At 41.1% G+C, this 72,089-nt stretch overlaps 2 protein-coding genes across 2 annotated transcripts; both read right to left on the reverse strand.

Annotated features, from left to right (window-relative positions):
- Nucleotides 1-6,974: 6,974 nt before the first annotated feature.
- Nucleotides 6,975-52,532, reverse strand: LOC135471490 (protein CLEC16A-like). The gene is given in 25 exon segments (XM_064750749.1): nucleotides 6,975-7,778; nucleotides 8,069-8,357; nucleotides 11,829-11,943; nucleotides 14,961-15,003; nucleotides 18,852-18,972; nucleotides 30,448-30,576; nucleotides 31,072-31,122; nucleotides 33,450-33,508; nucleotides 33,511-33,558; nucleotides 33,561-33,602; nucleotides 34,799-34,868; nucleotides 35,072-35,124; nucleotides 36,782-36,882; nucleotides 39,184-39,346; nucleotides 39,825-39,957; nucleotides 40,465-40,575; nucleotides 40,860-40,913; nucleotides 41,128-41,332; nucleotides 43,849-43,972; nucleotides 44,984-45,089; nucleotides 45,595-45,675; nucleotides 46,832-46,899; nucleotides 48,028-48,161; nucleotides 50,060-50,188; nucleotides 52,324-52,532. Coding segments are annotated over 25 exon segments (3,177 nt in total). The 5' UTR covers nucleotides 52,398-52,532; the 3' UTR covers nucleotides 6,975-7,104.
- An 8,239-nt stretch (nucleotides 52,533-60,771) lies between these two features.
- On the reverse strand, nucleotides 60,772-69,657 carry LOC135482093 (thymidine kinase, cytosolic-like). The gene is made up of 7 exons (XM_064761932.1): nucleotides 69,474-69,657; nucleotides 66,705-66,736; nucleotides 66,402-66,515; nucleotides 65,049-65,142; nucleotides 63,992-64,081; nucleotides 63,276-63,395; nucleotides 60,772-62,532 (listed from the first exon to the last, which is right to left on the reverse strand). Exons 1-7 carry the CDS (start codon nucleotides 69,540-69,542, stop codon nucleotides 62,347-62,349), a joined length of 705 nt encoding a protein of 234 aa, XP_064618002.1. The 5' UTR covers nucleotides 69,543-69,657; the 3' UTR covers nucleotides 60,772-62,346.
- Nucleotides 69,658-72,089: the final 2,432 nt, after the last annotated feature.

A 72,089-nucleotide genomic window follows, 5' to 3' on the forward strand; every position in this document is an offset into this window, starting at 1 on the left:
TTAACTATGACCACACTTTTCTCGCTAATTTTCCAAGAGAAGGGTATATCGCCGTTAGATGAATATTCAATGATACAGGTTCTAGCAACAACAAGGTTTTTATTGCATGTCAGATATTGTGGGTCACCGGAATAGTCACATGGGTCGGTTATAATCAGAGGTCTACTGGAAGAGAGGCAGACTGTAATCATGGTCAATTTCAAATGGTATAGATCTACGTGTGACATTTTCTCGTCCCACCGACACTGTAATGATTAAAGACACTCGTCCTGATTTCAACACAAACAAGTTTCACAAACAAGTTGTGATTCTAGGGATCTCGATAAATTCACGGATAAATATTAACGCCCGGCAAGACAAGCATAACAAAACTGCTGGTCAGAACACGCAACAACAAAAACACACTTTTACAGACTAATATATATGATCTGCCGCAATGAAGCTATATAAAGCTAGGCGCTGTCAATCAACCAAGTTGAAACTTGCTAGTCTTATAAGGAATCACCTGGTCATTATTGCAGCCCCAGCCTTTGACTATTGCTGGCAGCATCACTCCATCCGATAATGATCAATCTATCACTTAAAAGTGCAGAGCCAAAGCTGTACTGAGAAGGTTTACTGGGATTATGAGCAGCCATTCCCCCACCAAAACCCCCGAAAATGTTCTGTGTGAGCATGCACATTTTACACGAAGACGATAAATCTAGGGCGGTATTTTGATTTCGTCGACATTCTGAAAACATTCTATGTCTAACAGGAAGGCAAGGTCAGAGTCATTTCACCCGGTACACTAGACTGGAAATTAGACTGGAACGACTCGACGACTGTAGCCGTCACTTGAGGGTCTTGCCTTTCCGAGAAGAGTTTTAACGGTAGCAGCGTTTCCCGCTAGACCGAGTGCGCCTCTTTCAGGCAGGCAAGGGATAATCACGTTCACTTAACACCCTGGATAAAGCCTGATTTACAATTCCAGGAAGCTGGATTCATAAAAACCTCCAACTGGCCGGGTTACGGAAAACTGTGACATTTGAGAAGCTGTGTAATACAGAGCAGACGTTTTACGTGGAAAGTTAACTGGTGTCCTTTTATCTAGACAGCAGCAGCCAGCAGATGGTCATGGGTTTCCATCGGGCTCTATCAGGTTTCCTCCCACCGTGAAGCTGGCCACCATCGTATACGTGAAAAAATCTTGAGAACGACGTAAAACATGTGTATTTAGGAAAACGCTTCACAATAATCAGGTAGCTAGCTACACTGTATAACCGTGTGACCATCATGTGACCATTGTGTAACAGTGTGACCATTGTATGACAGTGTGACCACTGTATTGAAAGCAAAAGTTTGTGCGGTATAGATGGTATACATTGTGAGAAACATAGGGTTGTCAGTAAACAAAAAATGTAAACAAAAGTGTAAGTATTTATTTAGTTATTTATTTGATTGGTGTTTTACGCCGGTTTCGCCATCCGCAGGTTGATGACTGACCTTCCCACTTACGACCGGAGAGGAAGCCAGCATGAGCTGGACTTGAACTCCCAGTGACCGCATTGGTGAGAGGTTCCTGGGTCGCAAAAAGTGTAAGTAAAGGAAGACGTGATCTAAACATGCAGCCGTCACTTGAGTTTTAACAGTAGCAGCGTTTCCCGCTAGGCCGAGTGCGCCTCTTTCAGCCAGGCAAGGGATAATCACGTTCACTTAACACCCTGGATAAAGCCTGTATCCATCCGCAGTTTGCTGATGACCTTCCCACTTACGACCGGAGAGGAAGCCAGCATGAGCTGGACTTGAACTCACAGCCAGCAAAATATGCTTATACGTGAACAGTGTAATGTAAACATGTAAACATCGTTAATGGCAAACGGTGTGACCAGCGTAATGTAAAAAAGGTGAAAAAGGAAAAATGTGATGTAAAGATTGTTATTGGTAAATAAGTGAACAGCGTAATGTCAACAAAGGTGTATGTATAGGAAGACGTGAATGTAAACATGGCTATTGGTAAATTGTTTGAACAGCGTAATGTGAACAAAAGTGTAAGTAGACGAAGACGTGAATGTTAACATGGTTATTGGTAAACAATGTGAACAGCGTAATGTCAACAAAAGTGTATGTAGAGGAAGAGGTGAATGTAAACATGGTTATTGGTAAACAATGTGTACAAGTATACATGCGCCGAGTCACCTGTCGTTTACAGTTTTATTGGCATACTACTATAAATGGCTGTGTGTTCTTGGAATGGACCTGTAGCTTATTACTGTGACCTCAGTTTTACTGGAATGTCTTGGCCAGTCTCTCTATTTTATGTTCTCAGAAACAGGGCTGCCAAGTCATCGTCCTGGTGGCTCAGCTGGATAGCATGATGTCTAATTTCATTCCAGGCTCTGTTGAATGTTTCTGACCCACATAACATACGCCTTTTATAATAGAAATTAAACTGTTCTTGCCTTCTTCCAGGTACCTGTGACTAACCAGGCAAATGATATCGCGAAACAGGCATTGGGCCAAACTATTAAGTCACTAATATGACATCACACATATGTTGAAACTATTAAGCCTTTTCGTCTCTGATAACATCATTCACAACTGTGAAACCAGTTGTTCCAGGAAGCATGTTTATACATACTTTAATTATGCAGTTAAACAAAGCTCTTAAATATATGTAATAAACATAAAATATGAAATTATGAATTAATGAAACGGTATAATAATTTATTACTGTATTATACTGTAATAGATTAAATTTATAAATTATTAAAGTTGACTTCTTGGCAAAAGTCCTGCATAAAGCGGAATGCTGTTAATTGCGCTCGCCGAGGCCTGGTCCCTTTAGTAGTGCTGTCATGTTAATGTTGCTGTAGGTTGCTGGCAGACCTTCCCACGAACGACCGGAGAGGAAGTTAATACTTCAATAAAACAAGATTCCAAGTGTAGTATACTAACAAGCCGTACTTAATTCACCGGTTACGCGTGACCATTTTGTCTGGAAGCATACTGTTGTCGATGCTCTCGCTTTTTTTCGTCATGCCGTAGTTGCTTGTACTATTAATATGCTTGGTAATCTCATGTAACCTGCCACAGCAAAGAACATCCAGGCTATGCTGAAATTTTTCTGTGTGGCAAATTACCTTTCAAGCTAACATAGAGTTTTTTCACACATAATTTTCAAAAACAATTAACTAGAATCGTTTCCGGTTGAAGTTTCCTCAAACCTCAATTTGTTGATTACTGCTGGAATAAGATTACATGCAGTTTACCCGTTAAGTCTCTAAAATATACAGTAAATCTAGGCGTCGAAATGTACATTGGTATTCCAGCCGGCAACAATAATGGACGTTCGAGGTCAATAATCGCAAGGCCAATTTCTAAAGCAATTTTGAACACAAACCACCAAGGAACTAAGACAGTATATAAAGTTAGAGAGTAGGATGGACTCATGATAAGAGAAGTCAATACATTTCAACTGAGTATCAAAACCCTGGACCATATCTCATTTAAACTTTTATTGCAACTGCTCATATGTTCAACAATCTTATTCAACACGATATGGCCCGTTTCCGGTCCGATTACAGCACGTTCTACGTCGTGGACAATGCGCTTACAAGTTTCCTAGTAGTCACATAGTCTAAAATTTGCGCCCTGAGATGAGCGGTCAAAATGGTGCACGGACCAAAATTGGCGTATGGGCATAACACCGTGAAAATCTCGCCCGGCGCATGACCATGAACTCTTACAACAACATCGTGCGAACTTATGCACGGAATATCCATCTCCAAATACATCTGGAACATTACAAATGTGGCGATACACCCATCCATTCATTACTGCACAAGGCAAATAAGCATGGCTAGAAAGAACTCTCGGACATGCACAAAACATTCAGGTAAGCGCCAGAACCAGGACAAAATGTACACGTGGTCGCAACTGTTTTAGAGCAAGGAAAGGACAAACACACAATAAGCATGATCTCCATGTTTGATTACTCTAAAGCCCCGCTAACCTTCTCCTTCAACTTCGTCGCCTCACATAGACGTTTATGCTTACAAAAAGTACATGGATAATCCTTCTATTGTCGGTCAAAGCCATTATCATTCATTTTTTTATTCTACTTTCGGCTTGTGAAAGAATCACAAGGGGTGTGCTTTTTCAACTTGGCTGACTGTCGCACATTTCGTCTAAACAGCCGAGATGGTTATTATCAATTTCTCAGGACGACGTCATGGCATACTTGCTAGGGTGAACTTTTCACTTCCAGCATCCTGAGTAACTGGGCTCCTCAAAGCTGACATGAATTTGAAAGGGTTGAACTTACAGGGTCGCGGTGAAGTTATGCAGTGACACGCTCCAATTATTCATCAGTTAATCTTTTCTATGGAAATGACAATAAATTAGGTTCAACTTAAATGCGATTGGGAACGCGGCCTGGCTTAAAACAGAGACAACAACACACAAAATGTATATATGCATCGATGAAGTATCTCACAAGAAGTTTAAAAAGCACAACTTTTTATTTGAATGTTGTACAACCCAGATTCAAGCTAATTTAAGGTAAGCAAAATCACGCACATTTAGGCCAATCAAAAGCGTCACCAATTTTATCCAATCAAGATTCACTTCTATATCCCGACGCTGCATCTTTTTTCGCTTACCTCACCCGAATCCTGTTTTGCACCTTTGTCCTGGAGTACTAGTGACATGATATCGTGTTTCCAGCCTGTAAGTCACACTTGGCAAAATTCGTCATAAATTTGTCAAAGGCCTGTTGTTTACCTCGGGTGCTTCGGTTCTCGTACGTACGTGTATCAAACAACTTCGTACGCACATAAAAGAAAACCAATGACCAGATAACTACTCCGCATTGGCACTGGATGTATCAAAGTTCGTTAAGGGCCAATCACCAGATAACTACTCCACACTGGCACTGGATGTATCAACGTTCCTTAAGGGTCATTAAGCCGATAACTATGTACTTCATACCTGTGCCGAAAGAACAGAGTTCCTTATGGCTCATCAACCAGACAACAACTCCATACTCGTGCTGAATGTAATAGCGTTCAATATGGCTCACAGTCAATATAACTATTCCAGATTGCCACTGGATGTCACTGCCAACTTTCCCCAGTTGTAGCGCCGGCCCCGCTAGCTCAGTTGGTACAGCGTCCGCTTCGGAAGCGGTAGATTCAGAGTCAATCCTATAATATAAAGTATATTGGCTCGGGAGGATCCCCTTACTTGCTTCCGGTTAAGTCGTCTCAGTGAAGCAGCACTACATCAAAGAGCGGTGGAAATTTGTCCTGCAACAAGGAGGCACATTACACGCACTCTAAGGATTCTTTCGTCGTCATATGGCTGAAAAATGGCTAAGTACGACGTTAAACCCCAAGCGCTCACTCACTCCTAGGCCAAATAACTACTCCAGATCAATACTGAGTGTAGCAGAGTTCATTCTGGCTCTGACTGAATAACTATTTCAGATTTGTGGTGAATCCAATATCATTCATTTCCCTCCAGAGGATGGTTTCTGCAGCATGACCTAATCTGTGTGATTAGGTTATTCATGACCCTGTGGAAAAGGTGACCACTCAAATCACCACTCTCTACAGGTATTAACAATCGACTCCACAATGATACAACCGTTAGTCACGTAGTTAATATGCACAAGTATCATTTCGGTCGGTGCTGTAGGAGATAAACACACTCGTGGAACACTCACCAGTGAGGCAAGTGTCTATAATGACCAATAACATTATTGAACATCAGAAAAAGGGTGATTGAGGAGACTCTATATTTTATTGGTACAAAAATTCAGGGTCACGTATGTCTGGCAAAAACCAATCTGTCACTCCACACGCCTTGTAACTTTAGCGCCACTTCTCCCAGGATTGCACTACACTCCCTTACGTTTATACACATGCAGCTCATTATTGCAATTGGTACCTTCTTCAGAGTTTTTATCAATAAGTTAATCACACAGGTACACATAGTATATACATATATATATATATATATATATATATACACACACAAAATTTACAAATAACTGAAGTCCCCTAAAAACAGTAGTTACAGGATAACAAACATACCTCATTTGACTATTGAGCACGACTTAACAGATGATCACAACAACATGTATGGTCGAATGACAAATACATGACATAATGCATGAAACATGATCTGCTAAAATATACATTTTTCCGCTAACAAACAAGTGCCACTTATGGGGCATTAGATATGCGATGACAACACCTGTTCCTCTAAGATATTTGTTTCCCGTACTAGAGATCTTTCATACAATTACAATGCAATTCTCTCACTCTAATGCTGTTACAGGAGTTGGCAACGGTAACATAATCAATCACAGGCTTTGATCCTAGGCTTCAATCTCAATTTTAATGCAGCATTTCCACAACGACACTGTCCTTGTAAGCCTATGATGATATAAGTACCTGAAGAAATATTCTACTCGCCTCTTAAAAATGGAATCTACTCACCCATAATTGTATTCCTCTCAAGCAAATGGAAAACATATTTAACAATCTGTTAAAATGATTTAAGAACCATCAACAAATTTCAGATACAAAATGTAACATTTGCACCCACAAGTTTGTGGGTATCTTATGATCTACTGAAAACAAGTGTGCCAAAAGGGGCGACTAAATGTCCATGACTTTGTGGGCGCGGTCTTTTTGCCGTACATGGGACTGCTGCTGGTCATCATCCATGAAGTTGTAATGTTCCTGCACCATCTGTGCCAGTTTCGTGAGCTGATCACTCGTAGACCGTTGTCCACCCTGACTGGTTTTACCTACTGTGACCACCGAGGCCTTCTCCTCCGTGATGTCAGGCTGGCTGAAGTCTATAGTCAGGGTGTCTATTGGGTCATTCTCAACCATGGTACCAGTGCCGATCGCAGAGCTGCTGGTTGACCCCTCACTCAAGCTACGGATCCTGCCAGAGTCAACTGGAGGTAATAGCTTTGGCGAGTCTGTGCAAACAGTGGGATTAAGGTCCTTGTCCGGGTTCTGTGGGAGAAGTGAAGTAGGAGGAACTGGTGCTGGTCGTAAACTTTTCGGAGACTGTGACCCTAGGGCAGAGGGACTCACAGTGCTACTATCTGAGGAGCGAGGAGAGGAACTGGAAGAGTGGCTGGGACTTCCCATCAGGAAGGCCTTCAGACTGGGCCTGGACTGGTTGGACTTCCCCACTGGTGTCCCCTCGTTCCTGAGTGGGATCCACTGTCAGAGACGTGACCTCTCCTTTCCGCTGATAGGTCGCTCTAAAACTGGGATTCCAGTTGCGCCAGATCCACTGCGACCACGTCGAGGACTGTGAGACTGACTGCGACCCCGGATGGCATGAAATGCTGGATGAAAGAATGGTATGTCCAACCTTCTCAATACCACTCAGTCGCCGTCTGGGTGTTCTTTTGGAAAGGTCCTCCAGAGGAATGTCTTGTAGGCTACTGTCTGCTGTTGTGGATACTCGGCTCTGCTTACGCTGTGGCGAATTAGGGTTACTCTGTGGATTCAGAGTCTGGAAGGCAAATGCCGATGGGGAGGTGGCATCAACAGCTTCCTCCACATCATCCATGTCCTCTGGTCGAGTCTGGTAGTGGGACTTTGGATTACTGCTCTGGAGAGCAGTTTTACCTGGAGGCTGGAGTTGGGCGCTGGCTCGCTGCTTGCCAGGGGGCACAGGCAGCCCTGAGGATGCTCGTGGGGACTTCCCATCAGCCTTCTCCTGGGCATGGGTGACCTGAGGTCGCTTCACACGGTGGACCTGACCTGCAACATCAACTGCCACACTGAACACAATGCTATAGGGCAAGGATATGGCAAGCAAGTATACGTAGAAGTGGATCCAGTGTAACTACATGCTAACAATAAAATATGAATACTACACATCAAACTACACGGTGGTGCAAGGCTCTTCACTGCAGCCTTTTCGCTGAAGCCTCTTTAGCAATCAGAAATGAGTTCAATAAATGCATCATGACTAAAGCAGACAGCGATTTTGTGTTATCTCATGCTGTGATAAATTAAATCAATGGTTGAGTATGAATGATGTGTCTAACCTGGTACAGCTGAAGCTGATCCACGAGCCCCATAGTTGTACAGCCCCATGCTAGCACTCTGCTCCACAGGGATGTCCAGCAGCCTCTCTATCATCTGCATCTTTTGTTGCCGTGCCTTTAACCGCCCCTTTACCAGCCGCTGCTTTGCGGCCATGCACCTGATGTGGTCATCAAATATAAACTTCGCAGCCAGAAGGGGGATGGGTCGAGCGTGGGCAGACTTGGCGGGCTTGTGGATGGTGATGTGAAGAGATCGGCTGTCATCTTTATCGCCAGACACTTCCACATCCTAGAAAGCAATAAAATTCCTGACATGACAGATACTGGAGAAAAGATGACATGAAGCATCCAGGTGATACTGAAGCATGAATGTGATGCTACATCTGGAGCAGGGATGAGATGTGACATTGTCAGAGACCCTGGAGCAGGGATGAGATGTGACTTTTTCAGGGACACTGGAGCAGGGATAGGATGTGACATTGTCAGGGACACTCAAGCATGGATGAGATGTGACATTGTCAGGGACACTCAAGCATGGATGAGATGTGACATTGTCAGGGACAATGGAGCATGGATGAGATGTGACATTGTCAGGGACACTCAAGCATGGATGAGATGTGACATTGTCAGGGACACTGGAGCATGGATGAGATGTGACATTGTCAGGGACACTGGAGCAGGGGTGAAATGTGACATTGTCAAGGACATTGGAGCAGGGATGAGATGTGACATTGGCAGGGACACTCAAGCATGGATGAGATGTGACATTGTCACGGACACTGGAGCAGGGATGAAATGTGACTTTTTCAGGGACACTCAAGCATGGATGAGATGTGACATTGTCAGGGACACTGGAGCAGGGATGAGATGTGACTTTTTCAGGGACACTGGAGCAGGGATAGGATGTGACATTGTCAGGGACACTCAAGCATGGATGAGATGTGACTTTTTCAGGGACATTGGAGCATGGATGAGATGTGACATTGTCAGGGACACTCAAGCATGGATGAGATGTGACATTGTCAGGGACACTCAAGCATGGATGAGATGTGACTTTTTCAGGGACACTGGAGCAGGGATGAAATGTGACATTGTCAGGGACACTCAAGCATGGATGAGATGTGACATTGTCAGGGACAATGGAGCATGGATGAGATGTGACATTGTCAGGGACACTCAAGCATGGATGAGATGTGACATTGTCAGGGACAATGGAGCATGGATGAGATGTGACAATGTCAGGGACACTCAAGCATTGATGAGATGTGACATTGTCAGGGACACTGGAGCAGGGATGAGATGTGACCTTGTCAGGGACACTGGAGCATGGATGAGATGTGACATTGTCAGGGACACTGGAGCAGGGGTGAAATGTGACATTGTCAAGGACATTGGAGCATGGATGAGATGTGACATTGGCAGGGACACTCAAGCATGGATGAGATGTGACATTGTCAGGGACACTGGAGCATGGATGAGATGTGACATTGTCAGGGACACTGGAGCAGGGGTGAAATGTGACATTGTCAAGGACACTGGAGCATGGATGAGATGTGACATTGGCAGGGACACTCAAGCATGGATGAGATGTGACATTGTCACGGACACTGGAGCAGGGATGAAATGTGACTTTTTCAGGGACACTCAAGCATGGATGAGATGTGACATTGTCAGGGACACTCAAGCATGGATGAGACGTGACATTGTCAGGGACATTAGACCATGAATGAGACATGACCTTGTTAGGGACACTCAAGCATGGATGAGATGTGACATTGTCAGGGACACTCAAGCATGGATGAGATGTGACTTTTTCAGGGACACTGGAGCAGGGATGAAATGTGACATTGTCAGGGACACTCAAGCATGGATGAGATGTGACATTGTCAGGGACATTGGAGCATGGATGAGATGTGACATTGTCAGGGACACTCAAGCATGGATGAGATGTGACATTGTCAGGGACATTGGAGCATGGATGAGATGTGACTTTTTCAGGGACACTGGAGCAGGGATGAAATGTGACATTGTCAGGGACACTCAAGCATGGATGAGATGTGACATTGTCAGGGACACTGGAGCAGGGATGAGATGTGACCTTGTCAGGGACACTGGAGCATGGATGAGATGTGACATTGTCAGGGACACTGGAGCAGGGGTGAAATGTGACATTGTCAAGGACATTGGAGCATGGATGAGATGTGACATTGTCAGGGACACTCAAGCATGGATGAGATGTGACATTGTCATGGACACTGGAGCAGGGATGAAATGTGACTTTTTCAGGGACACTCAAGCATGGATGAGATGTGACATTGTCAGGGACACTCAAGCATGGATGAGACGTGACATTGTCAGGGACATTAGACCATGAATGAGACATGACCTTGTTAGGGACACTCAAGCATGGATGAGATGTGACATTGTCACGGACACTGGAGCAGGGATGAGATGTGACATTGTCAGGGACACTGGAGCAGGGGTGAAATGTGACATTGTCAAGGACATTGGAGCATGGATGAGATGTGACATTGGCAGGGACACTCAAGCATGGATGAGATGTGACACTGTCACGGACACTGGAGCAGGGATGAAATGTGACTTTTTCAGGGACACTCAAGCATGGATGAGATGTGACATTGTCAGGGACACTCAAGCATGGATGAGACGTGACATTGTCAGGGACATTAGACCATGAATGAGACATGACCTTGTTAGGGACACTCAAGCATGGATGAGATGTGACATTGTCAGGGACACTCAAGCATGGATGAGATGTGACCTTGTCAGGGACACTGGAGCATGAATGACGTGACATTGTCAGGGACACTGGAGCAGGGATAGGATGTGACATTGTCAGGGACACTCAAGCATGGATGAGATGTGACATTGTCAGGGACACTGGAGCAGGGATGAGATGTGACATTGTCAGGGACACTCAAGCATGGATGAGATGTGACATTGTCAGGGACACTGGAGCAGGGATGAGATGTGACAGTGTCAGGGACACTCAAGCATGGATGAGATGTGACATTGTCAGGGACACTGGAGCATGGATGAGATGTGACCTTGTCAGGGACACTCAAGCATGGATGAGATGTGACATTGTCAGGGACATTGGAGCATGGATGAGATGTGACTTTTTCAGGGACACTGGAGCATGGATGAGATGTGACAGTGTCAGGGACACTGGAGCAGGGATGAAATGTAACATTGTCAGGGACATTAGACCATGAATGAGACATGACCTTGTTAGGGACACTGGAGCAGGGATGAGATGTGACTTTTTCAGGGATATTGGAGCATGGATGAGATCTGACATTGTCAGGGACACTGGAGCAGGGATGAAATGTAACATTGTCAGGGACATTAGACCATGAATGAGACATGACCTTGTTAGGGACACTGGAGCAGGGATGAAATGTAACATTGTCTGGGACATTAGACCATGGATGAGATGTGACCTTGTTAGGGACACTGGAGCATGGATGAAATGTGACATTGTCAGGGACACTGGAGCATGGATGAGATGTGACATTGTCAGGGACACTGGAGCATGAATGATGTGACATTGTCAGGGACACTGGAGCAGGGATAGGATGTGACATTGTCAGGGACACTGGAGCATGGATGAGATGTGACATTGTCAGGGACACTGGAGCATGGATGAGATGCAACTTTGTCAGAGATAGAGATGCATGAATGAGATGACATAATCATCAGTACAAAGCAAGGATGACATATGATGTAAGTCTCTCACCTGGAGGAATCCTACAAAGCGTACCAAACCCCAGCCTAGTCTCTTTGTGTCCGGCTCAACCAGAATAAGCTGCTGGGCATCTATCACCAGAAACCGACGCTCCTGTTTTCTATTGCTGACAAACCAAAACCAAGATTTACCTTACACAGCTGCCAGTTATTCTAAACCAGCCAATTCACACAAGAGTCACATAGTCCAAACAAGTCAATTCACACAACAGTCACAGGGTCCACACAAGCCAATTCACAGACCAGTCGCATAGTCAAAACAAACTAATTCACACAAGTCACATAGTCTAAAGCAGCAATTCACACAACAGTCACATAGTCCACACAAGTCAATTCACACAGCAGTCACATAGTCCAAACAAACCAATTCACACAGAAGTCAGTCCAAACCAGTAATTCTTACAACAGTCATAATTTCCAAACCAACCAATTCATACAACAGTCACAGTCCAACCAAGCCGAACTGTCAACTAATTTAAACCAGCCAATTCACACTAAGACAGGCCAAATAACAGTCAGCTCCTATAATTACCAGGCAGACCACATAACTGTCAGACAGACCAAATAAGTCAACTCATACAACTGTCAGACAGACCAAATAACAGTCAACTCATACAACTGTCAGACAGACCAATCAACAGTCAGCTCATACAACTGTCAGACAGACCAAATAACAATCAGCTCATAAAACTGTCAGACAGACCAATCAACAGTCAGCTCATACACCTGTCAGACAGACCAAATAACAGTCAACTGATAAAACTGTCAGACAGACCAAATAACAGTCAACTCATAAAACTGTCAGACAGACCAAACAACAGTCAGCTCATAAAACTGTCAGACAGACCAAATAACAGTCGGCTCATACAACTGTCAGATAGACCAAATAACAGTCAACTCATAAAAATTGTTAGACAGACCAAACAACAATCAGCTCACACAACTGTCAGACAGACCAAATAACAGTCAACTCATAAAACTGTCAGACAGGCCAAACACCAGTCAGCTCATACCACTGTCAGACAGACCAAATAGTTTATTTATATATTGACTTGATTGGTGTTTTACGCCGTACTCAGGAATATTTCACTTATATGATGACAGCCAGCATTATGGTGGGTGGAAACTGGGCAGAACCAGGGGGAAACCCATGACCATTTGCAGGTTGCTGGAGACCTTCCCATTTACGGCCGGAGAGGAAGCCAGCATGAGCTGGACTTGAACTCACAGCGACCGCATTGGTGAGAGGCTCCTGGGTCATTACGCTGCGCTAGCGCGCTAACCATCTGAGCCACCGAGGCCCCCAGACCAAATAACAGTCAACTCATAAAACTGTCAGACAGACCAAACAACAGTCAGCTCATACAACAGTCAGACAGACCAAATAACAGTCAGCTCATACAACTGTCAGACTGACCAAATAACAGTCAACTCATAAGACTGTCAGACAGACCAAAGAACAGTCAGCCCATAACAACTGTCAGACAGACCAAATAACAGTCAACTCATAAAACTGTCAGACAGACCAAATAACAAATACCAATCAGCTCATAAAACTGCCATACATACCAAATAATAGTCAGCCCATACAGTTGTCACACAGTAAATAACAGTCAACTCATACAACTGTCAGACAGACCAAATAACAGTCAACTCATACAACTGTCAGACAGACCAAATAACAGTCAACTCATACAACTGTCAGACAGACCAAATAACAGTCAACTCATACAACTGTCATACAGACCAAATAATAGTCAGCCCATACAGTTGTCACACAGTAAATAACATACAACTGTCAGAAAGACCAAATAAGAGTCAACTCATACAACTGTCAGAGAGACCAAATAACAGTCAGCTCATACCGACAGGCTGAATAACAGTCAACTCATACAACTGTCAGACAGACCAAATAACAGTCAGCCCATACAGTTGTCACACAGTAAATAACAGTCAACTCATACAACTGTCAGAAAGACCAAATAAGAGTCAACTCATACAACTGTCAGAGAGACCAAATAACAGTCAGCTCATACAACTGTCCAACAGACCAAATAACAGTCAGCTCATACAACTGTCCGACAGACCAAATAACAGTCAACTCATACAACTGTTGGTCAGGCCAAATAACAGTCAACTCATACAACTGTCAGAGAGACCAAGTAACAGTCAGCTCATACAACTGTCCGACAGACCAAATAACAGTCAACTCCTACAACTGTCGGCCAGGCCAAATAACAGTCAACTCATACAACTGTCAGGTCGACCAAATAACAGTCAGCTCACACAAATGTCAGACACGCAAAATAACAGTTAACTCATACAACTGTCCAACAGACCAAATAACAGTCAACTCATACAACTGTCTGAGAAACAAAATAAGTCATCTAATACAACTGCCAGACCAATCGAATAACAGTCAGCCCATATAACTGTGAGACAGATCAAATAACAGCTCATACAACTGACAAACAGATCAAACAATGTATAATCAATCAGAATGATCACAGAGGTAAATCACTGACAGTTGACCCACGCCAGTCAGATTCCTTTTGTTTGCCAGCTATTATTTAGGCACCAGGTTTCACCATAATCCTATGCATAACAATATGCACGATGGCATGACAGACTCTGAAGACATCAATTTCCTGCTCATGTTTTAATATGAAATCCACAATACCATTAATCTACCACATACACCTTTACTTTGGTACAAACAAAAAAACAAACAGGTATTTTGGTGCTCAGCCAATCCTTCATGGTCTTTCAAGCACTTTTCAACACTCTGGTCAAGTTTTGGAAATGGAAGAATTTAACCCTCACATATTAACCACTGCAAACCCAAAAAATTAATGCATTGGTTGCACTATTTCCGAAAAAATTAAATAATGTTTCAGTTACATTACATGTTAATGCCCCACTTTGAAAAGATGTGTGACAGGATATCAGACCAGCGGAATTGCGGACCTATTATTATTGCACTTCCTCAATCCTGAAAGGCTATAAGGTAAGTCCGAATGTAAGGCTGTTGATTGGTCAATTGAATACAAATCAAATAACATACAAACAACAAATACCGAAGAAGTACATAAATGTACACTGGAATTGACATGTAGTACCTTACCTTTCTCTGGTCAGCACTGTGCAGGCTATGAGATCACTGTTATCTGAAACACAGTATACAACATCAGCATGTTAAATTTAAACACAGACTACATGGTTATCGGCCTGCTGTAACATGCAGTACAACACCATCAGCATAAATGGCATAGCAGCCATCAATGTGCTGTAAACAATATATGGTCATCACCATATTGAAACATATAGTATGTAGGGCTATTGATAGCATCCTGTAACACAGTACATGACCACCATTGTCCAGTAACACAGAATGTATGGCCATTGATAGTGTACTGTAACAGACAGTGCATGGCCACCATTGTCCAGTAACACAGAATGTATGGCCATTAATGTACTGTAACACTGTATATGTACAGCTATGGATAGCATCCTCTAACATACAGTCCATGTAACACTGGGTCAAAGGGGTTTATCTTAACATTACCCCATGGTGCAAGTGGTTGTGGCAGTTAGGATGGAAGTGAAGCTACTACTGGCTTGGCCACCAGCCGACAGCAGTTGCCAGAAAATGGTCCACTTCAGGTAGAATGGTGTATAAAGCAGATCATAGGACAGACTGTTGTGCATTTCACAATCTGCAATCAACACATAGCCTTTAAAAAATTAAACCTTTAGATACAGACATTAAACTTAAATTTAAAGTGAAAAAGTTTCACAATTTGCAGCTCTTAAACTGGGTGCTATGGCCAACTTTAGAGCGTCAGACTCCAACATCCAACGTTAACTACTAACTGTAAAATTAGTTTGATGATATCAGCACAAGTGCCATAATGATGGTAATTCTTTTGAAAACACAGGCAATGAAATCACAAATCTACCATAAACTCAGCATGTACGTAAGCTTGGGGATTAATTCCTCGGGTAAGGTCACATTAAGTGGAAACATGTTATGCATGATGAAAATAATTTATTGAAGAATATTTTAAATTGGAGACTAAAACCTTGTGCAGTAGTGACAATTCCGCCAGAAATAGCATAGCCAAGATAAAACAACAGGAATTTTAAGAATGAGTGAGCGAGTGCTTGGGGTTTAACATCGTAATTAACAATTTTTCAGTCATATGACCACGAAGGAATCTTTAGAGTGCATGTAATGTGCATCCTTGTTGCAGGACGGATTTCCACTGCTCTTTTATCCAGTGCTGCTTCACTGAGACGCCAAAACCGAAGGCTAGTAAGCCACTCCACCCGAAAAATTACACTGATATGGGTCAACCAGTCATTGCACCCCTCCCGAAGCGGATGCTCTACCAACTAGCAACAGCTAGCGGGGATGGTGGATTTTAAGAATAACTTAGGTCAATGAGCATGGAGTGAATTGTAAATGCTGACACACACTCTCCTGTTTAACATAAACACGTGTGTGTTCAATCAGCGTTCTGACACTGACATACTTGTAGTGTTCACATGCCATATATGTCCAGTGACAGTGACACACATTTAGTAGCACAGAAAATTAGGGTAGTGCCTCACAAATTCCTGGAAAACTCTTTCACTGAGTGATACCCTACATGTACATCTACACTGGAATAGATTGTTCTTGTCATTAGGATTTTACATCAGCTCTATACTTGATCTGGCTTTCTGAGAAAATACCAACCTTTTTCAGTTGCAGAAGCTTTTTGTCAAACCTGTTGTCAAATTACACTCAGTATAATTGAGATGGCCATCTATAGGTAATGAGTAAGACCTGAGAGTAACCTTAGGCTAAGCACCCCCAGCTCTTACACAAGCCTTCCCCAAGTAATGTGTGTACACATGGAGCTACACTTGTAGTCTCTATAAAACAGGCACACCAAGGATTTCACACTATGTGAACGTGTACAATATGCAAACTAATTAAATCGGTTACAAGACATAAGGTGACAAGGTATTCAGAGAATACCGATAGCTCGCCTGACTGAGCAGTTCGTAAAAAATGCATAACATTCAAGTCCTATGACACGCTCAAATACTGACCTACTATCACAATTAAGGATGTTTATCGCATGCACAAGGATTGCTGAGCTGTGACTTTAATGATGCAATGCTTCCGAGTTATAAATCATTGCACTGCCAAAAGACACTGTGGGGAGTTTGTACACAAATTTACCGCAGAGGTCTCTGATTTGTAAATGAAAACGGCAGTTGGCAATCCTTGTACTATGAGTGGCAACCATAACTCTGTGAAAGGCTGAAGAAATGTTGAGCTATGAGGTAAAAAAAACTTCCTTAGCCGTTGATATACAAATTGCCACCGATGATTGGCTATCTGTGTACTATTAGTGGCGACTTCAACCCTGTGATTGGCCAAAAACTCTAACGAAACTGGACACCAACAGTCTCTGATCCTCCTCTCACAATATCTCTCCTTACTTCATGCCACCTCATTATCCAGGTGTCACTCATCTGTGGCAAGAACAATGCTTCAGAATGGTCAGAAAGGGCAGTAAAACCTCCACGTGTTTGGCCGAGATCATGTGAGCCACTAATCAGAAAATATATCTGTCAAGATGGTAGATAAAAGTAAAGATGCACCTATTTGTCTCTGGAAACTATTTTAGTGGCTAAAACTAACATATCCTACTGATGAGAATTCTCTATTTCAGTTTTCTTGTTCAATAACACTGTTGGGGCCTCCGTAGCTCAGTCGGTTAGCGCGCTAGCGCAGCGTAATGACCCAGAAGCCTCTCACCAATGCGGTCGCTGTGAGCTCAAGACCAGCTCATGCTGCCTTCCTCTCCGGCCGTACGTGGGAAGGTCTGCCAGCAACCTGCGGATGGTCGTGGGTTTCCCCCGGGCTTTGCCCGGTTTCCACCCACCATAATGCTGGCCGCCGTCGTATAAGTGAAATATTCTTGAGTACGGCGTAAAACAAAAAAAAAAAAAAAAATCAATAACACTGTTAAATATGTTGTTTCTCTAAAAGAAATAATTCAATAATTCAATTGTGTAATAACAGACATGGGAGTCTATACTACAAGTGTTTAATACTAAGCCTTTGTATATTTGAGCTTCAATATTCTACTTAAGTAACTTGAAATCAACTTTGCTCAGGGGTGTTCAGAAATAATATCTTCAAGTGCCCAAGGGCTATGAATACTAACGAGACGGCCCTAAAAATAGCCTTTTAATAATATGACTGTCATTGGCTTGCCAATGTAGAAAAACTAGTTAGAACTTAAATAACTCCCATTTATCTTGCTGATGAAAAATATCACTATTTAAATTAGTTAGCTAAAATGAATTTGATATAAACTTGATTTATAAAAAAAACATGTCAAATGATACAATTCATAGATAAAATGGAAGTCAGTGAAATACTATTTTGTCTAGTGAGAATTTAAAATGCCTTCACACAGGCTACACTTATAACTTTTGATGGTCACTGCAACTTAAAAAAGTGCAGACAAATTATGTGTACATGTAACCGATAAAATGGGCTACGTAACCAACATTTTTATTATGAACTCTTTTTTTTATCCATCACATATCAATCTGTCAAAGCTAGAACTTTATGTTTGTAAGGTACTCAATCGTGCCGGACAAAATTCTTTCACAGCTTTTTTATGACAACACCTGTAACTGTGATTGTGTGTGTCTCTGCACGCTCACTATTTGTAGAGCTTGTACTAAAAAAAAAAACATGTTTAGTGTTTTTATGCTTCAAATTGAGAGCCCTGGTTTGAACAATGTAACAGATGACACTCATATACAAGTCAACTCAGCATGTTGTATAGACAAACCCCAGGTTATTCCCTGTGAGTGACTGCAATCCACAATCACAACTTGAAAACACTTCAATAGACCAGAATAAAGCTATGCAGTTTTATCTTCACTAAATCCATGAAAAATTTCATGGCCCATTTTTACTAAAAGGGTCAAACAAACTTACTGAGATCGAGCACGTCAGATATCTTGACACAGTTTTCATCAAGTGTGAGAGGCAGTTGGGATTCAGACTCCTGGAGTAATGTCAGCGATAAATCTCGTAGCAAGAAAAACACACGGATTGCCTGAAACAAGCAGAGGATACAACCACATTATCACTTCATATCAATTCTTACCACACAATGTAGGGACTTTATTTAGAAGCCTGATGAACCATTACTGTCTCATCAGATACAGTAGATCAAGATAGTAACAAGCACATGTACATGTATGAATGACATTCACACAGTCATGATTGAGCAGATGGTGACAGTGTGCACAGCTACATGTATGAAGGGTGACATTCACACAGTAGTGATGGAGCAGATGGTGACAGTGTGCACAGCTACATGTATAAAGGGTGACATTCACACAGTAGTGATGGAGCAGATGGTGACAGTGTGCACAGCTACATGTATGAAGGGTGACATTCGCACAGTTGTGATGGAGCAGACGGTGGCAGTGTGCACAGCTACATGTATGAAGGGTGACATTTACACAGTAGTGATGGAGCAGACGGTGACAGTGTGCACAGCTACATGTATGAAGGGTGACATTCACACAGTAGTGATGGAGCAGATGGTGACAGTGTACACAGCTACATGTATGAAGGGTGACATTCACACAGTAGTGATGGAGCAGATGGCGACAGTGTGCACAGCTACATGTATGAAGGGTAACATTCAGTCATGATTGAGCAGATGGTGACAGTGTGCACAGCTACATGTATGAAGGGTGACATTCACACAGTAGTGATGGAGCAGATGGTGACAGTGTGCACAGCTACATGTATGAAGGGTGACATTCACACAGTAGTGATGGAGCAGATGGTGACAGTGTGCACAGCTACATGTATGAAGGGTGACATTCACACAGTAGTGATGAAGCAGATGGTGACAGTGTGCACAGCTACATGTATGAAGGGTGACATTTACACACTAGTGATGGAGCAGATGGTGACAGTGTGCACAGCTACATGTATGAAGGGTGACATTCACACAGTAGTGATGGAGCAGATGGTGACAGTGTGCACAGCTACATGTATGAAGGGTGACATTTACACACTAGTGATGGAGCAGATGGTGACAGTGTGCACAGCTACATGTATAAAGGGTGACATTCAAGGATGTGATGGAGCAGATGGTGACTGTGCACAGCTACATGTATGAAGGGTGACATTCACACAGTAGTGATGGAGCAGATGGTGACAGTGTGCACAGCTACATGAATGGTGACATTTACACACTAGTGACGGAGCAGATGGTGACAGTGTGCACAGCTACATGTATGAAGGGTGACATTCACACAGTAGTGATGGAGCAGATGGTGACAGTGTGCACAGCTACATGTATGAAGGGTGACATTTACACACTAGTGATGGAGCAGATGGTGACTGTGCACAGCTACATGTATGAAGGGTGACATTCAAGGATGTGATGGAGCAGATGGTGACAGTGTGCACAGCTACATGTATGAAGGGTGACATTCACACAGTAGTGATGAAGCAGATGGTGACAGTGTGCACAGCTACATGTATGAAGGGTGACATTCACACAGTAGGGATGGAGCAGCTGGTGACAGTGTGCACAGCTACATGTGTGAAGAGTGACATTCACACAGTAGTGATGGAGCAGATGGTGACAGTGTGCACAGCTACATGTATGAAGGGTGACATTCACACAGTAGTGATGGAGCAGATGGTGACAGTGTGCACAGCTACATGTATGAAGGGTGACATTTACACACTAGTGATGGAGCAGATGGTGACAGTGTGCACAGCTACATGTATGAAGGGTGACGTTCAAGGATGTGATGGAGCAGATGGTCCATGTGAGATGATACACTCACAAAGTACAGTTAACTTTGCATATTACATCTACAATAGACCAGGCCAGGGCTAAGTTGCACACTCCTATAAAGTTATCTATAGATACCACATCAACATTTGTACTGGCCAGGGCAGGACTGTACTGCATGAACAAGACAGAGTGCCAATGTGTCTACAGCTATGAGAACTCAGAAGCTGATGAAAACAAAAAGGGATGTGTGTCACAGATAACACCTGATATTGATCTTATTTCTTTTTTCAATTCTATTAAAATAGGTTTCTCTTCATTGCACAGGCAATTTCCAGCTACAGATAGTAGAGGCTGTATGGGAAATGAAAACCAAGAATACATTTGTGCTGAGATGTTAAGCTCTACTTCTGGGTAAGATTGCATGTGACTGGGACCTTGCCTCCTTGGACAAACCAGCCTGAGCCTTCTGTGAAACAATCAATAGTGCCTGTCGTCGATAACCTCAGTGGAAGCCCTGCCTTACCAGCAATTCCAGGAAAATCAGCCCCTGGATGTTTTCTAGGAAAGAGTCCTGAGAGTGGGAGACCCAGTCTCCTATCTGAGCTACATTATCTACATTAATACATCAGACTATCTGACTACACTGAAAGTCAGAATCATCATGAACGTTTATTTTAAGAACTGGTCAACACAACTGCAGACTGTATTCACACCGCAAAGTGCAATGAAAGGCTTGAATACATGCACGCCACCTGTCAAAGGCTTGAATACATGCACGTCATCTGTCAAAGGCTTGAATACATGCATGTCATCTGCCAAGGGCTTGTTAAAGGCTTGAATACATGCATGTCATTTGTCAAAGGCTTCAATACATGCATGTCATTTGTCAAAGGCTTCAATACACGCACGTCATTTGTCAAAGGCTTGTTAAAGGCTTGAATACATGCATGTCATCCGTCAAAGGCTTCAATACATGCATGTCATCTGTCAAAGGCTTCAATACATGCATGTCATCCGTCAAAGGCTTTAATACATGCACGTCATTTGTCGAAGGCTTGTTAAAGGCTTCAATACATGCATGTCATCTGTCAAAGGCTTCAATACATGCATGTCATCTGTCAAAGGCTTCAATACATGCATGTCATCTATCAAAGGATCCAATACATGCATGTCATCTGTCAAAGGCTTCAGTACATGCACATCATCTGTCAAAGGCTTTAATACATGCACGTCATTTGTCGAAGGCTTGTTAAAGGCTTGAATACATGCATGTCATCTGTCAAAGGCTTCAATACATGCATGTCATCCGTCAAAGGCTTCAATACATGCATGTCATCCGTCAAAGGATCCAATACATGCATGTCATCTGTCAAAGGCTTCAATACATGCACGCCACCTGTCAAAGGCTTCAATACATGCATGTCATCTGTCAAAGGATCCAATACATGCACGTCATTTGTCAAAGGCTTCAACACATGCACGTCATCTGAGAAAGGCTTCAATACATGCACGTCATCTGTCAAAGGCTTCAATACATGCACGTCATTTGTCAAAGGCTTCAATACATGCACGCCACCTGTCAAAGGCTTCAATACATGTATGTCATCTGTCAAAGGCTTCAATACATGCATGTCATTTGTCAAAGGATCTAATACATGCACATCATCGGTCAAAGCATCCAATACATGCACATCATTTGTCAAAGGATCCAATACATGCATGTCATCTGTCAAAGGCTTCAATACATGCAAGTCATCTGTCAAAGGCTTCAATACAAGCATGTCATTTGTCAAAGGCTTCAATACATGCACGGTGTTTTTTTTTTCTTCTAGTTCGCACTTGCCTTTCATTTGATGTCATTTTATTTCAGTATTACATGTATGCGAGCCTTTTATGACCTACTTTGCAAAATTTCTGATGTTTCTATATACCACAGCAAGTGATCATATATATGAAAACATTTCAGCCAAGCCTATAATGACGCTGCATACAATTATTTAAGGCTGAGTGTATCACCCTTTGTCATACATATTTAGATCTTACTACTGATTCACGTTCACTGTTTAGGTCCTAGGCAGACATGCCTACCCCTAGTGAATGTAATGTGTACAAACATTCATGTTTACCTGTACAAATCCAATTTTATGTGTACAAAATCACGACAACAATGCGGCAGACACATTTTTTTTTAAACCCCTCTTAAAACTCACTTCAAATAAAAACACTGATGCAAAACACGCTAACCTTTTACTTATGTCACTAAAACAGGAATGTCAGGAATTCAAAAAATGGGCTAAGGTGGCCCAGAGGGGAAGCAAAAGACACATTTGGTGTGTTAGTTTGGATCATTAAGAGGAAAATTCTTCATGTTCTATTTTAACATAATGAGGCTGTTAAGGATTCAGCATGTTTACCTGGTGTATAATCATTAATATGTTCTGTATATTTTTTTTTTTTTTTTTTTTTTTTTTACGGTTTACTTAATCTTGAGTTCATTGAGTTTGACAGCCGTTCTCAGCTGGGAACCTGTACTGATCATGTCATGAAGTGGATTTTCAGGTTGTGACGCTCCAATTCTGAAAATTACCGGGTGCTTGTTCAAGAATTTCTCACTGTAAGTGACTTCTGTGCTTTTACGTTTGCTTTCTTTGCACACATCACCACCATGCATTTTGCCGGGAAAGGCATGTTCAACAAGGGTTGACATAACGAGACGGAATAAACAGGTGACCATTCTGAAATCCTTTGTGCGCTTCATTGAAGCTATATTAATTTGCAAGTTAGGGGTTTCCTGCTAGATCCTCGCTGTAATAGGAATGCTACAATAGTGGATCTGATATTAAAAAACGGTTAAAAAAAAAAAAAAAAGGAAATCGGCCTTCGGATTTTATTTTCTTCTGGATATGCCGTCTAAGCGTATTTTCTACTTTTTTGGATTATGGTTGTATTTTGTACATGTCTGGGGTACAAAATACGCCAAAATTGTCCAAGTAGGCAGGTCTGCCTAGGCTACCCAACACTCCATTTTGTGCATTAAATAACACAACAGGAAATCCTGTGATGAAAACAATCTTAACATAACAATCATAACAGCTTGAGCCCGTTGTTTATCTGTTACTGGGAAATACGAGACGTGTATATTCAGAGAAACGAGTTACAAGGCCAACGTGCAGCTTATGGTTCAGTTTAGCCTGTATTATCATGGAACACATCACATAATGATTTATAAGTAATCCTATATTAGACATTGAGACAGTCTATGAACATACCACACTTGCTTCAGGTATGAATTTCTATACTACACTTTAAAGAATGATGCAATGAATGTTTGACCCATTTGTCGTCCTAAGTAAGCACAATGTTCAGGCAAAGGAGACGGCAAATGAGGCAATGACAACCCAGATGATCTGAACTGTGAGGCAGTCGGTTCTTGTCGGGTGTCAAGTGTGCCAGGCAGAAGAAAAGCCCATTCTGACTTGTGCTGGTTTCATTTTCAATATGAATTTATTTTCAATTTGTGCCCGATAATAACATCAAATGTGTATCGCCCATGGCGATACACAAGAATCAATGCCACATATACAGACAGGCACAGTTTCACTTTCATTCCAGCAGTGTTTTACTTCTCAGAAATCCACTCATATCCATTTCCAGTCACTCTGAAAATTGAAGATGTTATTCCTCGAACAACTCGAGATTATGAGAACATCACACGAGGCAAGCAGCAATCACTGGGCCAGCCTGAACATTTTCGCATTTCTCAGAAATAGTCATGCACTGCACAAAAACAATTTGTTACACTATAGCTGTGTAAATTAAGTTTGATGTGCTGAGAGGACACAGATACAAGCTATACTGGAGGACAAATAAGACACGTGGCAGCTGCAAGTATGGGTACATCCGTTCTCACTGAATATATGAAAATGTTGATATTTCAAATAATTTATTTTTTTCTCTACTGAACTGTATCTCAAAAAACGTGCAAAGCCTGTCTTATTTTACTTGTACACATAATTATTCAGGGGCATTTTCCATGCTTCTGCATACCTTCACTGTCAACACAAACACATGTCTGGGCCGATTTGGCTACTCGTGATCAGTGTGATAAAGTACATGGAAAACCACTGCAAATCAGGACAGGAATCTAAACCATGTACATGTAGTAACAAACATTGTCATACACACAATTCTCTGAAAATACAACATAGAGTGTTTTTTATCACAAACTTCCGATTACATACAGGAAATAAAGGTTTAACCACAAAGTGTCACACTACATGAATTTCCCCCAAAATACAGAAAAACAAAATGGCATCATAACTAAAATGATGATTAGCATAGACTTCCTCATAAATACAGGATCTAAGCACATACCAAGAAGCATCATGATGTCAATTCCAATAAAATTAAGAAAAGAAAAAACAGCGTAACACCACAAAATGGCTGTTCAGCACAAACTTCCTATAAAATGGAGAAACATGTGACTCGTACATTTCGTTTACTTGGAAATGTACCAGACCTAATCAATCCGCCCCGTGAAAGACACGCCTCACCCAACTGTTACAAACTTTTCTTATTTTTGAAAACTAACATTCATTTGGCTACAAAAGACAACAATTTATACATATACATGTATAAAGACAACAATTTATACATGTACATGTATAAAGATAAAAATTTATATATAAAGAATTTATACATATTATTTAGATATTAAAAAAAAAAATTCACAACGAACTAACATAATACTTGCGGTAAGAAATAACTGAAGTTGGTGAGGATCTGACTTCCACTTGGGTTTGGGGGTGGGTCTGAGGGTGGGTTTGGGGGTGGGTCTGAGGGTTGGGGGCGTGCACAGCAATCCCGCACCTTTACTTCAAAAGTATGGCCAAAGTGCAGTGTTTGACAGCAGGAAATTATGTCCACATGGGTATTAACAATGATAAAAGGGATTTTTCTTTCCCTGAACATAAACACTTCACTTCCCTTGAACAGCATAACGTCAGGTGATATCGATCAGCTGCCTTTCTTGGAATTTCTCAGTAAAAAGAAAACTACAATCTTCACATGCTAATCACTTCATACAGGGGAGTGAACCACGGAGAACATGTTACATATTGCATCAGTTAACAGGACTTCTGAGAAATATAAATTAATGTCTTCAGGTACATGCTGTTTGTTAGACATTAGCTTTTTTAAAAATTGGCTTTGCTCAAGTAATTTTTAATTGCTAGCTAGAACTGATAATAGATAGCAGGTACAATCATCTTCACACATATAAGTTACCCATCTTGGTAGACAGTTTTTTCTAGGACAAATATTCAGTCTTTTACAGAGCAGATACAATTACCAATTTTATTATGGTAACATAGTTTGTATGTAACTTTACAACTTAACACACTTGAAGCAGTTAATCTACACGTGTTTAGCTTTTAAGCAGCCAATCCACTATCCAATTAAAATGTTGTTTAGACACGGCCTGACCAATTGCTTCCAGGGTGACCAACTGGATGTCATTACCTAAGGCATACGGAAGTAGCTGCGTTAAAGATACACCAGACACTCTGCCTTGCAGCAAGCACGTTTTAAATGCTTTAAACGACTTACCTGCCCTACCTACCCAGTTTCTAGGTTCTTTGCTTTTAATACTGATAGGATCCACACATTAACTTATGAATGTTATTTTACATCTGCACACAAGACTTATGATTTGTATTGTAAGTTATCGTGAAAAGGTCTCTTGGTCTTTATATTACGTCATATGTTAGCCTTGGATTATTACATAGCCCTTTATTTGCCTCACTGCGGTAGGCATCAGTTGCCTCCTTTTTTGGTATTGCACTAAGCTATATTGTGCTGCATAAGCCAACATACTTGAAATAATTACAAGAGTGTTGCTGACAAGTATGGACATTTTGTTGCTTTGTCGCGTGCTTACAGCACTATTAGAAGAGAATATTAGTGTAGATTAGACCAATTTATTAATATGCAAATAAATTTATTAAGCCCATTGTGTGTGTTTTGTTTTCATGCTGAGTAGTTCTGCAGAGAAAATCGATCCAATATGTACACATTTCCAAATCCCTACTTATTTGCTGACCTCAGTTTGTTCAACCTGAAACTCATTTTAAGTGCACTACTCTCCATTTAATCCAGACCTTTATTTACCTTGAACATATGCTTCAAACTACATGTAACAGCACAGACTACATGTAACAGCACAGACTTCATGTAACAACACAGACTACATGTAACAGCACAGACTTCATGTAACAGCACAGACTACATGTAATAGCACAAACTACATGTAACATCACAGACTACATGTAACAGCACAAACTACATGTAACAGTGCAAACTAAATGTAACAGCACAGACTACATGTAACAGCACAAACTATATGTAACAGCACAGAATACATGTAGCAGCACAGACTACATGTGACAGCACAAACTGTATGTAACAGCACAGACTACATGTAACAGCACAAACTACATGTAACAGCACAAACTACATGTACATGTAACAGCACAGACTATATGTAACAGCACAAACTACATGTAACAGCACAAACTACATGTAACATCACAGACTACATGTAACAGTACAAACTACATGTAACAGCACAAACTACATGTAACAGCAAAGACTACATGTGACAGCACAGAATACATGTAGCAGCACAGACTACACGTGACAGCACAAACTGTATGTAACAGCACAGACTACATGTAACAGCACAAACTACATGTAACAGCACAAACTACATGTACATGTAACAGCACAGACAATATGTAACAGCACAAACTATATGTAACAGCACAAACTACATGTAACATCACAGACTACATGTAACAGTACAAACTACATGTAACAGCACAAACTACATGTAACAAAAAAGACTACATGTAACAGCACAGGCTACATGTAACAGCACAGGCTACATAAAACAGCACAGACCACATGTAACATCACAAACTACATGTAACATCACAGATTACATGTAATAGCACAAACTACATGTAACAGCACAGACTACATGTATCAGCACAGAATACATGTATCAGCACAAACTACATGTACATGTAACAGCACAGGCTACATGTAACAGCACAGTGCACAAACTACATGTAACAGAACAGACTATATTTAACAGCACAAACTTCATGTAACAGCACAAACTACATGTAACGGCACAGGCTACATGTCACAGCACAAACTACATGTATCAGCACAGACAACATGTGACAGCACAAACTACATGTAACAGCACAGACTACATGTAACAGCACAAACTACATGTAACAGCACAGACTACATTTAACAGTACAAACTACATGCAAGAGCATGAACTACATGTAACAGCACAAACCAAAGTTTTCCTCTCTAAAATATGTATATATGTAAATATACTAAGCAAGTGCAGTCAAAAGCAACAAGAATAAGTCAAATCTAAAATGAGAAAACCCATATTTATAGTGTAACTACTCTAATTCCCCAATCAACACTGAGGGCATGTTAATTACAGGTAGATGTATGTGAAGAATAAAACCCTTCAACTTGCTTTAAGTAAAAGAAAACAAGAAAAACGAGTCAGCATCAGTGGAAAGACCATTAAAACGATATTTGACAATACCTTTACTCTTCCTTCAGATTTTTTTCACCAAATAAATATATTTATTTATCTGATTGGTGTTTGATGCCACCCTCAAGAATATTTCACTTGGTGGGCTATATTAATGATGTACAAGTATGCTGGCAACAACGTCGCTCAGTTCTTCTACACCTTTACACTCAGGCATGAAAAAACATGCTTGAGAACATTGTTTGGAACTGTGAAATGTGAACTCACGAAACAGTAAGTCTAACATTAAATGCCTATCTGAAGGCCAGACAAAAGTGAGTGTGAAGTCAACCCAGACATACTTTTAATTAAAAAAAAAAGTTATTTTCAGATACAGTTTACAATTGTCTTTCTACTGTTTATATTTCATCTGTATGTTTTTTTTTCCAACAGGACCTTCACTTGGAGTAGCCACATGGGTGTGCAGTTCTCGCACAAATGTAAATAAATGAAAGCCCAAAAAAGGCTTAATCACAAAAACACAGCAAACAGCTTGTGACATTCAGGCTTCAGATTGACATCTTGTGGGTCAGGGGAGATAACCATATGTCTATCTGGAGAATCAAGAAAACAACGACTGTAGTGCTACTTGTTTGTGTGAACTCCAAAAGAACAACACATTATTGTGGAAATGTAACAGTATTATACTAGAGTTCAGCATTATGATGAAAATGTATATGTAAAAACCATCAAGAGGATCCATGTTCCTGATCCTTGAAGCATTTTCAACTTTAGTGTTTGGTGGGTTTTGATGGGGTGGGATGGGGTGGGGTGGGAGAAGGTGTTACAAACTATACAGTGGCAACGTCGAGATAGGAATTGATCACATAGGTGATACACTCGAGGTGAGCATTTCGTCATTACAAAGTGGCATACAGATATGTAATTAGAGTGAGTGACTCGTCATTACAAAGTGGCATACAGATACGTAATTAGAGTGAGTGACTCGTCATTACAAAGTGGCATACAGATACGTAATTAGAGTGAGTGACTCGTCATTACAAAGTGGCATACAGATACGTAATTAGAGTGAGTGACTCGTCATTACAAAGTGGCATACAGATACGTAATTAGAGTGAGTGACTCAAAAGATTTGGCTATACAATCTACATATTTCAAAATATTTCTTGTCTATAATTTCATGGCCATATTTATACACAAGTAAGTCACAAGTAACTGTTTTGAATGACTATTACTTAAAAACATTAATCTTTTATACAACTGAACTTAAGGGATTCTAAAGATGTTGGCAAAAAATTTCCTAACATAAACTGAAAGTGTACAGTAATCAAAAACTCATTCATATCTTTCCAGATTCTAGTTTATGGCTACAGTGCATGTATAAAACTGAAACATTTACAGAGACAATATCAGTTCTTGTCAGCATCACAAGCAACATTAACTGTAGGTAGTAAAGTTTTCAAATCACGAAACCAGTCGCCGTGCCATCTTCACTGTGCAGACACTACCTGCCACCATACCATCTTAAGTGTGTAGCCAATACCTGCCACATACCATCTTAACTATACAACCACTACCATCCACCATTGCATCTTAAGTGTGCAGTCAATACCATCCACCATACCATCTTAAGTGTGCAGCCAGTACCTGCCACCATACCATCTTAAGTGTGCAGTCAGTACCTGCCACCATACCATCTTAACTATGCAACCACTACCATCCACCGTACCATCTTCACGATGCTGTTACTGCCTGCCACGGTATCATCTTAACTGTGCTGCCATTACCCCCACCATATCATCTTAACTAAGCAGCCACTACTAGCCACCATACCATCTTAACTATGAAGCCACTACCAGCCACCTTACCATCTTAAGTGTGCAGCCACTACCATCCACCATAACATCTTCATGATGCAGCCACTCCCTGCCACTGTACTATCTTAAATATGTAGCCATTACCTGCTGCCATACCATCTTAACTCTACAGCTACTACCTGATGCCATACCATCTTAACTATGCAGTCACTACCTGTTGCCCAACATCTTATCTTAAGTTTAGCATCTTAACTATGCAGGAACTATTGGCTGCCATAACATCTTCACGATGCAGCCACTACCTGTTGGTATACATGTAGATGCAAAGGTAGCATGGATATTAATGATCTGTTAACTCACCCTCCTTGCTCGCTCCACCTCCCCACATGGCAACCTCTTGTTGAAGTCTATCCCTGTTAGAGGTGTGCCCGCTGGAGGCAGCAGGATGGATGCATCCATCATTAGGTATTCCACATTTAGCGGCCGTGTCTACAGTATAAACAAGATAAAATCAGGAGAAATCACATCTTGCGAGGTGCTACCATTTATTTAGCCACATAGATGTAGCTGTTTAGAGTGGTATGTGTGGACACACTAACGCACATGGACATTATGCCTATGGTAGATATTCCAACATCCAGGCTCTCATCAGTTCTTATGTGTACTTTTCTAGGTTTTTGACTTGATACTATAGCCATGCCCAGTTTCAAGTGTTAATGATTCACATAAAATGCACAAAATTTGCGAACTGTGACTGATGGCCTACAGTGATAATGCTACAAGATTGTTTGCCTTGTAATGAGGAAATCTTTGTCATGCACTCATGGTCACCTTCCACCTAGCTGGCTTATTACCCTGTACACAGCATCAACTTAACATGCTGAGAGCAAGATAAAAATAATCAAGAGTTAATGTGAATTGAACATGTGTAAATAGGTAAACAAAAATCTGCACCATTCAGAGTTAACAGGAACTAAGACTCACCTTAAGTTCTCTGTATTCATCTTCAAACATGTCAAGAAAAATTTCTTCACTCTGAAATCAAGAATGGAAATGGACTCAAAGAAAGTTCACTTGATTACCGTAAATCAGGAGGAGTTTAGCCAACGATTTTAAAAAGTGTATCCCATGATTCCTTGTGACACATGGTGATTCTTAATAATTTAATAATTGGGCACGGGGGGGGGGGGGGGGGGGGGGGGGCAGTGGGGGTCTGAGGACTGTGTTTACAGGATTGTAGATACGTGTGACAAGACAAATAACCATGATTACACTTCAGTGAACATGTAACTGACAGCTCCATTAGAATCACTACACAGCTACGGCGAGAATGCACATCTCACCTATCGTGTGCCCAGTGGAGTCATGCCAAAACGCTTCAGTAAGCAAAAAACTGTTAGCACTAGTACCATCTCTGCATATTTTCTACCAAAATGCAGGGGAGAATATGCTATGCCAAAACAGGCAAGGTTGAGGTCATACGGTGCACGGTAACAAATAGGCCAACACTGATAAGCATAGGCATAAGTCTTTCAAAACATCAATGAACGACAAATATGTGTTTAAAGTAAATAAATAGTCATGTGTGTTTTAGAAGCTAATTTACAAATATAAATACAACACTTCACTGCACCGACTTACCACGATTAGGTTCAGTTTTACAGGTTTGCATTTGTCGGAGTAAGAAAATCCTTTTCATGCCATTTGCTTGAATCATAACTCGTGATCCATCTTACCAGTGTAGGCTTTGATGATCTAACTTTCGTTATATGGTTAAATTTCGTTAAATTTGGGAGAAGGTGCCAAACTATAACCTATTGAGCATTCAGATACAAATGGCTGAGTTGTATTGATATCATGGCTAATCCCAGCGTTTCACACAGCTCTGGGTAGTCTTTGAAGTTTCAACATAGTTTAAGAAATCCAATCCGACCACTTGATGTTTTAATGCTACTCAGTGTACATGGGTTATGTGTGTTGCTTAAACCACTGAAATACACGACTACATGGTTTCAGTGAAAATGGTTTAGTAGCAAAGTCCATAGAGGTCTCACAGAAATTACTGCTCATGCATTTCAATGAACATGTGGCTGCATGTAAATTAATGGACTTCCGTCTCCCCCTCGTCTAGATTTGGTCTAGAATTGACTATTCCAAAATGTGATTTGTTAAATTTGTTTACGGGGCTGTGAACAGACAACACCGTTCTCAGGATAATGCTATCATTGGGCGACCTCCACATAACCTGAACAATTAAGCGTTCGCCCATTTAATTGAGGCCTGCAAGTGTAACCCACAAATTTAGCCTGTCAACCTGAGAAGTGATATGTCAAGTAGCCTGTTAAATGTGGACATTTTTTAATTATATAGGTTTGTTGTAATTGTTGCTGAATACTTTATTCACTTTAATTCATGAGTAAAAACAAAGGTGACTGGTCGGGGAATCTTTAAGCCTCACTGTCGAGTACTGTAGCTGACCCCCAAACGGTAAGGATTAGCAACCTACGCCTTCATGAAGTCTAATGAAGGAGGAGGGAGGCTAATATCTCATATGTCATGCCGCCCCAACTCAGACTGTGCAGATGTAACCGACAGGCGAAATCACTTTCATTGTAACAGGTCAAATTATGTCATCGATCAAAAAAAAAAATTTTTTTTTCTTGACAACCAACAGACCCACCTTGAGAACAAGTTAATGGCTTCTCATGCGCAACCAACAACGTTGAGGGTGTAGCGGAACTAGTGGGTGTATAATCAGCCTATTCTCAGTCCATGCTTAGGGAATTTACCCCATGTGACAAGGATCAGCACGCAGGCCACGACTGGCATGACCTCACAACTTTGGACTGATCAATCTCCCTTGTCATTTTCTCTGGCTACTCAAATCCGCTGAAGTTTACGGCCAGAAATTTTCAGCTTAACACTACATGATTTACGTATAGGACAATGAGGACCTATACATTCGTGTGGAGAAAGTAACGTCTAGCAGACATGAAACTTTTAGTTTTTTGTCTATTAGTATTATGTCCCATACAATAAATAACCATCTACACAAGCACGACTTCTCCATGCAGTTACTTTGTTAAATAATATATACATACATAGGTGTTAAACACAGTGACTGGCTTCAGGGATTTCAACCGATTACAACTAACCCAAAAAAGAAATTTTCTGAACTGACAAATGAAGGAGCTAACCCAACAAACTGACTCATCGTTCAGTAACTGGTCTCGCAGACGTCTTGCACAATTCTGAATAAGTAATTTACTAAATTTTCTTTGACATTACAGAAATTTGCAGACTTATACAAACAGGAACTAATGTCAGTGCTTTCAGACACCTTACCCGAGAGTACAACTGACCTTGTAGAAGTTGCGGAGTAGCTGAGTACTGCCCTCGCGTGCGTTCTCCACACAGGCCAGTGCTGGTCCTTTAGGTAGGACTTCCCACGTTTGTAGACAAGCTGCTTAACAGCTTGATGCTCAGCTCTAGTGTGGCTAACCTTACTTTGCTGGCTGTGAAAATAGAGAACAGATCCTATCAGAGTTTTCTGGGATGTACACAACTTCTTCTCAATTCTCACCACATGAAGCATATCAGCTTCTGTGTATTTAGTTAGTTATTTTCTGATTGTAGTGTACAGCCATACTTTTGAATTTTTTCACTTATTCGAAAGCTGAGTTATAGGTGGAAGGAACTGCTGTCTTGGGCAATTTACAGACAAACTTTACTGCCATAGGCCGCTCCTTGTCACCAAGGCCAAATAAACGGTGATAGCAGGGGAAGTTACCTAGGATTCCTGTCCTACATGTAGGTCGGGTTTGAACCCACACCTTTGTCTCTCTGTTTAGTTAGTCACACAAATAATATACTGATATCCCCCACTCTTTGGACAGGCCAGTGTGATGATACCTATCAGCTTCTCTGTATGGTTAAAGTCATGCAAATAATGTAGTGATATCACTTACTCTGCTGACAGGCCAGTGTGACAATACCTATCAGCTTCTCTGTATGGTTATAGTCACACAAATAATGTAGTGATATCACTTACTCTGCTGACAGGCCAGTGTGACGATACCTATCAGCTTCTCTGTATGGTTAAAGTCACGCAAATAATGTAGTGATATCACTTACTCTGCTGATCAGCCAGTGTGACAATACCTATCAGCTTCTCTGTATGGTTATAGTCACACAAATAATGTAGTGATATCACTTACTCTGCTGACAGGCCAGTGTGACGATACCTATCAGCTTCTCTGTATGGTTAAAGTCACGCAAATAATGTAGTGATATCACTTACTCTGCTGATCGGCCAGTGTCATGATATCTATCAGCTTCTCTGTATGGTTAGTCACACAAATAATGTAGTGATATCACTTACTCTGCTGATCGGCCAGTGTCATGATATCTATCAGTTTCTCTGTATGGTTAAAGTCACACAAATAATGTAGTGATATCACTTACTCTGCTGACAGGCCAGTGTGACAATACCTATCAGCTTCTCTGTATGGTTAAAGTCACACGAATAATGTAGTGATATCTCTTTCTCTGCTGATCGGCCAGTGTGATGATATCTATCAGTTTTTCTGTATGGTTAAAGTCACACAAATAATGTAGTGATATCACTTACTGCTGAGAGGCCAGTGTGACGATACCTATCAGCTTCTCTGTATGGTTAAAGTCACACAAATAATGTAGTGATATCACTTACTCTGCTGACAGGCCAGTGTAATGATACGTATCAACTTCTCCACCAATATCACATTGTAATGCTCCTTTGTCTGAAACAATAAGATACACCGTCAATACACAACCAACAGTAGACAACTGCCTGTCTTAAAACCTAATTTAAAACTGCAAAATATTTACAGGTAAGTGATGAGAATACCAGACTCTACAGGTAAAGCTTGATGCAAACCTCTACACATGAAATTTGAAGTGAAGCACTTGAGTCTCCTAATGCACCAAGTACAACAGGACTTACCTCTGAGCGATCAGTCGGCATGAGGACTGTGTCCAGTAACCCCTGGTGAATACCTAGAAAGTAAGGAAAACAGGTTAATGACGAGGTTGGTCGGGAGAACTGTCATGACAGCAGCCGGTGTGATAGGTAAACATTTGTTATCTTAAGATCTTAATAGTTAAATCATGAACTAATATTAGTGATACTCGGCTGAGATTAAGACCTGATACTGTGTTTTGTAATTGTTTTATATTTCATAACTTACATCCACATGTACATGTTTATCATTCATTGTAAACATCATATGGAAGAATGAATTGTGTTCTGTATTGCAGGTGTCACTTTCATAAAAATGAAAGTCATATTTCTCGTAGCTTTCTTTTCATAGAAAAGACCTTGTCTGGGTTATAGCGCCATAAGGCAGCGTCATTTATGAGAACAGCTCTAAAAAACTGATTTACAGAGTTTTGTGACAGTGGCCCCTGCTTCTTACATTACTATCTTCGTTATTTCTGGATTCCCTCTAAACTACTATCATCACAGGCATGAAAGGTAGCAAGATGCTTTACTGTTTGTTCATGAAATGAAATGTGATTGAAATGACTGATACACACACAAGAGTGAAGCAATACCTGTATAATAGAACAAAAGCCTCTACTCAATACGCCAACAATGGGAACGTTCTAAATAGAGTGCAATCTAATAAAAAAATAGTAAACTGACAGACAAATACTGCACTATTTTACTAAGAAAATGAGGTTGCTTGTAAAATATTTACAGGTAAGTGATGACAATACCATTTCACATGCACACATCTACATTGTACCTCATAAATCATGGCATTTCCATACTTATTTATTAAGACCAGTGAAACAAATACTGGTATTCAGTCCAAGCATATACAAATATGTACACTGGCATTTAGACACTGCAGAGCAGTTATTAAATTGTTTCCCCACTGAATGAGAGATAAAAAGACAACAGAGCAAATGATCAAAGACAATGAGAAGTTGAGCAGGAGAGTGATAATTCTGTGTATAAGTTCACAGTCAGACACACAGAACAAATGATCAAAAACAATGAGAAGTTGAGCAGGAGAGTGATAATTCTGTGTATAAGTTCACAGTCAGACACACAGAACAAATGATCAAAGACAATGAGAAGTTGAGCAGGAGAGTGATAATTCTGTGTATAACTTCACAGTCAGACACACAGAACAAATGATTGAAGACAATGAGAAGTTGAGCAGGAGAGTGATAATTCTGTGTATAAGTTCACAGTCAGACACACAGAACAAATGATCGAAGACAATGAGAAGTTGAGCAGGAGAGTGATAATTCTGTGTATAACTTCACAGTCAGACACACAGAACAAATGATCAATGATGATGAGAAGTTGAGCAGAAGAGTGATAATTCTGTGTATAAGTTCAGTCAAAGACACACAGAACAATGATCAAAGACAATGAGAAGTTGAAAATGAGACGTGATGTTTCTGTGTATAACTTCACAGTCAGACACACAGAGACCTTTCACTACATGTAGATGTACAAAACACATCTAAACAACACCTGGTCATACCCTCTGTTTTACAATCCATGAAGAAAGCACAGAAAGAAAAACACACAATTATTAAATTTTTTGTACTACATATTTCTTCCTTGACTGATTCATAAACAGATTTACTGGCAAATTTTAACAAGTCAATGTTGGATAGTGTTTTGCGTTGTTACCTTCATTGTGACCCATGGCGTAGAGTAAACACAGGGCAAATAGCGTTTCATAGTCATTCTCTCGACATTCTAACGAGTTGAAGATAGCCTCCAGGTAAGGTCTGTAATCACAATCACAGCAAACAGCAATATTAGCAATAACAAAAAAAATTCTCTGCCAACATCAACTTTAAATGGTATTTAAATAGAAAACAATCTGAAATTGGTTTGGGGCCATACTTGGTCAAACAAAATTTAGCCAAAATTAACAACAGAGCAATCTTGGACTAACATCATACAACAAGAAGCCATTTAGATATCTAGACGTGTCTGTCCATGCTACTGACCCATGAACACCATGGCTTCAGTATGCTCTAGACGTGCCTGTTCATGCTGCTGAATTACAGATACCATGGTTTCCGTATGGTCTAGATGTGTCTGTTAATGCCCCTGACCCACAGACACCATGGCTTCAGTATGGTCTAGATGTGCCTGTCCATGCTGCTGACCCATGGACACCATGGCTTCAGTATGGTCTAGATGTGTCTGTTCATGCCCCTGACCCATGGACACCATAACTTCAGTATGGTCTAGATGTGCCTGTCCATGCTGCTGAACTACAGAAACCATGGTTTCTGTATGGTCTAGATCTGTCTGTCCATGCCCCTTACCCATAGACACCATGGCTTCAGTATGGTCTAGATGTGTCTGTTTAAGCTGCTGACCCATGGACACCATGGCTTCAGTATGGTCTAGATGTGTCTGTCCATGCTGCTGAACTACAGAAACCATGGTTTCTGTATGGTCTAGATGTGTCTGTCCATGCCCCTTACCCATGGACACCATGGCTTCAGTATGGTCTAGATGTGTCTGTCTATGCTGCTGACCCATGGACACCATAGCTTCAGTATGGTCTAGATGTGTCTGTCTATGTTGCTGACCCATGGCTTCAGTATGGTCTACATGTGCCTGTCCATGCTGCTGAACTACAGATACCATGGCTTCCGTATGGTCTAGATGTGCCTCTCCATGCCCCTGACCCATGGACACCATGGCTTCAGTATGGTCTAGATGTGTCTGTCTATGCCCCTGACCCATGGACACCATAACTTCAGCATGGTCTAAATGTGCCTGTCTATGCTTGCTGGCCTATGGACACCATGGCTTCAGTATGGTCTAGACGTGTCTGTCCATGCTACTGAACTATGGATACCATGGCTTCAGTATGGTCTAGATGTGCCTGTCTATGCTGCTGGCCTATGGACACCATGGATTCAGTATGGTCTAGACGTGTCTGTCCATGCTACTGAACTATGGATACCGTGGCTTCAGTATGGTCTAGATGTGCCTGTCTGTGCTGCTGGCCTATAAACACCATGGCTTCAATATGGTCTAGATGTGCCTGTCTATGCTACTGAACTATAGACACCATGGCTTCAATATGGTCTAGATGTGTCTGTCCATGCCCCTGACCCATGGACACCATAGCTTCAGTATGGTCAAGATGTGCCTGTCTATGCTGCTGAACTATGGACACCATGGCTTCAGTATGGTCTAGATGTGCCTCTCTATGCTACTGAACTATAGACACCATGGCTTCAATATGGTCTAGATGTGTCTGTCCATGCCCCTGACCCATGGACACCATAGCTTCAGTATGGTCAAGATGTGCCTGTCCATGCTACTGAACTATGGATACCGTGGCTTCAGTATGGTCTAGATGTGCCTGTCTGTGCTACTGGCCTATAGACACCAAGGCTTCAATATGGTCTAGATGTGCCTGTCTATGCTTGCTGGCCTATGGACACCATGGCTTCAATATGGTCTAGATGTGTCTGTCCATGCCCCTGACCCATGGACACCATAGCTTCAGTATGGTCAAGATGTGCCTGTCTATGCTGCTGAACTATGGACACCATGGCTTCAGTATGGTCTAGATGTGCCTCTTCATGCCCCTGACCCATGGACACCAAGGCTTCAGTGTGTTCCATAGTAATGTAAACTGCTTTATAAGTATCAGCTGTATAATGCCGCAGAGGCTCTGTGGCTGAGGTGGTTAGCGTGCCAGAGCGGTGCAGAGACTCGGGAACCTCTCATTCATGCCAGCCAGCAACCTGAGGATGGTTGTGGGTTTCCCCGATTTCCTCCAACCATAATGCTGGCCACAGTCGTATCAGTGTAACATTCTTGGGAAGAAAACACCAAACAAACAAATAAATCTAATGCAACACTCAAAACTGTGCACTTTCACATGGTGATCAGTCCTACAGGTGGAAGAAACCGGAGTGCCTTGACTTACCCGTGATACTTTTAAGCTACTGAAAAACTTTCATACATGTGATGCACTTGCTTGTGATGCTTGTGATACTAGTGATAGACAAAGGTGGCACACAGAGGTATGACTTGCAGAACCTGGAGTTTACCTATTGGTGAAGGAGAACTCTGCCTGCCTCTGCTCAACTGAGACATGCTCTCTGTGTAGGATTCCCAGCAGCTTTTCCTCGTCCGTGGAGTTCTGGTTTGGGCTAGACATATCCGTCTCCCCTGCTGTGGAGAAGCCAGGGCTACTGGGACTCAGTGGTTCTTCTGTTAACATAACAGTCAGAGCACTCAGCAACGTCAGGGTGAAGAACACTGAAACACTTTTCTGTAAATGCTGATTAACCAGAATGAAAGGTCAGAAGTATTTCTAAAATATAACCATTAGTGTACCAGACAGCACAGATGCAATGTCCCATGCAACTGTATCCCATGTTCACAAGAATTCAATGTATCCATACTGTAAGCAAGAACCAAATATAATTGTAAACCATGTTTAAAACTGTACTATGTTATTACCAAGAATGTAACTATGTATCATGTCAACAGTAAGAATCAACTATAACTGTGTACCTTGCAATCAGCAAGAACCAAACACAACTTAAAATGTAAAATGTGAAAAAGTGTAAACCACACTTGCAATGCCTTGTGGTAAACATGTATTTATTTAACCATTATGAAACAATACCCCAGTTAGCAATGCAACATATTAATGAGTATCAGGGCTATTCTGACACACACACACCTGTGGAGGGGGAGGACATATCATCCCCTTGGTCAATGTAGAATGTTGAGTTTCCCTCTTGTGGCCCAGCCTCAACACGTTTCTCCAGCGTCTTTGCCAGAGACTCCTTTGGAGCCGCAAATTCACGTACCCGCTGTAGTGTGGAAAAGAATAAAGAGACCTTATAATCACATCACCATTCTGCTCAAAACTATAAATGTACATACTTGTTTGGGACTTCTTCAGCACGATTTTACACCATGACAGCAGAGGGTAGCATGACCTACTTCTGGCAGCCATATTGGAGTACTCTGGCTATACCAGCCAATGTAAACAGGACTCTGATATGTCTGACTGGCTACTTGCTCTGTGAGGGTGATGATATCACATGCAATCCCTCCAAAGCCTCGAGTCCACGTCAACAGGAATCAGTTCTCATATATCTCAGTTCTCAACTTATATCATATTATCTTACTAAAGAAAGCCCCTTGCCTCAGGCTACCAACAACATCACAGGAGCCAGTTTACTTATGGTACACTGAAGAAAAAATATAGTTCTGGATGTTACATACCATTACCAAAAAAGCAGTCCTGGACATCACAATAGTTCACTAAAAATGCAATTCCGAATGTCTCGTACACTATCTGAGAATAGACTTACAGTTCTTGGGGACATCTCACGTGTGTCTTGCCGTGTCAGACTGATGTCACCGTTAAATATGATCTCTGCCAACTGCCGGACCAGTGGAGCATGAGACAGAATGAGAAAAACCTGGAATGTAAGGGTGTGGTCAGCATCAAGAATTTGGCTGAGCTCTTCACTCAACTGGCTGCATGTGACTTATTACTTACATTTGTTTAATTTGTGTTTGTGAATACATATGGCAAAAACTAATCAAAATTCAATGCCATGTGTTTCTTATAAATAATATGGTGAAATTAGTACTTTATTTCATTGAACATGAACATCTGACTAGAAGATTCATAACACTATTATAGGTGCCATCTTTCACCTAAGAACAAAAATGCACTACCTGTGTGGTTTTGAAAGCTTACCTGAGACAAGAGAAAAAGGGCAACCACCGAGCTCACATGCTTCTTGTCCCCATCCTGTAAAACCAAGATAATCAACATGAAACAATTTCACATGGGAAGGAAGCGAATGTGCATAACAACACACTGGGTACACAAGGCTATCTGCAAGTTACTCAGACCTAAACCTCAGAATATATGAACCATACTCCTTGGTTCTGAATGAAGAAAACAGATGTCACAGAGGCATCACCATATACTGTTAGAGGTCTGGGTATGGGGTAATACATACCTGTTGGGCAGTGTATTTTTTCCGCTTGGTCAGCGAGTACACGTAGAGCGGGATGAGCAGCCTGTTGAGGAACTGGTCTGTGAGTACTTCATTCAGGGTGTCAATGCCAATACAGAGGATGTCGTTCAGGTAATGCAGGTGATCCAGGTGTTCTGCCACCAGGTCAGCAAGTCGGTCGCGGCTCTGGTGACTGCAGAGGAGCAGACTGAGAATACAACCAATCACACCACATGTACATGCAATAACAACACTGTGCAGGCAACACAATACCAAATATAGCTATCACTACAGGGAGACTCAAGCCAAGAGCCAATACTACAGATATCACTACAGGGAGATTCAAGTGTGAAGCTAGTACTACAGCCATCACTACAGGTAGATTCAAGCCTAAAGCTAATCCTACAGATATCACTAGAGAGATTCAAGTGTGAAGCTAATCCTACAGATATCGCTACAGAGAGATTCAAGCCTAAAGCTAGTACTACAGCTATCACTACATGCAGATTCAAGCCAAGAGCCAATACTACAGACATCACTACAGAGAGAATCAAGCCTAAAGCTAGTACTACAGCTATCACTACAGGCAGATTCAAGCAAAGAGCCAATACTACAGATATCACTACAGGGAGATTCAAGTGTGAAGCTAGTATTACAGCTATCACTACAGGCAGATTCAAGCCTAAAGCTAATCCTACAGATATCACTACAGGGAGACTCAAGCCAAGAGCCAATACTACAGATATCACTACAGAGAGATTCAAGCTTTCAGCATATACAACAGATATCACTACAGGAAGATTCAAGTGTGAAGCTAGTATTACAGCTATCACTACAGGTAGATTCAAGCCTAAAGCTAATCCTACAGATATCACTAGAGAGAGATTCAAGCTTTTGGCATATACTACAGGTATCACTACAGGAAGATTCAAGTGCGAAGCTAATACAACAGCTACCATTGCAGGGATATATTTAAGGCTACTACTACAAGTGTTAATCTACTGATGTTGTTTGTAACGATATGTCAATGAATAGTCCAAAATCTGAGTATGTTTATAACACAAGTGTAACACACTTGCTTTGGCAACATAACTTTATGTACTTATTAATTTGATTGGTGCTTCATGCTGTAGTCAAGAATATTTCACTTATACATGGGCGGCCTTATATGGCAGAGCGTGGGAGCATAACTTTATGTAAAAGCCATGCCAAGTACATGAACAAGAAATGTTTGAAATGCCACAGTGATCACAAGGTACATGTACAAGTTGATTGTGCTTGTTTCCAACTACGTGTGCACACTAGAGTGTGCATTACAGAAAATCTAACATTTCTTCTTGAGGACAAAGGCCATGTGCAGTTAAAGAAAGGTATCATGTGGCTCTAAGAAAAGTAGAATGTTCTCTCTCAATATTTGATGCCATATGTAATGAGCAACGGCCTCTGACTGCTTCAAGCAATACAGATATACAAGTATTCTGCTTTGAACACCGCCCTGTAACTTCAGTAGCAACTGTAAATGATCAGTACTATAAGACAAGAACTGTAGTACAGAAGGCAAAAAATAAATGTTGAACAAATTAATTTTCATTTTGGGGTATGTTTGCTATCTCATAATAACAATCTCTCCACTCCTCCGTTGTTGTTGAAAAGCGCTTGGAAATGATTAGACTGTACGCTTAAAACATGGACTTTCCATACATACTGAAATACATGTAATTGCATTCACTGACAATCTGTCATTGGCTTACAGGCCTATACATACATATGTACCATACTGCTAGCAGTGTCTAAACAACAGTGTTTATATAACTGGTAAAATTTTGAACTGAAAGTCTATCAATTAAAATCATCAAAAGAACATTCACAGGGCCTATAAACCTAAAACCAATAAAACAGTTCAACGTTTCATCAGTGGGCTCTTTGTAGATGTTCACAGGCTAAATGAAATATACCAAAAAAAAAACAAAAAAAGGAAAGCATAGCTTTCTATCGCTGTATAATGGAGAACCACGTACGATGCCACGCTCGTGTGCCATTATACACGAGCTAAAAAACAAGCCTGACCTTCAATCAATGTGCATTTACACACCATACCTTAATCTAGGGAGCAAAAACACGCCTGACCTTCAATCAATGTGCATTTACACACCATACCTTAATCTAGGGAGCAAAAACACGCCTGACTTTCAATCAATGTGCATTTACACACCATACCTTAATCTAGGGAGCACAAACACGCCTAACCTTCAATCCATGTGTGATAGCCCAATATACAAGAGCCCCCAAAAAAGCTTAACCTTACATCTGAGAATGTGCACAGACACACCATACCTTAGATTAGGGAGCAAAACAAAAAAGCTTAAGTTTTAAGCTTGAATGAGTGAATGAGAGCCCACTGCACATCTACAGGAGCTAAAAGAAAAAGCTTAACCTTCAATCCATGTATGAGAGCCCATTATACAGGAGTTAAAATAAAAACCTTAACAGGACACTGACATTGACAACAGTTATGCCACAGTACCCTTTCTTATGTCAGAGAACATGACAAACACTGGTGCCAAAAAACAACCCAGAGACAAGACTGACAAAATTTATCTGGCAGGCAAAATTAACTGCTTGATGTTGATCAGTTCTATTTAAAACATCCTGCAAGCATCCTTCCATATTAACTTATGAAGGCATACTCCAAACACAACTAATGGAGTAAAGAAAAGTACTTACTCTGCGTCATTGCGCACACACATGTCCAGGTCCAGTATGTGATTGCCGATGAACCAGACCAGATTGGAGAAGTACGGGGCAGCTGTCTTGTCCCGGATGTAACGCAACATAGCCTTGTCATCAACTGAGAAAACAGCATCTCCCCATTATATAACACATCATCAACTGAGAAAACAGCATCTCCCCATTATATAACGTCATCAACTGAGAAAACACCATCTCCCCATTATATAACATGTCATCAACTAAGAAAACAGCATCTCCCCATGATGTGCAACATGTCATCACTGAGAAAATGTCCACATTTCCCCATTATAGTCAGAAAACAGCCCTTCCCATTACATCACATCAGAAAAAGAAACCATCATCTCTGCATTACATCATATAAAACTGGCATTATTTCCACATTATTTCATTATCTAATATGTCTCCCCATTACGTAAGATGTAGTTTTACAGTGGATCAAGAAATTACTATATAAAACAATTTGATAGAGAGATGGTGGCATTTGTAAAATGAATGTATCCACAAAATGTCAACCAAGTAACATGTCAAATGGATTGCCAGAACATAAAACTGTCATATTTCCACACAGCTTTGTTAAAACAAAACCAGAAATAATCTCCAATGAGTCATCTTATTTGTATGTATTTACTGATCCAAAGATATTTAAATGCATTCTGATCCCTTCATGCATCTGTACTATTCTACTGATAAATTACACTCATATAGTTTACTAATTCATACCTTTAGTGTGCAAACAATTTAAGTGCTGTGCTGTCTAACTGATATGAAAAGCTGAGAGCAGACAAAAGCAGCAGGATGGTATAGGCCAGTAAAGAGGAACTGTGGAAGTACCCAATACTTTACAGTAATACAGGAAATAAAACAGTAGTGACTAATCTTCAGAAATTAAACAAATGCGGAAACCCAAATTATAGAGCATGTGACCCATGAATAGATTGTCAGAGTAAATTACAGTCTAATAATCACAAGAAAACTCCTAGTCAGATAATGAGAAGGTATACCAGAGAGCGTAGTCAAAGGTCCAAGGGGAGATAAGCCAAGCACCTCAGCCGTCACACATCAGCACATCGAAAATAGTAAAAAAATTGATATTTACTTTTATCCCTACCTTTGTAGACATTCAGCGTGATTGTTCGAACGGCAATTCTAACCATACTCTCAGAATGGTTAAAAAACTTAATTGCCTCTGTGTAGAGAGCAAAATCGTTGGTATGCTGCAAACAAAACAGGATGTATCTAAGCTTATTAACGATGTCAAATGCCTCAATAATGGATTACAAAGATCACTTATTAACAGAACACATAACTATGAATTATTCGGGGAGAGAAAATCAAATCTATACATCCTTGAAACTCACATATCATGTGTATCATTACCTTTTTTAGGAGAAGGCTACCCTGGAAAAGTAACAAGCTACTTGACTCTGAATTCAATAAAGTAAAATATGACCATCGGTTAAAGCAGGCATCCACCTCCTCCATTTTCTACAGAAGTAGCAGGTTTATGTAGCTGGTATTCGCCTTCCAATGAACCCCCTGCACATGCACTGACAAGGCACAGCAGTTTGAAATAGACAAAAAACAGCACACACCACTGCATGGGTAAAGTTTTCACATGAATTAAATTATCATATTTGGGTATTTCTATCTATGATACATCAGAAATCAAATGTTCGCTATAAGAATGAATGGATACAAGTCAAGGTCCAGGGGCCTCACCTCATTGTAGAAAAAGTGTATTGTGTGTTTATTGAGCTTCAGAGAGAGGGTCTTCAGAAAAGAGATGTAGTATGCCATGACCTGTGAACAGGAAACACATCTAGGTATAGATGTCATTTAGAAAGTGGATAAAGTAACAGTATTATCGTTAATAGGGATTACACTTTCTGAATATAGCACAGATTCTAGTGCTGAAATTTGGCTGAGACCATTGCGGGTTTCGAGCCAGCGACCTCAGAGTCAGGCACCTAACCGCCAGCAATACATGTCAACTGTCTAGACCACTCAACCAACAGGCCTTCCACAAAAATGGAAGGTAGTCGACCGGTAGACTTTACAGCGAACATGCATTACCCCTCTGATGATCACAAACAACGTCACTCCCTTAGGTGAATATATCAGATAGGTATAGATGTCATTTAGAAAGTGGATTAAGTAACAGTATTATCGTTAAAGGGGTTACACTTTCTGAATATAGCACAGATTCTAGTGCTGAAATTTGGCTGAGACCATTGCGGGTTTCGAGCCAGCGACCTCAGAGTCAGGCACCTAACTGCCAGCAATACATGTCAACTGTCTAGACCACTCGACCAACAGGCCTTCCACAAAAATGGAAGGTAGTCGACCGGTAGACTTTACAGCGAACATGCATTACCCCTCTGATGATCACAAACGACGTCACTCCCTTAGGTGAATATATCAGATAGGTATAGATGTCATTTAGAAAGTGGATTAAGTATTATCGTTAAAAGGGGTTACACTTTCTGAATATAGCACAGATTCTAGTGCTGAAATTTGGCTGAGACCATTGCAGGTTTCGAGCCAGCGACCTCAGAGTCAGGCACCCAACTGCCAGCAATACATGTCAACCGTCTAGACCACTTGACCAACAGGCCTTCCACAGAAACACATACATGTACATGTACCTGTTTATATACAGAGCCAAACTTAACACTGTATCAATTCAGTATTGACAATACAAGCAAGTGATCAAGTATGTACTACCTCCACAGGGATTTTACCCTAGACAGTATTTAAACACAATAATCATGGCAGTTAATCCCATCAATACAAGATAAAGATGTCAAACAGGTATTCAACAAAGCCCAGATTTAGGTTTACAATTACAGGCATGATAAAAGACAAGGGTAAGATGTAAGTGTAGGGCATACTGGTGTGCTAGTGACGCACACTCATCTGTATTTGTCTCAGAGAAGGATAATCTACAAACACTTACCTCCTCATCAGAGAAGTCAAATTTGTGGATGATGATGGAGTTGACATGATTGTTGGACAGGAGGTAATCTATAAACACAGAAAAACATGGTTGTTTTATGATGAGGACTAAATCTTTAACATGTTCTGAAAATGACTGTGTGTGATATCTCTTTGGGTCATGTCTACAAACAAATATCTCCATGGCTCTTGATTACAGAATGATTGGCACACTTTTTCAGAGTAGAACTCAAAACATGGTACTGTGACAATTTAAGTACACAGTGGACATCAAAGAAGACAATTCCAAGTTAAATAAGGATATCATCCACTTTCCTGACACCACCTGGCAAACTACTTAAGGGTGCACAGCCTGACATCACAGCTGCTCCAGCGCAAAGCAGGTACTGTGATGATTGGCAAATGTGTGAACTGTTACGTGGTCTGAGGAAAACTGTCAACTTCCATGGTTAGATCTTCACCATCCATGCCCACCAAGGCACTATGATCTCTGTTATGCAATATGTATGCATGCTTGGGGATCAATATCGTATTTTTCAGTGAAATGATGAGGAGGAGTAATTGGGTGTATGTACATCTACTGTACCTTCTTGTGGCAGGGTGAGTCCATGCTGCCAAAGTGTTGTCTCCACTGAATTAATTAACTATACACAATATATGTGATGTGATACAATTTTGAGAACCTTAAAAGCATACACAAAATGTCCTATTTCACCTTCTACTGTGTTGACCTGTGACAGGAAGTGAGATCTCTGAGGACTTCGCATAGCTATAAATACTCTATATTGTATGTCTATTCTCAATTCCATGTTGTGGTTGGTACAAATTCTGCAGCAGGAGAGTAGAGCAGTGATATCTTCAGAAGGCAGATAAATACAAGCATCCTAAAAATCATCTACATGCAAATTTCATCCAGAGATATAATCTATGGACCATACATGCAGAAGAAGGAGCCCGGCAACAGGTCACCTATGAGGCACTGCACTGGTACAGTGTCTTTACACATCCTAGGCTTGTTCATGAACCGCAGATGTGTTCAAATCTAACTGGCTTAAGCAGTATGAGACAGCTTCACGTTTCACTGAGAAAGGTCACTATCCACATCTTCAACTGAACAGGGATATATACATTTAAGTAGTTTTTGTGTTAAGTAAAGTATTTACCCGAAACAAGAGGGAGGGACAACCAGATACTTACACAGTGAGGTTTCATTACTGATGTTCTCAAACAGAATGTTCAGAGTCTGCAGAAGCTGAACACAAATGTATCTTCCAGACTTCTGACGAAGATAGCGGATAAAAAACGACAACATGTTCTTCTCCAGGAAAAAGCTGTCAAAAGACAATCACATGCACTGTGAATGCTGTTTCACGTCCATCCTGCACAGAAATGATTTATTTGATTGGTGTTTTATGGCATACTCAAGAATATTTCACTTGAATACAGTATACAGGATTACGTTGTATTGCATATAAGAAATGTCACCAGAACAAAAGTAGTGTCTATACTAAAAAATATGTATGTAATAGCCAATATACCAGGAGTGACATTTTAAGATTTTGGGGGAGGGGTTGAGGTTGAGGCAGTGAAGTAGTATCCAAGCCAATCAGGCAAGGTTCTAGGGGGTGCCTCGGCCCCCAAAGCTCTTGCCATTAATAATGCTGGAGACGCAATTCAGGTGATTTCTGCCAAAAAAAAAATGTGATAAATCTAGGATAAACTGCAAGTTGCCCTTTATTTATTAAGCATTTTTATTCAAACCGCTCAGCTCATGTTGGTCTCGACAAAAAAAAACAACAACCCAAAAACATTGTTCCACTGGGAGCTTAGCTCCCCACTTTAATTTCAGGGGAGGGGGGCCTTCAGCACCCAACCACCTGCTGTTCTGCCACCTATGTACATGTATACATGTACGTTTCTATTTGGAGACGGTAACATATGTATGTCACCCTTCACAAAGAACCCTTAAGGGACAAGACAGCATCTGGCTTTTGCAGTGCATATCAGCATTTACTTATCATGCAGTTGCTAAATAACAAAAGTCAGAATAAGTGAAAAATTCATTAGGGATGCCGAAGGTTTATGGGAATGAGAAGACGTACATGATCTCGCCGGACAACGCTTTAAACCATATAATATAATATTTTTTTCTCTGAATTTATTACAACTGAAAAATTAAACTTTTGCCCTTAGTCTTTCTCATATATAAGGGATGTATGTTTCTGATTTCTTTTATTTATTTACTATATTTAGTGAGTGAGTGAGCGCTTGGGGTTTAACATCGTACTTAACAATTTTTCAGTCATATGACGACGAAGGAATCCTTAAGAGTGCATATAATGTTCCTCCTTGTTGCAGGATGGATTTCTACCACTCTTTTATCCAGTGCTGCTTCACTGAGATGCCTTACTGAACGCAAGTATGCCGTCTCGCGCAAGCCATTACACTGATACCCGTCAACTAGTCATTGCACTATCTCCTTTACACTGAACGCCAAGCGAGGAAGTTACAACTTCCTCTTTTAAGGTCCTAGGTGTGACTTGAGCCAGGATTGACCCTGGATCTACCGCTCCCAAAGCCGACGCTCTACCAACTGTGCTATTGGGGCCGGTTTTATTATATTTAAGCCAGGTGCTTCCTCTCATCTTAGACGCCACCACTACAGAAGTGAAGCATAACGTGCAGTGACAGTCGAATGCCTAGATCAGTCTCAGTGGTGTTTGGATTTATTTCCATTTGTGTCAGAACTGAGCATGAATCCAGTCGTACAAAAATAAGTAATCTAAGCATAAGCTGACAAGGGCGAGAGATACAAGAGTGAGTGAGCACCAGGTTTGCAGGTACAGCAACCTGCAGTTAACCACAAGGTCAAATATTAAAGAGGCTATACCTGAGAATTTTGGCAAAAAATCAGTCAAAATCCTGTCAAATTTGTGCTAATGTTTTAGAACAGTCCAAATAATTACCTTTCACAAAACTACAGCCTAGTCTATGCACATGTTACCATTCAAAATTAGTAATTAAGTAGCTAAAATTTACTTAAATGCACTTGTAACTTCATCATTAAACAGGATGTCTGCTAACATGACGATCCACTAACCCCATAATTTTACACCGACTTGAATTCTATTTCGTACTCTTTTAATACCCGATTCAGACCTACATGACACTTAGTAGCATATTTAAATCCTGACAGACAGTTTGAAGTCATATTTGTAACCTTACTTACTCAAAGACAGAGCTGTCATTTTGATCCCCCCAGATAAGAATTTCTGATATAGACCTCAGGGTTTCTACCAACAGGCCACGGTTGTTTTCTGTCACCGTCTGGTTTTTACACAGAACTGTGTATAAATATCTGAAAATAGACAAATTTGAATTATAGAAATGGAGGTTACATAGATTCCAACCTGGCATTTCAATGAAATACACGTACATGTGCTTGTATACAGGTATGTCACAAGATTGGCTTATCTGTTAGGCTGGTTTTTTACCTTCAAAAATAGAATGAAGTTTAAGAAGGGCCTTCGTGTTTCAAAGGGCTACACTCATGTACTGTAACATCATTGTGAGATGGTGAATACCCAGCCTCTTGTCACTGTAAAAATCGTTCCAGTTCATATTTGTGTTATTTTATTTCAAATGCCGGTTTTTTGGTGATACAGTCAATAGAATACTGAATGGAGTGAGTGAGAGCTTGGTGTTTTAACGTCATACTTGACAATTTTTCAGTCATATGACGATGAAGGAATCCTTTGGGTGTAAGTGATATGCCTCCTTGTTGCAGGACGGATTTCCACCGCTCTTTTCTCTAGTGCTGCTTCACTGAGACGACTTAACGAACGCAAGTAAGCCGCCCCCGCCCAAGCCATTATACTGATACGAGTCAACCAGTTGTGGCACTATCCCCTTCATACTGAATGCCAAACCAGCTGTGACTTCCTCTTTTAAAGTCTCAGGATTGATCCTGGATCTACTGCTCCCAAAGCAGATACTCTACCAACTGCGCTATCTGGGCCGGTGAATACTCAATGGAAACGTGAAGTTTACTTTCTTGGCACTGTTTGATTTGTAACTGACTGCTTCAATTTTTGTTTCAATTCAATGTACTTATTCTACATCTAAGTATTTAAAAAACTTGTTATTTGTATTCACAATTACAAACAAGAATATGGTTATGAATTTGTTAACTTTGTATATACAGTATACATGTAAATTCGGAAACAGATATTGCTGGAAATAAACCAAGTATGCATGTAGAGGGTCAACTGCTACATGTATATAGTCACAAACTGGTGACATAGGCCACTGAACCCTGATGGACTTTGTCCCTCAAATGTTCATGAAAACTAGGTCAAGTGATAAATACCTAAAAACATGAACACTGGGAAACTGAATTCAGCCAAGCTGTGTCTGATGACAGATTGATACATAGATCATATATTATATATACATGTACATGCAGGACAAACTCAAGTGTGATGTCATTCAACCTGACTATTTGACAAAGTAGAGACATATGGAAATCCAGAGCAAAAGAATTACTTAGAGGTGTGCCATATCTCATCAGGTTATGTTGCACGGGAAAAGAAAGTCACATGAACTGAACACATGGTTTAATAATGAGTGAATGCTTTTACCATGAGGTCTAGCTGCACATTAGTCCCGCACGAACATACGCTTATGCTTATTCACAGGAGAAATGGTAAATATGACATGATCTCTGATCTTCTAGAGTTAAATGTGGGCAATAAAAGACGATAATAAAAGCTGACAGCGCAAGGCCTTCATCTGAGGTATATGATATACATGTATGAAGGCAGAATGTGTTCATATTTAATGGCAACGATTAATAACTAACATATTTGTACTCCAGTAACAACAATGATATCACCTCAGCTAATTCTGTAATCTTAAAACAAAGATGTGCAAAAAATGTAGAATGGATCAAAGAAGAGCTTACATTACATGCCAAGGGTTTTTAAACGTCAATCAATGTACTCTTAAACTCTGTTTCCGATCTTGTAAATACAAACAATGCAAAAACAAATATACAGACTGATTTTTATGATAGAGTCATGTTATGTGGATCTGGACAAATAAAATACTGACAGATTCATGACATGGGCATGCCTTCTGTTGTAGTTGTATTCAGACAACCACAATCAACAATCACACGATATGTATCAGTGTGATCAGTGATCAAATTAATACCGTTAGCGTCGAGACTCCAACGACGCCAGATCAATATAAGAAAAGAAGGTGGAGTGTTTCGGGGCTACCATAATGTAGAGATGTAGTGTTACACAAGGAAACATGTTGGTCCTAGAACATCTGATTGGATATACCGGTATGAATGACATATGAATGATAGCAATTCAGTCCAAATCCACACAGGGCTGATCATGAACAATAGCAGTAGCTGTCCGGAGCTACCAGATCACGATGGGACACAGAAAACAAACCACAACACTGAACTGAACCACGACTCACTTCAGGTGATCCAGCGAGTGGGGGTTTTTAGGCTTGGAAAACACCCCCGGCAGCCAAGCCTTTGGCCGGAACATGTTGTAAAGCTCACTGGACTGATCCGTGGTGACAGTTTTAGCGGTTGACGCCTAAGAAAAGAAGAATTATAGCGACATTTTCACCATTCTAACCCATCGTATCACAAAACTGTCAACGATCACACCACTGCAACAATCCTCCATATTTGCTATGCATTACGTCACAATTTTGTAAAACACAATCTCATTGGACACTACGATTCCAGTGGACCAATCACACGATCTGTAACATACATTTATCTCGGCCACGCCTGACACGTTTGTCACGGTTAGGTGACCTCAGTCGGGGTCAATCAGATGGTGCACAGACGCTACACAAAAACACTGTTCGATAAAATTCACACATGGTGTATAAAATATGCCAGTGTCATACTAATTGAAAGAAAGGAAAAACAAGCCAGAGAAAAAAAGAACAAACACGTCGTGCATACGAGCCCTTTAATATATATATATATATATATATATATATATATATATATATATATATATATATATATATATATATATATACATATATATATATATGTATGTATCTGGTATGCATAGGTTACATGTAAGTCTAATACAGGCGCTTGTCATTTTTCACTGGCGAATCTTTAAACAAATTATACGTGTTTTACCTATTCGCATAGGCCCCTTATAAAGCAATGAGGATCTTTAACGTGCATATTAAATGGATTGTGGTCATCTTGGAATGTGAAAGAGTTTGATATGTGGCCAAAAACAAGCCAGCCTAATCAGTTATACAGAAATGTTAGGTCACATGTGGTCTAAATTAATTTTGGAATAGTCATACAGGGAATACATTTATAATGTTTATAATACCGATATTTAATACCGATAGACATGCGTCTCTCGTAAGTTACCGTTATATATGACCTGTCTATGAACAGAAAATTAATAAAAGAAGATATTTTATTGTATAGGGATTGTATAGCTAGGGTGGAATGGGGGTTATATCATATTTTGGAGGTGCATTTTACAACTGCATGATGAACTGATTTCTTGATTTATTTCTTGAGTGCATGTAATGTGCGGATTTCCACCGCTCTTTTATATAGTGCTGCTTCACTGGGAAGCCTTAATTACCGAAGGCAAGTAAACCGCCTCCGCCCGAGCCATTATACTGATAGGGGTCAACCAGTCGTTGCACTATCCCCTTCAACTTGAACGCCAAGCGAGGAAGTTACAACTTCCTCTTTTAGGGTCTTTGGTGTGACTCGACCCAGGATCCCGAAGCGGACGCTCTATCAACCGTCAGTTAATATTAATATAATAATATACATATTATGTTGTTTCAATGCGATTCCAATGTAACAATAGTCAAAACTCTCAGATTCTTTTAAACTGGATGTTTGACACTTGTACACAAGCTATAAAACCTCGTCACCTATTGATGTTCAAATAATTTCCCCCGACTAGTTCATGCTATATGTGGGTTATCCATGATAGGTTGTGCAGACAAACACCATACACTGAAAGGTACTCAGCTATGCACTATGGACGTTTCAGGTCGGTAAACAACTTCAAAAACAACGTGGAACGCGAACAAACCTGAGACAGTATACACATTAAGAAATCAGGACTAATTCAAATGAAGAAAAGCACAAAATAATTGCACTTCTCGGAGTGCCAAGTTATAGAGAGCATAGATAGAGTACGAGTCTGGTTGTATGTAGGCCTACAACAGTAGTAGATGTTCTGGGGGTTCTGGGCCAGCCTCTCATTCACGTACATAAACTTGCGTAGACAAACACGATCCCGCTCACGCAAACAATAGCAGACAGACTTACCGGGTCACGTTCTGTGCGCGCAAGCGCTGAAGCTAGAACGGCTCCCAACGTCAGGGGTAGATGTACAAGCAGCACCCAAAAGGCGGGGCCCGCTCCCCCCTTCCCTCTTCTTCACAGCAAGCACATACATTAACTTGGAGCGCGTCTGTCTGCAACAGAAAGCAGGTTTTTTTAAGATATACCCCTCAGTGAGAGTATAGCAGTCTGTTACAATGAGAGGGCCGGCGATCTCTTGGCGCCGAGAGCAGTGGCCGACCTCCAGCGTGTAATTGAACAGGCACACTGTATAGGCATAGACGCATAAAGCTCGTACAGCCAATAGCACAAAGCCCGTACAGCCGAAAAGACAGACTGCAAGTGGCCTACCGATGAAGATTTTAAGAAGGGGCTAAGCAAGAATGAACCGAGCAAGTGGGGAGAGCTCTTAAATGGTATACATTGTGGGATAGCGGAGGTTAAACCAGTCTCCCTGCGCTTTGGGGCGACCTCACTTCTGCTGTTGGAGGCGGCATATGGGGATAGGTTCTACGTTTGGGTGCCAAAACCAGCTGCATGAGTTCCTTAAGCATAAAACAGCGGAGTTTGTGCGAAGGAATGGCTTAAAGCCTTCTACGTCCAACCCCGCAAAACACTACCATAGCTTCGATTTGATATAGTTGACGCAACCCGGGGAAAAAACAAGCCTCACTACTCAGGTTGCGCCCATAGGAGCCCTGGATGGGTCCGACGCGTTTTTTTCGGTTTACTTGGCGAGTCTAGTGGCTATCCCATAGCTCACGAGGTCAGTGACACACATTCCCAGAACAAGGGAGGTAATTTCGCGGTGCTACTGGCCTTCAGACGGCGCATAGAAATCGGCGAGCTGAGGCTTGGGCCCCAGCGGATCAACGCGTTTGCCTGTCACCCTGGAGTACATCCGGATTGCAGCGGCAACATCCCAGAAAGTCTGGACGTCGTGGCCCTGCCGCCGGAGCTCTTCCTTGATCCAGTCTAAGCGCTCGGTTCTTTTTCGGGCCCATACCGCCTGGGCGGCTTGGAGCTGTTCTACTGCCTTGTCATGGCGCTTCCGCTCCTCGTCCAAACCGGAAGACCTTAGCGCGGAGAAGAGGTAGTTCGACCCTGCAAAGGTCAAAGCTTTTACCTGCGCGCCGCCCACCATCATTGCCACGGATGCCATTCTTACTTCATGATATCTACTGGAATGAGCCCTTGTTTAATTAGCGTGTCCTTGGTTGCCATCGCGAGTCCCAGGTCCACGACCACCATCCTGATGTCCCGGGGGGTGAAGTCTAGCTTGGGAGGGGCCCTACAACGACCATCTTTCCCAGCCTCGAGTACCCCACGGCTAAAAAGAAGACGAATAGCACTCCAAGACCGGCGACGCCAACCAACACACTGTAGAAGTTTATCCAAGATCTTGGCCGCATTGGCCTTTTTCGCTGCAGCACCAGCCTTCCCAACGGCAACTGTCTTGGGATCTTTAGCACGTTTGTCACTTCTCACGCATGTCACCCTCTCCACTACTGGCTGCACCCCCGCGTTCCCCGGCTCCTCTATAGAACTCATCTTCTTCATCCCGTCCGGGACAGCTTTGTTTGAAAGAGCAGTAGTGGTTAGCACCATGGTTAGCGGGGCTAAGTACATGCCATAAGCTGTGATACAGCTGGCACACAGCACTGCTAAGCGCTTCTGCAACAAATGGGTCCGCCTCGACCTCTTCTACTAAATTCGGTCTATTTTCGGGTGGGATAGGTAGAAATCTGCTTGCCGCCATCGAATACATGTGCAATGCCGCCTCCCCGAAAGTCTTAGTCATTTGGGCGCCCAGACGGGCTTCATTCCAGGAGAACAGCCTTTCGATATCTTCGTCGCTCAAGGACTCGATTTCATCGGCTGACACGTCTTTCCCAAATACTGCCTGGATTGCCCACCTGCCGCAAGTGTGACCAGACTATCCCTATGCTGTGCCGTCGCCGGCGGCGATTAGTGTCCCAACGTATGGCCTCTAGACCCATCAGCCTTGGGCATGTTGTTTTGTGCCGGAGGCACGGTCCCAGCGCTGGGGCGATGTTCGTCCCTTTCTTCGTCAAGCAGTTGGTCCGATCAGGTCGTCACAGTCCATTTTATTCCTTCGGAACGCGTGGAGAAGAGGTGTGATAATTGTTGCGTATATATCCACGAACAGGCGCCTTAGTCTAATATAGTCGTACATGAGTCCAATAAAAAACAGAGACTGCACCGCGAATGCTGCAAGCAGCAGTAGCTGTGTGATAGCATCCATGATAGCACACCTGATATGCAGCTGGCTGATCAGTGTTAGGCTTAGCAGGCTTAGCGTGCCGCTTCTCTGCCAACAGCTGCCGAACTGCCGTTCTCCCCCCCCCCCCCCCCCACACACACACCAACCTCGCGTCAAGATGACATCGTTCTCTCGTATACAGTCTTCAAACGAATCCCGACCGTTACAGTGAAAGAGGGAAATCCAACGCGTCTGCTCGCGCAGATATCTTGAGGACGCATTTATACTTCTGAGTGAGAATTTGGTTCTCGTGCCGACCGGAGAAAGCTAGGGAAGTGAGCATATCCTTTTTGCCTTCAGAATGCTACAGCCATCGATGATGTACAGTGCGGGCTCCCCCTGAAAAGGTTGTACAGCGCTCGCAGGTAGTCGTACAACCGCTCACCGGGATCGAGGAAGTAGACCTCGGGTCCCTAAGACCAAATACAGAGCATACCTACACTTGAGGAATTCTTTCAACGACACATATGGTAGGCCTTAGTCTCTGGCGACGGTGGCCACCTCTGGGTCCCGCTACTTGATAGGTGAGCTGGCGAAGAACTTCCGGGCCTCTTCCCATTGCTGTTATGCCCGCATTCCTTGGCTGTACAGCTGATTGGGGATGCCCTCTATCGTATTCTACCTTAGTGATCTGAGGGTTGTAAAAGGACTCAGGCTTCCTCTTCCACGGCGCTCCGGCTGCTTCAGCCTCCAACAGCATCAAGACGTCTTTTAGCGATTTAGCTGGCACATTGAGGTTTATGTTCCAGAGTGTGTCTGATTTGTCTTTCACCAGCCTGTGGTGCCGGAAAACGCGATCACATAGCATGACGAGCCTTCCAAACTGGCTGCAGATCTGTCTAGCCAACTCCGGTTCGGTGACCATATCGACCTCCAGATTGATGTTTTCGACAATGTAAATGGCGGCAGCATCATCTATCGCCTTTATGACCCGGCTGTAGGTGTTGAACGTCAGTTCGCACTCTAGGAAGTCGTTAAAGGCGCTCTGATAGAATGGCATATGGCATATGGCTCTAGAATGGCATATGGCTCATATGGTTCCGATGTAGAACCGGTTACCATATGCTTTCGCGATGGCTTTGTCTTCAGCATTATCATCCTTCGCGTCTTCCGCTTCAACGCGGAGTTTGAGCATGTTGACACTACCGATACCGATGTCTCCTTGACTATAGCGTGTCCTAGGTCATACATCATATTTAAACGTGACCTTACACATTCGTCGGCGCGCTGGACTCGGCGGGCCCTAATTGCACTGACATAGCTTTATTACATCTGGCAGATGTTAATGGTTTTGAGCGGCCAGGTGTGCGCCTTCCAACTCCAGCTAGGTGTTCATATACGACAGAAGGCGCCATTGGGGGAGATCCGATGAAGAACCACTGAAGTTGAATGAGATCGCCGAAATAGATGTCGGGGTCTCGGATTTACGCCAAAAACTCTGCCTGGTTCGGACAGAGACATGAAAGTCTCGTTAAATGAGATGCGACCAAATGGGACGTTGATCTGGCTGTGACTCCACTCTTGTGCATACATCAGTGGGTGGTGTGGTACGTAAGGTTTTTAATCACAGCACGGCTTTCCTCTCGTACACGCTCCTGGGGGACAAAGTTCGTGTGAGCGGGTCGCCGAAAGAGGGCTATACTATCGGAGGAGATCCTGACTCAAAATCCCGGCTCGATCCCAACTCACCATTTCCATCACCTTCCCAGTTATCCAGTTAATCATTCTGGATATTGTATTGGGTCCTTAAGGAGTTCCCGATCCTTTCCATGTACTTCCCGGCTTGAGGATCGTCGCAAAACTGCTTAAGGGAGGATCTATTTAATTGGAGACGAAGGTAGACAATGTCCAGGCCGCTGTGGCACAACCGGTTGCATTCAATTGAAACGGGTAAGAATAAGAACTAGCCTCATGTCAGAACTAGAATTAAACGTTGCACTTGCGTCCACATAGAGATGGCGAAGCTGTATCCAACATTACCACCCTCTGCTCCCCCCCCCACCCCCCGACTGTCCATCCGCACGAGTATAGCTTACACATATAAGCGCTCTGAAAAAGTAGCTATAAAGTGAGAGGGATGTCAGAGCCGGATTGTACAAGAAATACCGTGGGGCCGTCAACGTGGTCGATGGCATTGATACCACACTACTCGCGACCAGAACTGGCCTGGGTGTGGCGGCAGTCGGGCTGTTGTCCACAATAATCGCCGCACCCATAGCCATAAGTATGGAAGGGGCTGCCTTGACCTGTGGCCTATTTAGTGGGGCGGGTAAGTTTGTCAGCTTGCGCCTGGCCACCAAAGGCAAGAAACATAATGATATCCGGTTACTGGCTGAGAGTAAGCTTAATACCATGACAGACCACGTCTCCACAGCGCACATTGACGGTACGATCTCGGAGACCGAGTTTCGGCTGATTCTGGGTGAAGGCGAGAAGTACCGAGAAATGAAGCACCAGATTAGGGCGGGCACAGCCACTCACTCGCTTTCGTTAGATCAAAAAACGAAAGAAGAGTTGCGGCGGTGTGGGCGGGACGAAGCTCGAGCGTCTTGTATTTAAAAAACTATCCAAATTAGACTGCTCGGCTCAGAGGTTGGATACCGGAGTTCGGTTTACTTCTAGTATCGCGCCCAAGACTGCTATGAGATGTGTGCACCAACACCTATAGCCCAGATACTCGTTGTGGCCTCGATTGCAGACAAGTGAGGTGCATTTATGTATCATGGTGTACAGGCTGTCCAGCGTTGTAAGCATTGCAGAAGAGAAGACATTTGCAATGGCCGGACTCAGAGAGGAGATAGGTGATCAGGCATATGAGATAACCCAGCTCAGTGAAAAACTAGACGGCCTAGAGAGATCTGCCTCCGCCGATTAGCTATGTACGTGAGGGCCTTATGTTGGGGCGGATATATCAGAAGGCCTAGTCTATGGGAGGCCGGCGGAGCTTTTTATATAGTGCCTTCAGCTTGTATCTCGTGATGCAATGCAGTTGATGTAGCTTTTATGCAAGAATTAAATAATAATTTTTGTCCACTGGAACAATAAGATGTATTTCTTTGAAGGTCCGCGAGTAGATCCTGCACGTTAGCGTCGTTTAGTAACCTGTTTGGCTGCTGTAAGTGCATTAATATAGTGATATTAGTATCATCGTATACTGACTATTTGCCAGATTTTTTGTTTTACTTCAAGAATATTTAACTTTATGACAGAGAGTCTGGAGGAAATCACATCACCTAACCACCAGGTAACCGTTCTTTACTTGTGTGACGGTAGTCTGGTTTAACCTCCCCTCGCTAGGTACCTGATAAACCTTTACTTATGTCACAATGGTCAGGCTTAACCTCATCCCGCCAGGTAACCGATAAGCCTTTGCTTGTGTGACGCTGATCTGACTTAACCTCACCAGGTACCTGACAAACCTTTACTAATGTGACGGCGGTCTGGCTTAACCTCATCTCACCATGTACCACACAATGTCTTTACTGATGTGACGGTGGTCTAGATTAACCTCACCTCGTACCCTACAAGCCTTTACTTATGTAACTCTGATCTGGCTTAACCTCACTAGGCGAGGGTCTGGTTTCACCACACCTCACTAGGTAATCCATAAACCTTTACTAATGTGACAAGGGTCTGTCTTAACCTCACCTCACCAAGTACCTGACAAATCTTTACTTATGTGACTCTGATCTGGCTCAAGAGTTTGGAGAAAATAACATAACCTCACCTCACCAGGTTACTCTAATAAACGTTGCATGTATTACGAGGGTCTAGCTTTAGCAGGGTATGGCGGATACCTTCACTTTTCACCGTGTAACTGATAACCTTACTTATTATGTGGCGGGGGTCTGGTCTAAAAGAAAAGACCTCATATAACTGGGTATAACTGACGAAATTTAGTTTCATAACAGGAGTCTCACTCTGGCTTAAGAAGAGTTTGGAGGAAAGCATTTCGGCTCATCAAGTAACTGATAAACCTTATGTGATTGAGGTCTGGCTTAAGCAGAGTTTAGGGGAAACCATCTCAGCTCTTTAGGTAACTGATAAACCTTATGTCACTGGGGTCTGGCTATAGCAGGGTTTAGAGGAATCCACCTGAGCTCATCCGGAACTGATAAACCTTATGTGATTGAGATCCGGCATAAGCAGAGTTTGGAGAAAACCATCTGAGTTCACCAGGTAACTGATAAACCTTATGTGACAGAGGTTAGACTTAAGCAATTTGGAAGAAACCATCTCAGCTCACCAGATAATTGATAAACTGTATTTATTTGACAGGGGTTTAAGCTGGAGAAAAAAGTATGAAACAACTACGTATTTAAAATCCATTCTTAGTAGAAAATTCTATAAAAAAGAAAAGATGCATTTACAATTGTCTGTCAGAGGAAGATATTATTAAATTTTAAATAATTAGTAAGACATTTTACACATTGATATAACACTGTGAATTTGGTGCACTACTTAAGATTGTAAATTAACTTCTTGGTATCCTAATATGAAAACAGAGCTACATCAAGGAAGTCTGTCATAGTCACTCAACGGCAAATACTGGCTAATAAACAAAACAATCATGTACATATCCACACGGTCTGTCTGGTTCACCACAAAAAAATATAACACATCTAACAAATACCCGTACAGAATGATCAGTTATAACATGGCATTTCATGCAAGGACTGCATGTTGATGGAAGCTTAACTGATAAATTTAATTTCAAATAAATAGTACCATCTTGAATTGAAATTCCTTTACAGTGGTAATAAGTTCATTAACAAGTCAATCACATGTTCGGGCTACTCATATTCGAACAACATTCATGTAAACATGTACAGGTATTAAAGTGCATGAGCATAATTCGTACATACGTATGCATGACACGGGCATGCAAAACTATTACTAGTCATCATACACACAAGTCTTAACACCACAAACACATTCACCCACCACTTACAGGTATACAGTTTTTGCTTTCTTGTACATATATGTTATGTCTGGCTTTTGTGTATGTCTTATGCCAAACTAGACCCGCTGTGCATACAGGTTTAGTTGTCAAATACAATCTGTACAGGGTCAATGTGCACAGAAATACTAACAGTAGTCACGTCTATATGATGATGTTCACAAGAAAACACAGAAAAACAGACAATGGACAATAGCATCAACTGACTAATGTCTAGTTCTAAAATTGATAAAGTAAAAAATATAGCCTATGGGAGATACATTTGACTGATTTTTGTTTAAGGTTTTCCCTAAGAATTGTCCACAAAATGGTGGATAAACATACACATGTACATGCAACGTAGGTAAGACAAACTGAAACTGTTATTAAAATTGCAATGCTCTGATACTGCAAGACATTTGTGAATGTTTAAATATTCAAGTGAAGTAGATTTAAAATGGAAGAATTGCAACAAGGTGCACTGATGTTGGACACAGAATAGTGTGTGTGAAATGCGACATTACAGGCAATCTCAGCTAACTATGACATCATTGTATAGTTGGCACTGAATAAACAGAAACCTGCAGGCCTAGGATTAAAATATAACAACCAGATAAGCACTATGCCAGACTTATCAGAAGATATAAAAATACACTCAACCTTTTATGTAAAATTCTATCATGGTATTAAAATGAATTATTATGAAATGATGCCGTTACTGTATAACTGTGAACAACTGCTGAAATTATAAACACATATATAAAATTTTACAAAATATTTGAAATTACCACGGAGTAATTTACATCATCCATGACATGGAGTATATATATCTTAGTCTGGAGTGAATGTTTGGGAATATTTCATCAGTGGCCTTAAGGATGTTAGGATACACATATTAAAAGCACATCCAGCTCTTCATCATGAGGCTGCATTAACCATATTAAGTGGAGATGTGAATAATTTGCGTTTGTGTTTTGTGTCAACTGGTGCGTGTAGGTCGCACTGGACAGGTGTGTTCTCTTTGTCTTCCTCAGACTTCTGTGGAGAGTAGAAACAGGTTCTGCACACAGCCAGGTACTTGTCAGCTCCTCCAATAACCTCCACCTGGTCAACAATCAAGGGTTAAGACTATTACTGTATGCTCTGTGGCCACTGGACTGGATCATACAGTACACCATGACAGCAAGGGTAACAGTTCAGACAATTACAGTACAGCCTCTTCCACAGATACCAATCTGGGGTACATAATGACTGCAAGAGCAATTGGCGTCATCGATCAACAGTTCAGGCAATTACAGTACAGAACCTGCATGGCTACTGGACTGGGGTCATACAAAACACGACAGGTATACCAGGTGAGGCAATCAGTGTCATCAGTCAACAGTTCAGACAATTAACGTACAGAAGCTGCGTGCCTACTGGACTGGGGTCATACAGAACACAACGGGTATAAAAGGCAATCAGTGTCATCAGTTCAGACAATTACAGTAAAGAACCTGCGTGGCTACTGGACTGGGGTCATACAGAACACTAAACGCACATCAGGTGAGGTAATTAGTGTCACTAGTCAACAGTTCAGACAATTACAATACAGCCTCTTCCACGGATACAAATCTGGTGTCATACAGCAAATAATATCAGCAGAGGTAATTACTGCCAACAATCAACAGGTCCGACAATTACTGAGCAGAACCTCTGTTACTGCCTAACACAAGCAGGTTTGTGGATGCTCTCCACATCTACATTATGACATAAATGCTTTTTATTTACTCTTTTTTATTCTTCAAAAACAAAACAAAAAAAAACTGGCCTAGCAAGCCTTGTATATTGTGCAGAAAATGCCTTACCTCCTTCTCACTGCCTTTCCTCTTTGTGAATGATGCTGCGGAAAAGCATTTCATACAGACAGCGTTCAGCTTGACAACACTCTCTGCCAATGGTACCAGATTCAATATGTTCCCGAAACCCTGACATAAAATGAATACATTTAATAACAGCACTTCTGGAATAATATGTTTTTCAATATCCAGAATAATGAGAAAATAATCTCTACTAATAAACCTTACTTATTCTGATAGGGTTGTGTCAAGCCCAACAATGAATATATCACAGATGGCCCTACAGGGATGTGATGCTTTAAATATTATAGGTAAAATAACATTTCTCCCCAGTCTATCAATCGCCTAGTATCTAACTGAATACTAATGATACTTATTTGTGTTGAGTTTTGACTTACGAATTAGTAAGCAACTAAACAATAATACGTCAGCATACACAGTGACTTTACAGAGATTAGAAGGTAGGTAGGCCTTGCCTCAAATCAACAAACATTAGCAGTATTAGTGAAACATTCCACACTTATTGATGATCCACACATCCAGAGAGAAGGATTTAATTTGATCTGTGTTTAATGCTGTACTCAAGAAGCTTTCTCTTACACAACGCGGGCAACATTATGATGGGAGGAAACTGGCCACAGCCTGGGAGAAACCCACGACCACCAACAGGTTTCCAGGGAGAAGGAATCTACCATCACATTTACACTGTTCTTTGGTTAACCCACCTTTTTTTGAAATGTTCCATCTAATGCTGCTACAATGACAGTTTTGCCCATCTCTGCCATGATGTCACAAAATTCCACCACATCTGGAAACTAAACAATTCATAAATTACACTCAATTAAGGTTCCACTGCAGCCAAAAAAAATTACCTATTGACCTGGGCTGTGTTTGTGCATGTATAGACCTGACACATGTTTTTGTCTGTCATCCAAGGAGGAAAATTTCAGTTCTTTTACAACCCGAGCGCGTCCTAAAATTTGGTATACACATTATGAGTGCACAATTTATCCTGGATTTCAAAATGTCCAAACCTGCACCTGAAACTGGAAATCCAGCCCTTCAAACCTTTGAATTGAAAAGTAATACTGTCATGTTTCATACTGAAACCTTGCAGACATGTACAGGCTGTTAAACTGTTGAAAACAAAACCTAATGACTAGAGCACCCATACATTTGAACCACATTCTCAATGAAAACTTCCTCTGGATGACAGCCAGCAAGTATTTAGTTGGTGGTTCAAGTACCAAACATGGCTGATGTCAGTTTGACTTCTTGATGAAACAGTTTCAACGGCTGGATTATTGTTAGAAGTGGGTATGCCGATACAAGCTGACATCTGTAAAACCAGGATGGGGATTCAGGATGAACATGTGCTCAGCTATATGTACTAGGTATAGCCTGGCTGGATGGGCCAATACTTCCACCAATCAGTAGATATACATACATGTGTATATACTCAGGAGGTATGATATCAACTGCAGATTGATCAGATGGGCTTTAGCCAGGATTTGACAATGTCACTAGCTAAAAATCACTTACCTAAACACAGTATCTACATGTTCATACTATCAAAGACTTGATAGAAGGAAGTTCAAAGAAATATTGAAGTTATATAGTATATAAGCCTAAATAATTATTGTGCTTAGAATCAAATTCACACAAAATTTTAAAGACCTACTGTATTTTAATTTTGAATATATACATGTATTAATTTCTGAATATTTCTGAACAGATCTATAAGATGACAGATCTAAGCAGCCGATGACAAGCATGACTTACAAACTGTCCCTCGTCTATTCCAATGACATCATGACACCCAGCAGCACAGCACAGGTCCATCAGTGACATTGCTGAAACAGCAGGGAGAACTTGCCTGAAAGAAAATTGTCAAGCAAATGTGCAATTAATCATTTCACATCCATCACTTAATGTAAGACAAAAGACAAAGGCACACAGAGAAAAAAGACAATGTCACTGTCTGCATAATATCTTAATGGCAAATAAAACTAGTGTCACAGGCTGTACCTTTTCAACAGCCTAGAGCAAATGAAACACAACTTACGTGGAAATAGCCGCTTGGTTAAAGTATTTTTTTTTTATGCTTGAACCATTAGTGATTTTAAAGTTTAATTACCAGTATTACATTGAATGAAGGGAATATTCAACCTTACAAAAAAAAATCTAGGGTAGGCTGGAAGTGAAAATTTTTAAAATTTTTATTTCACTAGATGCAAAATAAAAAGATTTTAAAGAAAATTCTATCAAAAGTTCAACAATTAAACAATGTTTTAGAGGTCCCAGTGTTGAATTTAAGATAACAGTTACAAGTGCAGAGTGCATCACTTTACATCATTTACAGTGTGAAAAATATTTATATTAATATTTATATTAATACATTCAGCAAGAGCTGAAGTTACCTTGGTGTCCGACCTTCGACAGCTTTAAACGCTAAAATATTCTGAAGTCAACGATATGCTTCATGTCTGTAATGCAATGGTTAGCCCATGTTTTAGTGTATCACTGGGGACCTAAAATGAAGATTACAACTGAGAAAGTTGTGCTCATAAAATGATATATGGGGGCATAGTTTATGCCTCTTACTCAAACCTCTCTTTTAAACATATTTTGTGTTAATGGTTGGAAATGAAGAATTTACTGGGAATGCAGGGCCAGCTTGCATGGCCCCATTCCCCCCCCCCCCCCCCTCACAAAGTTGTTTAGACAGCTGTCATTGTCGATGTCACAGCCAAAGCTGCCAGATTTAATTTCAAGACTGACAGCTGGGGACTTACAGAAACTGTAGTTTAAAGCCATTTTTACGCTCCAATCCCTTAGCTGAGAAGCTTTATTGTACTTTCATGTTAGGGCACATTATGAAACAAAACCAGACTTCTCCTACATCCTGTAAGTGCAGTGGTGCATGACTGCATTACAAAATTCGAATCTTTAGGTTCTTTTAGGGAAGGATGTTATGTTACATTTATGTAAAAATTTATTTTTGATAATGGCCTAATAACCAAACCAGAATATAACTTTGAATCTGTTATAACGCTGTCAGCCAATCAGCAAAATTCTGCTCTATCTACAAAACAACTGAAACAAAGTTGTGTCACGAACGATGACTGTTCCTACCCTTCATGTGTGGCCACCCCGTCTATGTCATAGCGGTCATCCTTGGAGTACTTCACAACCAGACATTTGTAGTTAGCTAACTGATACCTCTTCATTCTTCTCACAAGCTCAGTTCTGCAAGAGACATCAGAGATTTAAACATCAAGGAACATCCTATCCAGCAGTACTTGAGTGCAGAACATACATTATGTATATTATGTTCTCTATGACAGACATAGAAAGTTGCCAAGGCATCAATTCCACTATATTGCTGAAGAAGAGAATTTTTCTCCTGATTCATATTACACAATTTAGCATACTTACGTTTTGCCAGAAAACATTGGCCCAAATATAATCTGCAATAAAAACAAACTGACTTAAAGAAATTTTTAGCTGATTGGGAGACGCTTGCACAAAATGGTTGTAGGCTAAGTTGATTTTAACTACCACTGTGACACAAGTTAAAAACATATGTTGCCATGCAAGGTTCGAAATTACTACTGACTTGTTGGAATGGTCGGCAAAAAAATGGTCTTGGTACGTCAAAATTTATGTGCAGCATGGACAAGTGTCCAGTTGAATATTTGGCGATGAAAATTTGCTCATACATGGAACGTAAAGACTCTAAGAATATGGTAGTTGTTGGCAGCGAAAAGAAAAATACTGACAGCTCGAAGCGAACGGCTTAGTTAATTAAGTTGGGTTTACCCAAGCGATAAAGCTAATCCACCAACGTCAGCTACATGATGATATGAAATTACAGTGAGCGCAAACAACCCCGCTGATCAGTTATTAAAAGTTACATGTCAAAACTTAAGTACATTTAATCATATATCGGTGAACAGTTCAGTGCGGAGAAATTTTGTTCTGTGAGTTACAAAATTGTTCGGTAACTTTTAGAGATGAACAGGACAATTGACCTCCAGGCTTTATTGCTAATTTCTATCCCTGCCATGGTAGTTACAATCACCTTACAGGGCCTTACCTACAGCCATTTTACTTCAAGGTGTCAAGGTGTATTTAATCTAACAAATGAATTAAACAAAAATATGACGGTTTACCAACAAAAATTTAAGTTTTCATACAAATTTTCTTCATTCACAGACTTAGTAGCTTTCAGAAACCATTTTGAGTTGCAGTTGATAAAATGTGTTTATGCGGGGTTACAATCTCACCTGTACAGTTTGGGATCAGAACCTTCCATTTTGTTGTAAATGTAGCCCTGCCTTAGCTTATCATTGCTTTGTGCAAGAGGCAAATATGCCTATACTATTACATGGTATAATTCGTGAATCTTTTTCAATGTACTTACAGGTTGATGGGGCAGGCCAAAGAACCCTTGTCTAACTGGAAAATTTATCTCCCAGCATACCTCCAAAACTTATCTGTCTGTTTATTTGGAAGGCTTGGAGGAAAGTTTTGAAAAGCACAAAGGCCTAATTTGTAGAACGTATGTTAGTCTGAGATTGTTCTGATGTTAGGTTTGGCTCAATTTTCTTCATCAGATGACCCCAAACCAACATCATTTCTATACATTCAAACCCCTGATGCAGTTACCTGCCCTTGTACAAAATGTCCTGGTCAAAGCTAGTAGAACAGTGGGCCTTTTTTGAGCTTAAAGAATCATGGGCCAAGGTGGCGGTAATAATAACTGACAGGCTCAATTTTAAGGGTCGTCTGGTCGTCAGAAACAACGGTATTCCCCTGTGGACATCTATAAATTCCTGTCACTTGCCCCACGGGCATGGCATGACGAAAAATCAAACCTAAGAAGCTACATGAAGTTGGCTGGCATTGCGGGTGTATGTGAATTTCATGGCCATCAAGCCAAACAAAAATTATATTGGTGAGTTACACTTGTTTGAAGAGCCATATGCCTTACAGCTTGACACTGCTCAAATGTCTTTGGGACAGTCCTTCTGGTCAGTAAATAAATCCAACAAGAGGCCACCAGAGGTCTTTAGAAAGGAGTTTCTTAGACAGGGCTCACTGACACTGCCATTACAGATTAAACAGTGAACTTGGCAGGTGAACTTGTCAAAACTCACATGGTAAGAAAAGTATTCATATGTTTGAAATGTACATGTACTTTTGAAAATGTTGTATTTAAGCACAAAATTATTTCTGTCACAAATTCATTAATGCTATAATTTATGGCCGGCTTCACTAAAGTTGTCATCACTTCTGTTACAACAACAATGTATACACACGATTCATGCCTTCATCAGTAGGTACTGGTTTCACTTTCAGCTAGACAAGTGTTATACATGTAGCACTAGCAGAGCCAGTCCAAAATAACACTCACTCATAATATGTGTGTCAATTTTTTTTTTTTTTGTTGGTTATTGTTTAACGCCGTAGTACATTGGGAAAATAGGTATATGTGTATCATTCTTTTGATGAAAAATTGTAGACACAACCAAATTCTGTGCCAGGCAACCTCAAACGCAGGCAATACCTGTAAAAATTCTTAAAACTGAGCCCTGATTCTGATGATAGATCCATCTTGTGCTTGCGATAAATCGGCATACAAAAACTTAGGTCCTAGCAGATGTATTTGATGGGTATATTTTTTTGTCTCAAACTGGTACAGTAACTGCATCATGTTGCCATGCAGTATCTGTGTACATATCACCTTGCCAACACTGTAGCGACACCAGTCTTGGGGCACTTCGGGGGTGTTCACTGAGTTCCGAGCAAGATCAATGATGACTGAAAATTTGATCGTTGACGGAAAATATGCATAAGACAGAGGGGCAATTAACAGATATAAAAACACCCCCAAAATGAAATTTTTTGTACAAAAATTTAGGGGAATAATTGTCTTCATGTGGTATAGCGACATAATCTTTGTTTCATAATTCCTTTTCATGTATCCTTTAAGTTGGCCTAATCAAACACAATCGATGGCAATAACACAACATTTTGAGGGTCTACCCTACGGCAACAGTTTTAGAGGGGAATGGACCTACTAGGTTTTTCAGTTCAATGATTAAAAGTTGAGGTAGGTAAATATCAGAAATTGTTGAAAATAGACCTCAACGTTTAGCCTGCATGTATTTCATGTCGTTATTTTTAGTCACGCGTCATTACCTGAATTTGACCCTTTGGTTTCTTCTCACATTTACATGGAGACGTAGTTACATGTGCAGTTGACATCATCTTGACTTAGACGTTAGATATAGCTGTACAAGCAAAAATTTCATGCGATCTCTGGCAAGCCTTTGCAGACATAAACAAAGCTTTCAACCAGCACTGCGTTTGTCGCCTCACAAACTTCGCGCCAAAACGTGCAAGACCCATCGGTTGAAGTCGATCTTTTGCAACAGTGTTCGTCAGCCTACATCCACGAGGGGAACGGAAGTACATCCATCAAGCGAATGGACATCCATCAGGAGGACGGTGTAGTGCGCATGACCACACTTATGGCGCGAAATACAAAGTAGTGGGATATCGTTACACATTTGTGTTCACTAAAAAGACATACGGATTATATCACTGTATATCTCATACCATTAACTTAAATTTTATTTACTACAGCGCTTCTCCAAATTATCGAACTATCGTCGACAGATGATGAATAAGACAAGGTATCCTATACATTATCGGTATAAATTATCGAACTATATCAACATCCATGAGGAGGACAGTGGCTAATTTACCTTCCTGCAGGTATCAGGTACAACATCCCCCTAGGAGGACGATGGCTAATTTACCTTTCTGCAGGTATAAGGTACGACATCCATGAGAAGGACGGTGCCTAATTTATGTTCCTACAGGTATGAAGTACAACATCCACAAGGAGGACGGTGGCTAATTTACCATCCTTTCTCCCCACAGATGAGTAAAGCCCAATGTTAACGAGGACAAACCCAGTTTGCCTTTCTCTACACGTACGTATATGAGAAAGGATTCACAGTACCTTAGAATACAATCCACGAATTATCCAATATGAGAAATCCAGTGACCACCAATCCAGTTCAATAAAAAAAGTCAACAACCGCAGTCTAGTTTAAATATATGTATTTTAAGGAGCCCCGGCGCAGTGCCATAACCCACTGCCCATGTATACATGAATCCCATTGTATTCATCTGGTTTGTAAAAACCTTTACAGAAAGATTATTATAAACTAAAGAACGCATTACTGGGATGTACGGACAAAAGTTGTGCTTCAATACATTTGCTGCAGTACCCTAGTGTATAAACTCTCTTGTAAATTCTAAGATTCTATACATATTTAAGCGAAGCAATGAATGGTATGGAGGTGGAATGGAAAATACACTATAGGTGTAGGCTATATGTACAAGGCATATGGCCATGATAAAATGATAACAATGATATAGAATACACATTGTCAACCCATCAGTCATCTATTATTTACGTACACAGCATGCCAGTTACGATTCAGTACTGCTGATTAAGCGGTGTGCTCTTAATTGTTCACTTATTTTAAGTGCCGTGTGTAACGATGAATGTTCAGTCTGACAGCATCTTCGCCTTGTTTCTGGTAAATATATGTGCAGTTTGTTGGATACAAGTAGTGCGACTATATCCCGAACCAAAGCTTCCTTACATCTCCTATTCCTGACTGTCCCTTCGTACCTTCAAAGAAAAATGTGAACCGAATGTAATCCTGTCAAAGGCTTGCTATTCATTTGTAAAAGACTGAAATCTGGAAATGTATATACATTGCTACTAATTAAAAATATATCCCTGTGCACTATTTACCAAGTCATGCGCGGAACAAAATTATGAAATTATAATGATAAATAATTAAACACACATCTAAATGTAAATGACTATTTGGTGACTTTAATATTCTGAGTTACCTTCCTTGTTTTTTTATGGCTTTAGTCTTGTCAAATGTTTATACACATTTGAACAGTCTGTGTATAGACTACTTGATTATCAAGCTGGAAAGCCATTCTGATACTACTCCATGCATAACTGAAGCCATAATAGCCATATCTAATTATACCCCCCAAAAAATAAATAAAAACAAACAGATAAAATACAAGGTAAATACAAACCCATCCACATTCAAAATCTTCTGAATTCCCTCGGTTCCTGGTAGCTGGACTAGCTTGTGTACAAATCCAAATGTGGCGGGGCGCCTGAAGCAATGTTTCACACAAGAATATAATCACACAGTGAGAGATAATCAGGGCCCATTTTCAATACACATATATAGACAAGGTATACAAAAGCATATACAGATTGTTTCGCACAATTTAATCACGCTCCATGTAAACAGCAATGAATCAATCACTTTCTTCTTCACTCTTGAACCAAATTAAGCTGTGACAACAAACAAACAGAACATCCCAGTTCTGTACTGTAACAAAAAACCCTTATAGGCATGATTATTTGAAACATGCATGGAGTAGACCGGCATTACTGGTAACCACCCTACCTACACGTACCTATACGTACCTTTTGTCCTTAAGCTTCATTTTGAAGAACTTTTTTTCCACATAGGCATCGAGATATGTATAAGCCTAAAATAGAAAATCTTATTAAGTACCATACACATACCCATTCGAAATAACACCCAGAATGACCATAATTTACTCACAAACCATTTACAAAATTCCAAACTCTTGCAGCCTTGTTTTTGGTACGTAATACATGCATAAATATAGTAACAGGGCTTGCCTAATAAGCAAATGTGCTTTCAGCCAGAAGCAGATAAAGATGAAAACAGCATG

The sequence above is a fragment of the Liolophura sinensis genome, chromosome 1 (assembly GCF_032854445.1).
Source record: "Liolophura sinensis isolate JHLJ2023 chromosome 1, CUHK_Ljap_v2, whole genome shotgun sequence".
Lineage (NCBI taxonomy): Eukaryota > Metazoa > Mollusca > Polyplacophora > Chitonida > Chitonidae > Liolophura > Liolophura sinensis.

What these genes read in the sequence shown, in the direction of transcription:
- LOC135482093 (XM_064761932.1), bottom strand. Translation starts at nt 69,542, where the DNA reads ATGATGTCAACTGCACATGTAACTACGTCTCCATGTAAATGTGAGAAG. An exon ending in CCAATGTTTTCTGGCAAAAC is followed by an intron (nt 66,516 to 66,704) that starts GTAAGTATGCTA and finishes TGTCTCTTGCAG; the next exon opens with AACTGAGCTTGTGAGAAGAA. An exon ending in GGGGTGGCCACACATGAAGG is followed by an intron (nt 65,143 to 66,401) that starts GTAGGAACAGTC and finishes ATTTTCTTTCAG; the next exon opens with GCAAGTTCTCCCTGCTGTTT.